This window comes from Oncorhynchus tshawytscha, linkage group LG21 (genome assembly GCF_018296145.1).
Source record: "Oncorhynchus tshawytscha isolate Ot180627B linkage group LG21, Otsh_v2.0, whole genome shotgun sequence".
NCBI lineage: Eukaryota > Metazoa > Chordata > Actinopteri > Salmoniformes > Salmonidae > Oncorhynchus > Oncorhynchus tshawytscha.
Genome location: NC_056449.1, coordinates 28,853,097 through 28,925,185, shown reverse-complemented (window position 1 = coordinate 28,925,185; position 72,089 = coordinate 28,853,097). Strand labels below are relative to the sequence as shown.

The 72,089-nt window shown below is 44.2% G+C and overlaps 2 protein-coding genes across 3 annotated transcripts; both read left to right on the top strand.

The window, feature by feature from the left end:
• The first annotated feature begins 13,443 nt into the window (after positions 1–13,443).
• On the top strand, positions 13,444–15,331 carry LOC112221192 (mediator of RNA polymerase II transcription subunit 7). Its single transcript, XM_024383353.2, has 2 exons — positions 13,444–13,627; positions 14,161–15,331. The coding sequence occupies exon 2, from the start codon at positions 14,170–14,172 to the stop codon at positions 14,917–14,919; it is 750 nt and encodes a 249-aa protein (XP_024239121.1). The 5' UTR covers positions 13,444–13,627; positions 14,161–14,169; the 3' UTR covers positions 14,920–15,331.
• An 8,791-nt stretch (positions 15,332–24,122) lies between these two features.
• LOC112221188 (LON peptidase N-terminal domain and RING finger protein 1) lies at positions 24,123–50,571 on the top strand. 2 transcript variants are annotated; one of them, XM_042303308.1, is made up of 11 exons: positions 24,123–24,384; positions 25,399–25,517; positions 30,164–30,286; positions 33,089–33,413; positions 33,510–33,585; positions 33,689–33,803; positions 35,368–35,489; positions 37,596–37,754; positions 37,932–38,094; positions 46,635–46,784; positions 46,929–50,571. In XM_042303308.1, the coding sequence occupies exons 1-11, from the start codon at positions 24,282–24,284 to the stop codon at positions 47,076–47,078; spliced, it is 1,605 nt and encodes a 534-aa protein (XP_042159242.1). In that variant the 5' UTR covers positions 24,123–24,281; the 3' UTR covers positions 47,079–50,571. The 2 variants fall into 2 exon arrangements, with proteins under 2 accessions (XP_042159242.1, XP_042159241.1); XM_042303307.1 differs by having other exon boundaries at positions 24,123–24,941.
• The last annotated feature ends 21,518 nt before the right edge of the window (positions 50,572–72,089 follow it).

The following is a 72,089-nucleotide window of genomic DNA, read 5'->3' as shown; positions in this document are numbered from 1 at the left end:
TGCACGTATGAATTGCACATTGACACATCCAGCTCAAAGCAGGAGGTTTAAAAAATATTTAGGAGTCACCAAAGTTCTGGAAGATGTCTTTAATTGTTAACCAGAAATGTTAAAATGCCTATTTACTCTGTTCCATCTGACTGCGCAATGCACTGTTTCCTCAGCCCAGCCAGGCAATTTATAAACTTGATCTCCACAATAAAAAGCATCTAGACATTATCTCAAATTATCTGCACTAACATTTAGTTTTCAACAGAGGACATTTGTATAAACCTTGCTGTCTGTCTCTCTGACATTTGCAACACTATTTCAATATTAAAATGCGATCTCCAGCTTTCGCATAGACAGGCAGGCAGCTTTTCTCAGCCGGTTGAAATTATGAATCTGCATAATTTTTATGGACATATGCAAAGACAAATCAATAGAAAACAGGTCAAATAAAACTAAGTGCAGCTAGTCTGCAGCAGTGGCGACCCATCATTCAGGGCACCTGTTCAGCTAAAAAAAAAGGGAAAAAAGTGTTGCCTGGTAAAGACAGATAGAACAATGAGCCAGATGTTTCACCGGAAGTATACATCTGAAGCTTCGGGTTGGCATTTCCATTCACCACCAAATGTGGTGATGAGAGGAAGCCAAGTGGCTGGCAGTAGGAGAAGATGGTGGTTTCCACTAGTTACCACAAACACAAAGTTCATAAAAAAACTAAAATGAGCTTTGGGACGTCCCTACACAACTCACTGGGCACAGAAGTCAATTCCTTTTCATGTTTGTTCAACATAATATCATTGAAATGACGTAGAAACAACGTTGATTCAACCAGGTGTGTGGCCAGTGGGTAACTCTAACACCACCCCTTACCTTAACCCTAACCTTAACCCTTACATTAACCATTTTACAGGGGGGGGGGACATCCCAAAGAACCCAGAGAGTACATACTGACTCAGAGATCAGCTCAGAGATATTAGAGAAAGGAGGAGACAGGAATCCAATTGGGCAATGGAGTATAACATAAGACCCCAGCCAGCAGACTGTTGACCAATCGAGTTCGCATTGTCATGCTTCGTCACGCGTGCTAAGCTAATCGTCATGCAATCCCTTCTCAAAGTCAGGGTAGGGTGGTGCTTTCAAGACAACTGGGAAGTCGGAACTCTAGAAAGATGCCCGAGTTCCTGACTTGGAATTCCGAGTTGGATGACCATTCAAAATCATATTCACTACAGAAGTGATACCTCCTAGCCGTTGAGTTAGCAACAGCAGATGCAACGAGGGTTAGGAAGGAACAGACAGAGTATCCAGTCTATCACCCAACAACGTTACTACAACTTATCCAATAGACAACCAGAGATATTCTTCAAACGACAAAGGACTCGGTTTGGCAAACACGGCCTTCAATCTACCACCAACCTACTGAAGCGCAGCTCAGAGTAAATATTTATTGCATTTTCCTTTTCCAAATGGGCGGTAATTTATAATGCATAAGATACTGTATTTACGATAGCACAGCTTTTTCCTTTGTTCCCCAGTCTCCCGCTCTTTCACTCAACTCATCCCCTTTTCCTTTGTGTAACAAGCTGTCATATCTGTTCCGCCCACTAGGGACGTTTTCCTTTATGACTAAATTTGTAATCAAGTTATGATTAATTGTGTGTATGTGAATTCTGTGTGATTAGTTAGGTATTTAGTAAGTAAATAATTAAACCCCATTTTGTATTGCTGATTCAACTTGTTAGCCAGGGTTCTTGCAGATAACCAAGAATTTACAACTTTCAGATTATGAGACTGAAGTAAGATGACGATTGATATTGATTGCTATTGACGTAAAATATTACTAGGTCTTTAAGAGTTTATTCAGAAGGTAACAGCTCTATAAATATTATTTGTGGTGCCCGACTCTCTAGTTAATTACATTTACATGATTAGCTCAATCAGGTGATATTAATTACTGAGACATTATTTTATATAATAGCATGTTTTATCAATTAATCCGGCATAGCCAAAGACACGACACCACGCTCCCATCCTCATCAACAGGGCTGTTGCGGAGACGGTGAAAAACATAAAGTTCCTAAGGTATACACATCTCCGATGATCTGAAATGGTCAAATCACACAGACACTGAGGTGAAGAAGGCACGGCAGCAATTCTTCAACCTGGGACCTTTTTTCTTCTTCTTTCTTTTTCCAATTTTTTGTTCCTTTGTTTTATTTTGTTTGTAGCTTTTTTCATATATATTTAATATTATAATATTCTTTTTTTTTTTTTACCCCTTTTGCTTCCCAATTTCGTGGTATCCAATTGGTAGTTACAGTCCTATCACTGAAACTCCTGTACAGACTCGGGAGAGGCGAAGGTCAAGAGCCATGCATCCTCCGAAACACGACCCTGACAAGCGGCACTGCTTCTTGACACACTGCTTGCTTAACCTGGAAACCAGCCTCACCAATGTGTCAGAGGAAACACTGTGTACCTGATGACCATGTCAGCGTGCATTGCGCCCAGCCCACCACAGGAGTCGCTAGTGACTTGGGACAAGAACATCCCTACCGGCCAAACCCTTTCCCTAACCCGGACGACGCTGGGCCAATTGTGCGCCGCTCCATGGGTCACCCGGTCGCGGCCGGCTGCGACAGAGCCTGGACTTAAACCAGGATCTCTAGTGGCACAGATAGCACTGCGATGCAGTGCCCTAGACCACTGCGCCACACGGGAAGCCTCTTCGCGGTGTTCTACAGGAGCACCATTGAGAGCATACTGTCGGGGTGCATCATGGCCTGGTATGGCAACTCCACCACCACTGACCACAAGGCTCGATAGAGGGAGGAACACTCAGCCGAATGCACCATTGGATGCTCAATGCCCGCCCTCCAGGACACCTACAACACGCAGGAAGGCAAGAACATAATGAAGGACCTCAGCCACTCGAGTCATGGTCTCTTCTCCCTGCTTCCATCACTCAGGCTCAGGCAGTATAGGAGCATCATGGCAAAAACTGTCAGACTGGCCAATAGCTTCTACCCCCAGACCATCAGGCTGCTGAAAAGCTACTAGGCAGCCACCTGCTCAACCTGTCCCCCTCATGCCCTTCAGACTTCCTACCCACACCGTTGGAGCTCAGCGGATATGAATTTCACTGCACCCTGCGATTACATCTGCGACCCTGTGCATCTGACTAGTAAACTCATCTATCATCTATCATTGGTCTATATATCAGAGCCCCATCTGTTTCGAGCCCCACCTGTTTAGCTAAAGAAATATATATATTTTTGGGTTGCCTGTTTTGCATGTAATTTTGGCATTAATACGTGTTGCATATCAGTTTGCAAATAATGTAAAAACAAATAATCATTGAGTTAATAAAGCAGAATACAAACATGGTCTCTGTTTTTGCTTTCTTGAGTAAGGCAGTTCCAAAATGCAGGGGTTTCAGGCTAGCTCAGTGTTTTCTGTGGTGGTGGGGCAGCCAGCGGAAAATACGGAGCGTAGGGGTTGGTAATGTTCTCTAGTTGAGCTGTGATTGGCTCAGTGTTTTGTTACTCATGGCGACACTATGTCACTGCAAAATCTACGGGGAGAGCTCGAACATTCAAGCCCCTTGGGTGCTGCCATAGAGTTTCATTAGAAGTGCCCATCCAAGAAGGCTCAAGGTCATTGGCCACAGATAAAATTACATCAAATAACTTATATAGACAGTAGCTTTAATTGGAATGATCATGTTAACAAACAAACTCTTAGCTAGCAAGCAAGACAAGCAGTCATCATCATGAATCAAGTTGACAATCTACAGGCAAATCATTTTCAATCCTTGTCATATGAAGAGAAATGATAGATAAAACGTATCAGTGGTCTTCGGCCATTGGACATAAACATTACCCAACAAGTTGGACATAAACATTACACAACAAGTTAGATATCACTAATTCAACAATGAGTGGTTTGGAAGGAATCAGGGCTAACTGCAAGTGTTGCAAAGCCATCACTAGCCTGCTAGTGGAGTGGGTGTGTGGTCCGAGTCTGGGTTTAAGTGTCTCTTTTCCAAGCATAAAAGGATAAACATTTAACACTATGGGCCAGAAAATGTTGACTACATTGGCCATGCTGTCAATCCAACATGACTTCCGCCGCATTCAAAACAACTGGAAAATCTCAGACTTCAGTAATTTCAAGACAACTGGGAACAGGGGGAAAAAATGAGCTCTGACAGAAAAAATACATTTTGAACGGTCATCCAGGATTTCCAAGTCAGGATCTCTGGCCTCTTTCTCAAGCTCCAACCTGAAGATCACTGACGTCATGATTCAACCTTGTTTAAAAAAAAAATGAATTCCCAATTGTCTTGAAAGCTCCATAAATCCAGAAAATGTATGTTGTTTAGTAAGCTGTTAGTAGCCCATGTGCCTCTCCATAATAATTTGGTCCCTTTCCCCCTCATAACTTAGCCTACTTTTCTGATTTGGTGGTGCACATGTAACCTATAGCCTGTTTTAAAGAAATGTAATCATTAAATATTGTAAGAGCTTTCATTATCTGCTTATACAGTGCCTTGCGAAAGTATTCGGCCCCCTTGAACTTTGCGACCTTTTGCCACATTTCAGGCTTCAAACATAAAGATATAAAACTGTATTTTTTTGTGAAGAATCACCAACAAGTGGGACACAATCATGAAGTGGAACGACATTTATTGGATATTTCAAACTTTTTTAGGGTCGGCCAGGTCTTGGTAGATTTGCAGTGGTCTGATACTCCTTCCATTTCAATATTATCGCTTGCACAGTGCTCCTTGGGATGTTTAAAGCTTGGGAAATCTTTTTGTATCCAAATCCGGCTTTAAACTTCTTCACAACAGTATCCCGGACCTGCCTGGTGTGTTCCTTGTTCTTCATGATGCTCTCTGCGCTTTTAACGGACCTCTGAGACTATCACAGTGCAGGTGCATTTATACGGAGACTTGATTACACACAGGTGGATTGTATTTATCATCATTAGTCATTTAGGTCAACATTGGATCATTCAGAGATCCTCACTGAACTTCTGGAGAGAGTTTGCTGCACTGAAAGTAAAGGGGCTGAATAATTTTGCACGCCCAATTTTTCAGTTTTTGATTTGTGAAAAAAGTTTGAAATATCCAATAAATGTCGTTCCACTTCATGATTGTGTCCCACTTGTTGTTGATTCTTCACAAAAAAATACAGTTTTATATCTTTATGTTTGAAGCCTGAAATGTGGCAAAAGGTCGCAAAGTTCAAGGGGGCCGAATACTTTCGCAAGGCACTGTATGCCCCCTTTATTTGTCCTAAGGTGCTGACTTGGTTTACAGGGAGAATATTGTAAGAACGCCCATGTTCTGAATTCTGTCGCTGTACATTTCAAAAGTGCTGAACAAATAGTTATATTGACTACGTCTGTCCTAGCTCACTCATTAATGTCTTAATCAAAATTACGGAATGCTTCTTATCTGTTCATCATCCCCTTATGCCATAGTTTGTACATCTCAATTGTCAATAAAAAGCACATTTGTCTAAGCAAGTCAGTCATATCAGCTATGTTTTTTTTAAAGACAGTAAATGAGGCTGAATTGCTGCCAGACAAGGCTTTGCTGATATTGAAGTGTAGCAGTGGTAAGGATTCACTCCATTGTGCTGGAAAACAAAGCTTTATGTAGGACCTAACAGTTTGTGGGCACCGTTTGTCACTGTTATAGTGAAATGTATGTATTGTTTGGTGTTGTTTATTTTTTTTATTTCACCTTTATTTAACCAGGTAGGCTAGTTGAGAACAAGTTCTCATTTGCAACTGTGACCTGGCCAAGATAAAGCGTAGCAATTCGACACATACAACAACACAGAGTTACACATGGAATGAACAAAACATACAGTCAATAATACAGTAGAACAAAAGAAAACAAAAAGTCTATATACAGTGAGTGCAAATGAGGTAAGTTAAGGAAATAAATAGGCCATGGTGGCAAAGTAATTATAATATAGCAATTAAACACTGGAATGGTAGATTGGCAGAAGATGAATGTGAAGGTAGAGATACTGGGGTGCAAAGGAGCAAAATAAATAAATACCAGTATGGGGATGAGGTAGGTAGAAGATGGGCTGTTTACAGATGGGCTATGTACAGGTGCAGTGATCTGTGAGCTGCTCTGACAGCTAGTGCTTAAAGTTAGTGAGGGAGATGTGAGTCTCCAGCTTCAGAGATTTTTACAATTCGTTCCAGTCAGGGGCAGCAGAGAACTGGAAGGAAAGACGACCAAACGAGGAATTGGCTTTGGGGGGGACCAGTGAGATATATCTGCTGGAGCGCGTGGTATGAGTGGGTGCTGCTATGGTGACCAGTGAGCAGGATTCCAAGAACACAGGATGAGATGTTACTATCCTTTGTGCAAGCACTTCCAAGAGTTAATGAACAGTGAGCGTGGTGAAATTTGGGGAGCGCATCGTCAGTAGTGTACCTTTGGTTCCTAGGGTGTTTCGGCCTTTCACACTATACACCCTCCCCAAAGGTGGCCAGCGACAGGGTGATCAATCCTACGCTTGCGTCCCATTCCCAATTAGTAATAGGAGTTGCCTTGTTGTTGATAGCCAACATCCCATGGGACTATGCATGGCAGGGGCGTCCTCCTCCCTGAGTCAAGCATTGTTGACCGCATACCTCCTGGCCCTCTCACTTCGGGGCCCAGCTGGGGTCTTTCCTCTTCATCCAGAGCCACTGACTGCTGCCTTCTGCCGCCTCCGATACAGCTTTGATTGCCGAACGCTGGCTCTGGCCCTTAATTCCCAGGTCTCTGAGCAGTCTGGTTGTAGATGTTGCCACAAAACCTCTGCAGCCCACCTCCACTGGTCGGACTTCTGTGTTCCAGCCATGATGCCGTGCTTCGGCAGCTAGATCAGCATAGCGCAGATGTTTTCGCTCATAAGCCTCATCTACTGAGTCCTTCCAGGGTACTGTGAGATCAATGATGAAGACCTTATTGAGCGAACGGGACCAGAGCACCATGTCAGGTCTTAGGGTGGTGGTTGCGATCTCCGGAGGAAACACAAGTTGCCGGCCAATGTCAGCTAGCATTTTCCAGTCGCGGGCCAAGCGCAGCTGGTCTCGCTCTAATGGTGTAGAGCCGCTCTTCGGTGGTTTAGCCCCTTCGCGGACAAAGTTTGTCCGTAAGGAGTGTGATGCTGCTGTGGGTGGTAGGGAGTTGGTGGCAGCTCGCTTGTCCTCCAGGGCGGACGCAAGGTTTTTAAGGACTTGGTTGTGACGCCAAGTGTAGCGTCCTTGGGTGAGGCTTGTTTTACACCCTGTGAGAATGTGCCTGAGGTTGGCTGGCATGGAACAGAGGGCACAGTCCGGATCTTCACCATACCATTGGTGAAGATTAACTGGTGTTGGAAGGACGTCATATGTTGCTCTGATGGAAAAGCTCAACCGCCTCGCTTCCATGGCCCACAGATCCTTCCAGCTGATCTTCCTCTTCTCCACACTGTCCCATCGAGTCCACTGTCCCTGTTTGGCAAGAGAGACTGCCTTGGCCCACCTTGCAGCCTCCTCCTGATGGCGTACTTCCTGCACTACCATCTTCCGCCGCTCTGGTGCAGTGGGCTTACTCCAAGCAGCACGGCTAGTTAGCCCAAGGCCTCCTCTCCCTTGTTGAACATGACCCACAATGTCAGCATGTCTGAGGGCTGCTGTTGCCTCCATGTCTGAGATAAGGCGGGGCTTTACCTAGCAGAGACTTGAAGATAACCTGTAACCAGTGGATTTGGCGCCGAGTATGAAGCGAGGGCCAACCAACGAGAGTGTACAGGTCGCAATGGTGGGTAGTGTATGGGGCTTTAGTGACAAAACGGATGGCACTGTGATAGACTGCATCCAGTTTGTTGAGTAGAGTGTTGGAGGCTATTTTATAGATGACATCACCAAAGTCGAGGATTGGGTAGGATGGTCAGTTTTACGAGGGTATGTTTGGCAGCATGAGTGAAGGATGCTTTGTTGTGATATAGGAAGCCGATTCTGGATTGGAGATGCTTAATGTGAGTCTGGAAGGAGAGTTTACAGTCTAACCAGACACCCAGGTATTTGTAGTTGTCCACGTATTCTAAGTCAGAGCCGTGCAGAGTAGTGATGCTGGACGGGCGGGCAGGTGCGGGCAGTGATCGATTGAATAGCATGCATTTAGTTTTATTTGCGTTTAAGAGCAGTTGGAGGCCACGGAAGGAGAGTTGTATGGCATTGAAGCTTGTCTGGAGGTTAGTTAACACAGTGTCCAAGGAGGGGCCAGAAGTATACAGAATGGTGTCGTCTGCGTAGAGGTGGATCAGAGAATCACCAGCAGCAAGAGCAACATCATTGATGTATACAGAAAAGAATTGAACCCTGTGGCACACCCATAGAGACTGTCAGAGGACCGGACAACAGTCCCTCCGATTTGACACACTGAACTCTATCAGAGAAGTAGTTGGTAAACCAGGCGTGGCAATCATTTGAGAAACCAAGGCTGTCAAGTCTGCCAATAAGAATGTTGTGATTGACAGAGTCGAAAGCCTTGGCCAGGTCGATGAATACGGCTGCACAGTAATGTCTCTTATCGATGGCGGTTATGATGTTGTTTAAAACCTTGAGCGTGGCTGAAGGTGACCAGCTCTGAAACCAGATTGCATAGCGGAGAAGGTATGGTGGGATTTGAAATGGTCAGCAATCTGTTTGTTAACTTGGCTTTCCCAAGACCTTAGAAAGACAGGGTAGGATAGATATAGGTCTGTAGCAGTTTGGGTCTAGAGTGTCACCCCCTTTGAAGAGGGGGATGACCGCGGCAGCTTTCCAATCTTTGGGAATCTCAGACGATACGAAAGAGAGGTTGAACAGGCTAGTAATAGGGGTTGCAACAATTTCAGCAGATATTTTTAGAAAGAGAGGGTCCAGATTGTCTAGCCCGGCTGATTTGTAGGGGTCCAGATTTTGCAGCTCTTTCAGAACATCAGCTATCTGGATTTGGGTAAAGGAGAAATGGTGGGGGCTTTGGCGGGTTGCTGTGGAGGGTGCCGGGCAGTTGACCGGGGTAGCGGTAGCCAAGTGGAAAGCATGGCCAGCCGTAGAGAAATGCTTATTGAAATTCTCAATTATAGTGGATTTATCGGTGGTGACAGTGTTTCCTAGCCTCAGAGCAGTGGGCAGCTGGGATGTGTTGTGTTGTGTAGTGGCTTTGCTGGCATGCATCAAAAGATGTTGGGTTTGCCCCACCAAGATTTACATGCTAAAATCGCCACTGGTCTGCAGTCTTTCCAGCTTCAGTTTGAAGTAATCATGTTTTAAAAAAAAAAAAATATTTGTTACATGCGCCAAATACAACAGCTGTAGTCCTTACAGTGAAATGCTTACTTGCAAGACCTTAACCAACAATGCTTTAAGAAGTGTAAAACAATTAAGAGTAAAGTAAAAAAATTAAAAAAGTAACAAATAATTTTGCTGTTTTGTTGGCTAGCTCCTTTGAACAATAGTGTCCTGACAAGAGAGCACGTTTTATATGCCAGGTTCAGTGTTGCCATGTTTGTGATTTTCTGGCAAAATTGTGCTATTTTGAAAACGATGTTGCGGGTGAAAAAGTATTGTTCACAACAAACAAAAACAAACAAAAAATATAGATATACTGTATTACACACAAACACACACACATATATATATATTTGCGAAAAATACATGTATATATATATATATATTCATAACGTAAAAAATAAATATATATAAAAAACAAAATACATAAAAATATATACAGTACCTTGCGAAAGTATTCGGCCCCCCCAGCAAACTCTCTCCAGAAGTTCAGTGAGGATCTCTGAATGATCCAATGTTGACCTAAATGACTAATGATGATAAATACAATCCACCTGTGTGTAATCAAGTCTCCGTATAAATGCACCTGCACTGTGATAGTCTCAGAGGTCCGTTAAAAGCGCATAGAGCATCATGAAGAACAAGGAACACACCAGGCAGGTCCGAGATACTGTTGTGAAGAAGTTTAAAGCCGGATTTGGATACAAAAAGATTTCCCAAGCTTTAAACATCCCAAGGAGCACTGTGCAAGCGATAATATTGAAATGGAAGGAGTATCAGACCACTGCAAATCTACCAAGACCTGGCCGACCCTCTAAATTTTCAGCTCATACAAGGAGAAGACTGATCAGAGATGCAGCCAAGAGGCCCATGATCACTCTGGATGAACTGCAGAGATCTACAGCTGAGGTGGAAGACTCTGTCCATAGGACAACAATCAGTCGTATATTGCACAAATCTGGCCTTTATGGAAGAGTGGCAAGAAGAAAGCCATTTCTTAAAGATATCCATAAAAAGTGTTGTTTAAATTTGCCACAAGCCACCTGGGAGACACACCAAACATGTGGAAGAAGGTGCTCTGGTCAGACGAAACCAAAATTGAACTTTTTGGCAACAATGCAAAACGTTATGTTTGGCGTAAAACAACACAGCTCATCACCCTGAACACACCATCCCCACTGTCAAACATGGTGGTGGCAGCATCATGGTTTGGGCCTGCTTTTCTTCAGTAGGGACAGGGAAGATGGTTAAAATTGATGGGAAGATGGATGGAGCCAAATACAGGACCATTCTGGAAGAAAACCTGATGGAGTCTGCAAAAGACCTGAGACTGGGACGGAGATTTGTCTTCCAACAAGACAATGATCCAAAACATAAAGCAAAATCTACAATGGAATGGTTCAAAAATAAACATATCCAGGTGTTAGAATGGCCAAGTCAAAGTCCAGACCTGAATCCAATCGAGAATCTGTGGAAAGAACTGAAAACTGCTGTTCACAAATGCTCTCCATCCAACCTCACTGAGCTCGAGCTGTTTTGCAAGGAGGAATGGGAAAAAATTTCAGTCTCTCGATGTGCAAAACTGATAGAGACATACCCCAAGCGACTTACAGCTGTAATCGCAGCAAAAGGTGGCTGCCCGAGCGGAAATTTGAAATGGAAGTTATGATGATACGTTTGCCTCTGTTGGCCATCAAGTAGCCTATTCATGTATATGCCATTGAAGGCTACCATTTCATACAATACATATGTTGAAATGACGATATCACTGAAGTCACTGATAAATAAATAGCCTCTCACTTACGTTTATTGTTGTTGTAACCTTGTGTTATTATTTAAATATTTAAGGAAATATTTAGTTAATTAAATTGGAAGTTATCAAAGCTCTATTGCGGATTAGTTGATAAAACGGTAACGGTAACGGTAACAGTATTCAGATTTGACTACAGGTAAAAATACAAAAAATAAACACTGGCTGTTGTTGTCAAGCATTTTCAGTTCATAAATGTATTATCAAATAAAATACAATAACACGGTCTGATATTCCACGGCTGTCTTCTTATGTTGAAATTCTTACTTACAAGCCCAGCAATGCAGTTACAAAAATATTTGCTAAATAAACTAAAGTAAAAATAAAATAACAAGTAACACAATAAAATAACAATAACGATGTTATAAACAAGAGGTACCGGTACCGAGTCAATGTGCAGGGGTACAGGTTAGTCGAGAAAATGTGTACATGTAGGTAGGGGTAAAGTGAATATGTATAGATAATGCATAGATATTAATGCATATATATTAATATTTAATTCAGTGTTTGAAATTATGAACACATCCTCAGTAGCCTATTCCAGCAGGCTATTTGGAAACAGGCACTTCTTACCTCAAAATCGCCTCGCTATTCATGTTGAATAAATTCGTATGTTATTTTGAAGCTGCTAAATCGTTCAGTTTACATCTTGCCTACATCTCGTCTAGGCTACTGTAGACTATCTGAAAACAGATGCCTATGAGGGGTTATAGGCTACCTGCATGGCAAAGTTGAATTACAATCATAAACCCAGATTTTAGTCTAGCCTATGCCTATTGAAATGACAAGTGACAAGTCAATCTGGCAAATGGGCCATTTATAACGGGCTGTAGTCTTAACATCTGTCACATAATAACAGCACAATTGCCAGAAAATTGTGTGAGATTTCGACATCCTCTGACCAACTTTCATCACTCCAACTCTCCTGTCTGATTAATCTATACAATAGTCATGCACATGCACATGTGCAAAGGGGATTTATTTAAACTGGTCACCAAAGTAATTAGAGCAGTAAGAATAAATGCTTTGTCCATACCAGTGGTATACAGTCTGATATACCACGGCTGTCAGCCAATCAGCATTCAGGGCTCGAACCACCCAGTTTAGAACAGACCATATACCAGTGGTATGATATATATATATATATATATGTTTTACTGTTCGATTTTACGTTGGTAACCAGTTTATAATAGCAATAAAGCACCCGGGTGTTTGTGGTATATGGCTAATATACCACAGCTAATGGCTGTATGTAGGGTCATACAGAAGAACAGCCTTTAGCCGTGGTATATTGGCCATATACCATACCCCTTGTGCTTTATTGCTTAATCATAGCAGTCAAATTGGTTAAATCGGGATCCATTGCTAGAAAATGATCTGGGGAGTTTATAAAGGCAAATGATCTTTTCTCTAGGATATATTCCAGTTCCTTTTTTGGGGTCATGTCATAGCTCCAAATAGTTAGTCTTTTGAAGAGAACCGAATATTGCTTCTAACGCCGTTACAAGTTACTTCGATATTCCTTCTTAATTGGCTCGATAAGGTTATGGGAAAAATATTTATTGCATAAATATGGCTACTTCTCTTTTGCTGTGAAAAAAAGTGTGCTATTTTTCAGGAATTTTCTGTAGTTTTGAGTGGTCATTGGGATAGATATATGAACTGGACCTGGCAACCTTGGCCAGGTGAAACCCCGCATCATTATACCCGGAAAAAAAAGACGTAACGACAGGTTTGATTCTCAGGCAACCGAACCGATAGAACGAACGACCAGCCGGCTTGGGTAGAAAGCCTAGATTTGTTTCGGGACTAAATATTGTGGAAGGATAAAATTGTATGAATACATTTATAAAATAGCGTGTTTAATTAAAATATGTAAATCATTATTTCAATATGTTGGTAACCCGTTGTGTAAAAGTGAAAATGCCCTCGAAGCCGGTGTTTGGAGGATATATTGTCAGAGTTCGCCGGCCGGAGACAAACACCCATGCCAGTAAATCCTCCAAACATCTGCTTTTCGGGCATTATCACTTAAATAAACAGCTGCATTGGACCATTAAGACACTTTATGTTGGTGTTTCCTTTATTATGGCAGTTACCTACCTGTATGTTGACCATCACAATGAGACATTAATTAATGTCAGATTGAACATCGCACTTTCGACCTCTCTTACGCCACTTTGTCACAAACCTTTACATTGTACAGGTGTGTTGGATGAAACACTTAAAGAAACTTGCCAAAATACATCAAATGAAGCGGCCAGTCTGTGAAAACCAATCAAATCGTGCATTACTGACGAGAAACTGGCCAATCCGCACTGCTAACAAATCATGTCAATCAAAAATCCAACCAATGGGATGGGATGACAGGGCCATGAAGGGGAAACGAGAAGCGAAGTCGCGCAAACACATTTCTTGTGAAAAGCAATAACGTTAGTTGTGGTGGCGAATTCAGTCTAAATTAGATGCAGTAATTGATGACGCGATAGAAAGGTATGTTTTTGCCATTGTATCATTCCTTGTTGTGAAATGACTTCCAAGTCTGCCAAGCTCGCATGTTAGCTAGCTAACGTTAGCTCGCTAGATACTGAATCAACTGAAAATACTGTAGCTAGCTAGATTGTTCACAATCCGTTTGTAGGCTTGTAACTAGCGCATTAGTCCCCCTTGCTCAGCATGTTACCTTTAGACAACGTAGTCAAGCTGTCCTACGTAACGTTACACACTTCTAGCTACGCTAATTAGCTAGCCAGCTAGACGCGCATGCGTGACTACAAGGTGGGTATCTCAAAGCTAGCTACTACCAGATTAATAGGGGAAACCCTATAAATTGTCATAAATATCTTTGATAATACAGTCTATATAGAGAGGTAAGGCATCCTCGTTGTAAATCAGCAGGATGATAGCCATCAGGTTCTTTCCCCAGCTTATTTGTTCTCAATGACAAGACAACTATAAAGGCAAAGTGGGATGATGAAGTAATGTGGGAGGCTATAATAAATGTAATCTCATCTTCCTCTATCCAGGCCTCCACCATGGGTGAACCACAGCAGGTGAGTGCCCTACCTCCCCCTCCCATGCAGTACATCAAGGAGTACACTGACGAGAACATCCGCAAGGGGCTCGCCCCCAAACCCCCTCCTCCCATCCGAGACACCTACATGATGTTTGGCAACCAGTTCCAGTGTGACGACCTGATCATCCGACCGCTGGAGAGCCAGGGCATCGAGCGGCTCCACCCCATGCAGTTCCACCACAAACGGGAGCTCAAGAAGCTCAACATGTCCATCCTGGTGAATTTCCTGGATCTCCTGGACATCCTGATCAAGAGCCCTGGCAGTATAAAGAGAGAGGAGAAGCTGGAGGACCTGAAGCTATTGTTTGTCCACATGCACCATCTGATCAATGAGTACCGTCCGCACCAGGCCAGAGAGACCTTGAGGGTGATGATGGAAGTGCAGAAGAGACAGCGCCTGGAGACTGCAGAGAGGTTCCAGAAACATCTGGAGAGGGTCATGGAGATGATCCAGGGATGCCTGGCCTCCCTGCCCGATGACCTGCTGCAGACTGAGGGCTCGAGTGGGGTAGGGGATGGGGCGAGGGGTGGTGGAGCGTTGGGGTTGGCCGTCAGGCTAAAGACTGAGCCCATGGAAGTGGAGGAGGCTGGGGCTAGCTGTATGGCTGTTGGACCACAACAGGACAAAAGCATGGGTGGTGCTGCTAAGAAGGACAGAGTATGGGACAAGGATGCAGCAATGTGTAGTATTATCGACGAGATTGCCTGAGTTTTGTATTTAGGGCAGCGGGCTCTATAGAAGGCTGCAATGATGAAGAACGTTCAGATAGAAATGTGTTCTGTAAAACAGATTGTCTGTTGTGAATCGAGTCCTCTTCATTATATTTCTATATGTAATGTTCAGAATCAAAATGATTCACCTTGCTGAATATAGGTTTCTCTTGTTTTGGTATGTTTGTTTTATTGCTGTTATTGGTCTGTTTAATTGTGTCGTATGCTTAATCTAGTTCTGATTACATGCGCTGTGCAGTTTTATAGTATTTTTCATGGACTATGAAGTGTCATGGACAATGAGAACACACCTTCCTTGTTCAGAATTGTTTTGGGATATCATTAACGTTTGGATGCTCTTTAAAATTCATAATTTGATAAGTTAATAAAGCAACTTCCAAGTCCTGTAACATAATTGATTAATTATATTTTATATGATTCATTTTCACTGTCATGGTTGACTGTTGAATTAGGCCTACCACCCTTTTCTGTTTTAATCTAAGACTGGTTGTATTATACCACTAGTGGGTCCTGCTGATTCCTTTCAGGTCTTAAAACTGATTCCTGGTTAGAAACCACTGTTTTCTACTTAAAGTTATATTTCATACCTTAGATGAGTCCGTGTGTGAACGAACAAACAATATATATGTTTAGGAGCTGAATCACTGCATTACACTATGTAGTCTAAGAATTCTGAAAAGATTGTGCACTATGATCAAACCTGAACACTCTTCACATGTCATAACCTAATGTGATTAAATGTCAGTGATACTGCAACAGTCTTTGTTAGACGAAGGGTTTAGTCTGTGAAGCTTTGTGTGTAGCAGCTTGCTATGTAAGCTTGTACTTGTAGCAATGTGAGCTAATGTCTCAGTCAGAGGCGTGCTACACTACCTCAGTCTCTGTCACTGTTTGGCTGGAGAGAGACAGAGAGGTTAGTGTGTTGTGACAAACACACACACTCCGGGATGAAGTTCCACTAGCCTAGTGAACAGCATGAGCTGGTACACACCCAAACATTTTAGTAGATGGTGCTGACTGAGCCAGAGTAAACTGTATAGAAATAGTCTCACACTATGTAAATGCTCCCAACAATTTAGTGGGTAAATCACAAACCTTTTGGCAACACAGTGCGCTGTACCCTAAAGAAGGCACTGTTGCTGAAATGGGAATTTGCCCATTCAATTACTGGGATCATTTACATAGTGTATGACTAGGTCTGTGCTATGTAACTACTAAAACATGCAGTAACGTCAGATTGCTCGTTGGTGGTGACAGACAAAGACATTGAAACCTTATAGAACATGGGCTGAGCTAGTACTGCAGGCAAGCCGTTGTATAAGATAAGGTGTGAGTCAGAGGAGGCTGGTGGGATGAGATAAAGGAGGACACTAATGGGTGGAATGGCATTAATGGAATGGAGTCAAACGTGGTTTCCATTTGATGTGTTTGATACCGTTCCATTGATTCCATTCTAGCCATCACAATGAGCCCGTCCTATAGCTTCTCCCAACAGCCTCCACTGATTTGAGTATGTTAGTACATTAGTCCCATAGACAGACAGATACACTGAACCCCTAGGAGGATTCTAATTCCCTTATTACGGCATACATACAAGCATTGAATTGATGTGTTCGTTTTGGATCAATGAGGACAGATATACCGCTGCCTGTCAAATGGGAATCTGAATTTCCATTCCTGTGTTATGTAAACATGTTTTGTTATTGAACTTGTTGGGAAATAATTGCCTTGTTTTTCTGTATTTAATGTAGTCTAGATACTACTATCTCTGATTCAACATGTCTGTGAAGTCTGTAGTCACATCAGGCATGTTTTATTTCAACAGAAACAGAAAGCACAATACATTACTTAACCAGTCGGCCCTGTCTTTGTGCAGAGCAATCAAAACAACACTACTGCCCCAGATATCGAACTCCTACTTAAGTCAGGAGAGGCCTACATTTTCAAGTGGTTGCTATAGAATCATAGACCGTCTATGAAAGACATAGGAGATGCATTATGTGGGTCTGTAGATGCTAGGTGGGAAGGCTGTTGTTCCGACATTACTTTAACACACCTGATTCAATGATTCAGCTAATCAAGGCACTGAGGAACCCAATTGATTAGCTAAATCAGTTGTAATTAGCACTGGTCTGGAGCCAAAACCTGCACACCAAGTAGGCTAGCTCAGCTTTCCAGGAGGAGAGTTGGCTACGGCTGATCTGGGCTAAAGGCTGGGTGTCCTATCATCAGATTGACTATGTTTAGATATGTCGGTCTTTAAATAAATGGCCTTATTGGCCTACCTACCTGCATGTTGTAGGGATGGCTCCAATCCCTTTTTTTGCGTCCCAAATGGCATAGTGCACTACTTTTGACCAGATCCCATATTCCCTACATAGTGCAGAGCCCTGGTCAAATGTAGTGCCAAATATAGGGAATAGCTCTCGAGTGGCGCAACAGTCTAAGGCACTGCATCTCAGTGCTAGAGGTGTCATTACAGACCCTGGTTTGATTCCAGGCTGAATCCCATGATTGGGATTCCGATAGGGCGGCGCACAATTGGCCTAGCGTCATCCGGGTCAGGGTTTGGCAGGAGTAGGCCGTCATTGTAAATAAGTATTTGTTCTTAACTGACTTGCCTAGTTAAATAAAAGGTTAAATCAAAAATATAGGGTGCCATTTAAAACACAACCCTTATCTTGGCCAGAGACACACGCCCAGTGATTTACCCCAAAACTGGAAAGGTGTTGTGATGGACCAGGGATGAAACCCTAATTAGGCTAACCCTGACATACATAATGTGTGTTACCTGTGCCATGGAGAACAAAGGGGGAAAGGTCAGAGAGTTTACAGCTTTATTTAGACTACTGTAGGACGAGGGGGGGGGGAGCTAGCTGAAGAACTGTACATGGAACCGGTGCCCCTGTATGTAGGCTTGCTACTATTATTTTATTGTTGCGCCTTAATTATTTGTTATTTTATTTCAGTTTATTTTATTAAATAATTTAACACTTTTTTGTCTTAAAACTGTATTGTTGGTTAAGGGCTTGTAAGTAAGCATTTCACTGTAAGATCTACGCCTGTTGTATTCGGCGCATGTGACAAATACAATTTGATTTGGGTTATATGGGGATGCCAACTTAGCCTGCCCTGCTGTTATAAAACACATATCTTTGTTGGGTTTAAAGGAATGCCAAGTAGGCTGTAGTAATCATCTAATATGTTTTTTGTTGCACAATCACTCATGGACAGATGAAACGCTGAGAACATGTCAAGGCTCACATGTGATTACAAGCAGCAGTTGTTCCTGTTTGGGGTTTGTGCCGTTGATTATTTGGACAAATCCAGATTGGGTGAAGGCGGTGCATGGACTAACCTAGCAGGCGTTAAAGAAACAAAAGATCCTCTGGCAACAGCGCAGGTCGTTGGGTTGTCACAGCTGCAAAGTCATAAACCACGCCTGTTTCTATCATTTCTCTTATTACATTTTAAATCACAGCAGGTTGGTGGCACCTTAATTGGGGAGGACAGGCTCATGGTAATGGCTGGAGCGGTATCAGCAGAATGGTATCAAATACATGCCATTCCATTTGCGCATTATTATGAGCCGTCCTCCCCTCACCATCCCAGGTTTTCAACCTAACCTTAACCACACTGCTAACCTTATTACTAACCGTTACCTTAAATTAAGACCGAAACCAATTTTATTTTTCATGACTTTTGACAATAGCCCAATTTTGGCTTTGTGGCTGTGGTGATTTGTGACAAACCCTGGCACAGATGTCTTGAAAAGAAGAAAAAAACCTGTCAGGGGAGGTTCTCTTCTGCACTGTTCAACCAATCCAGTAAATGTGGAGGAGGAGTTAAGATGGAGTGTTGCCTCGTTAACACAGACAGTTAACACAGACAGATGTTTCATTGGACGTATACATCTGAAGCTTCGGGTTGGCATTTTCATTCACCATGGTGATGAGAGGAAGCCCAGTGGCTGACAGTGGGAGAAGATGGGGTTTCCACTAGTTACCACAGGCACAAAGTCAAAATAGGCTATATCGTAAGAATTCATGAAAACTAAAATGAGCTTTGGGACGTCCCTTCCCTACCCACTGGGCACAGATGTCAATTCAACGTCTATTCCACATTTGTCCAACATAATATCTTTGAAATTACATGGAAACAACATTAATTCAACCAGGTGTGTGCTCAGAGAGTAACCCTAACACCTACCTCTTACCTTAACCCTAACCTTAACCCTTACATTAACCATTTTATGCCTCACCCAGCAGACTGTCGACCAATCACCACGCAATCCCTTCTCAAAGTCAGGGTAGGTTGGTGATTTCAAGACAACTGGGAACTCAAGAGAAATATGAGATGTAATCATGACATCAGTGAATGTAAGTTCGGAATGTCGGAGCTCTAGAAAGTTGCCAGAGTTCCGTACTTGGAATTCCGAGTTGGATGACCGTTCAAAATAATTTATCCCAGTTGGAGCTTGTTTTTCCCCAAGTTTACAGTTGTCTTGAATGCACTAAATTCGGAAGTCTAAGATTTCCGAGTACCGAGTTCCCAGTTGTTTTGAACGTGGCAAATGTTCAGAAACCTTCCTATTGTCCTTGAAAGTATGTAATATCACTTTTACAAACCTATAGAATATCACAGAGATCATGTGATTTATCTCAAATCTCGGAAAAGATTTGTAATGTACTTCTGGTTCATGATATTCATGCTAATGTTGGGTTTTTGAGCTAGCGCCCAATTGACTCCCATTCACTACTTAAAGGAGAGCTCACCTTGTCCCAGAAATGGCCTTAATGCACCGTGTGGCCAATTGAAGACGCATGGGCAACGTAGACAATGGCCATTAATACGATTCCAATGGAGTATCCCATCTCCTCAAAACTATCTCTGGCTAGTTTAAACTGGTGCAGTGAAAATGGGCTGTATCTTACACATGAATGAAAACAAAACCTAGGAACATGCTGGACTTCAATATGTCATTCTAGCTTCTGTGTTATCTGAGAAAATTGATGTGTTAATTACTTTCGCCTCGTTCATTTTTTTGTCCCAGCTTTCCACTCGTCCCAGCTCTCCTCTATGTCTGGGCCAGGTGGTGAAGGTAGGTAACATGACCTCCTCCACACTGATCGTCACCCTGGGGGCCAAACAAAGGTGTGTCCTCAGCCCCCTCCTGTATGCCCACGACAGCATGGCCTCACACGTTCGCTGACGACACAACAGTAGTAGGCCTGATTCCCAGTAACGTTGAGATGGCCTACAGAGAGGAGTTAGGCACTCTGACGGCGTGGTGCCAGGTAAACCTTCCAACAGAAAAACGACCCTAAGCATACAGCTAAGACAACGCAGGAGTGGCTTCGGGACAAGTCTCTAAATGTCCTTGAGTGAACCAGCCAGAGCCCGGACTTGAACCCGATTGAACATGTCTGGAGAGACCTGAAAATAGCTGTGCAGCAACGCTCACCATCCAACCTGACAGAGCTTGAGAGGATCTGCAGAGAAGAATGGGAGAAACTCCCCAAATACAGGTGTACCAAGTTTGTAGTGTTATACGCAAGAAGACTCAATGCTGTATTCACTGCCAAAGGTGCTTCAACAAAGTATTGAGTAAAGGGTCTAAAAACGTATGTAAATGTGATATATATATATATTCTTTGTAAACCTATTTTTGCAAAAGTTTGGACACACCTACTCATTCATGGGTTTTTCTTTATTTTTTACTATTTTCTGCATTGTAGAATAATAGTGAGGACATCAAAACTATGAAATAACACATTGAATCATGTAGTAACCAAAATAGTGTTAAACAAATCCAAATATATTTTAAAATTGAGATTCTTCAAAGTAGCCACCCTTTGCCTTGATGACAGCTTTGCACACTCTTGGCATTTTCTCAACCAGCTTCATGAGGTAGTCACCCGGAATGCATTTCAATGAACAGGTGTGCCCCGTTAAAAGTTAATTTGTGGAATTTATTTCCTTCCTAATGTGTTTGAGCCAATCAGTTGTGTTGTGACAAGGTAGGGGTGGTATTCAGAAGATAGCCCTATTTGGTAAAAGACCGATTCCATATTATGGCAAGAACAACTCAAATAACCAAAGAGAAACATCAGTCCATCATTACTTTAAGACATGAAGGTCAGTCAATCTGGCAAATTTCAAGAACTTTGAAAGTTTCTTCAAGTGCAGTCGCAAAAACCACCAAGCGCTATGATGAAACTGGCTCTCATGAGGACCACCATAGGAAATGATCCAGAGTTACCTCTGCTGCAGAGGACAAGTTCATTAGAGTTAACTGCACCTCAGATTGCAGCCCAAATAAATGCTTCACAGAGTTCAAGTAACAGACACATCTCAACATCAACTGTTCAGAAGAGACTGCGTGAATCAGGTCTTCATGGTCAAATTGCTGCAAGGAAACCACTACTAAAGGATACCAACAAGAAGAAGAGACTTGCTTGGACCAAGAAACACGAGCAATGGACATTAGACCGGTGGAAATATGTATTTTGGTCTGATGAGTCCAAATGTGAGATTTTTGGTTCCAACCACCGTGTCTTTGTGCGACGCAGATTAGGTAAATGGATAATCTCCGCATGTGTTGTTCCCACCGTGGAGCATGGAGGTGGAGTTGTGATGGTGTGGGGTTGCTTTGCTGGTGACACTGAATTCAAGGCACACTTAACCAACATGGATAACACAGCATTCTGCAGCTATACGCCATCCCATCTGGTTTGCGCATAGTGGGACTATCATGTTTTTCAACAGGACAATGACCCAATACAACTCTAGCTTGTGTAAGGGCTATTTGACCAAGAAGGAGAGTGATGGAGTGCTGCATCAGATGACCTGGCTTCCACAATCACCTGACCTCAACCCAATTGAGATGGTTTGGGACGAGTTGGACCGCAGAGTGAAAGAAAAGCAGTCAACAAGTGCTCAGCATATGTGGGAACTCCTTCAAGACTTTTGGAAAAGCATTCCAGGTGAAGCTGATTGAGACAATGCCAAGAGTGTGCAAAGCTGTCATCAAGGCAAAGAGTGGCTACTTTGAAGAATCTCAATTTTACAATATATTTGGATTTGTGTAACACTTTTTTGGTTACTACGGTACATGATTCCACATGTTTTATTTAATAGTTTTGATGTTTTCACTATTATTCTACAAAATAAAGAAATACCCTAGAATCAGTAGGTGTGTCCAAACTTTTGACTGGTACTGTATATACAGTGCCTTGCGAAAGTATTCGGCCCCCTTGAACTTTGCGACCTTTTGCCACATTTCAGGCTTCAAACATAAAGATATAAAACTGTATTTTTTTGTGAAGAATCAACAACAAGTGGGACACAATCATGAAGTGGAACGACATTTATTGGATATTTCAAAAATATTTAACAAATCAAAAACTGAAAAATTGGGCGTGCAAAATTATTCAGCCCCTTTACTTTCAGTGCAGCAAACTCTCTCCAGAAGTTCAGTGAGGATCTCTGAATGATACAATGTTGACCTAAATGACAAATGATGATAAATACAATCCACCCGTGTGTAATCAAGTCTCCGTATAAATGCACCTGCACTGTGATAGTCTCAGAGGTCTGTTAAAAGCGCAGAGAGCATCATGAAGAACAAGGAACTTACAGCTGTAATTGCAGCAAAAGGTGGCGCTACAAAGTATTAACTTAAGGGGGCTGAATAATTTTGCACGCCCAATTTTTCAGTTTTTGATTTGTTAAAAAAGTTTGAAATATCCAATAAATGTCGTTCCACTTCATGATTGTGTCCCACTTGTTGTTGATTCTACACAAAAAAATACAGTTTTATATCTTTATGTTTGAAGCCTGAAATGTGGCAAAAGGTCGCAAAGTTCAAGGGGGCCGAATACTTTCGCAAGGCACTGTATATATATATATAAATCAATATAGGTACACTACAGTTCAAAAGTTTGGGGTCACTTAGAAATGTTCTTGTTTTTGAAAGAAAAGCAGATTTTATGTCCATTAAAATAACATCAAATTGATCAGAAATACAGTGTAGACATTGTTAATGTTGTAAATTACTATTGTAGCTGGAAACCGCTGATTTTTTAATGAAATATCTGCATAGGCGTACAGAGGCCCATTATCAGCAACCATCACTCCAGTGTTCCAATGGCACGTTGTGTTAGCTAATCCAAGTTTAGCATTTTTAATGAATAATTGATCAGTAGAAACCCCTTTTTCAATTATGTTAGCACAGCTGAAAACTGTTGTGCTAATTAAATAAGCAATACAACTGGCCTTCTTTAGACTAGTTGAGTATCTGTAGCATCAGCATTTGTGGGTTCGATTACAGGCTCAAAATGGCCAGAAACAAAGCACTTTCTTCTGAAATTCGTCAGTCTATATTCTTGTTCTGAGAACTGAAGGCTATTCCATGCGAGAAATGTCCAAGAAATTGAAGATCTCGTACAACGCTGTGTACTTCTCCCTTCACAGAACAGTGCAAACTGACTCTAACCAGAATAGAAAGCGGAGTGGGAGGCCCCGGTGCACAACTGTGGAAGAGGACAAGTACATTAGAGTGTGTAGTTTGAGAAACAGACAACTCACAAGTCCTCAACTGGCAGCTTCACTAAATAGTAGCTGCAAAACACCAGTCTCAACATCAACAGTGAAGAGGCAACTCCAGGATGCTGGCCTTCTAGGCAGAGATGCAAAGAAAAATACATATCTCAGACTGGCAAATAAAATATTAAGATGGGCAAAAGAACACAGACACTGGACAGAGGAACTCTGCCTAGAAGGCCAGCATCCCAGAGTATGCCCCCTTTATTTATCCTATGGTTCTGACTTACAGGGAGAATACTGTAAGAATGGCCCATGTTCTGAATTATGTCCTATCTCGTTCATTAATGTCTTAATGGAAACTACGGATTGCCTCGTATCTGCTTGTCGTCCCCTTACGCCATAGTTTGTTCATCTCAATTGTCAGTAGAAACCACATTTGTTTAAGCAAGTCAGCCATATCAGCTGTTTTTTTTTATATATAAATAATTTTATATATATAAATATATAAAGCCACTAGCACTCGGAGTAAAAGCATGTTATGAAATCGGTTTCACAACAGGGCGGGACTCGGGTCTGTCCGCCAATAGCATACCCAGCGTTCCCGTCACATGATCTTTATTTATGTAAGGTAAGCCTTACACTGTGTGGCTTGGGCTTTTTCGAGCTCTATCCACACGATGCGCATCAGAGCAGGAAGCCTACTTCTGCCGGCTGGGCTTTTACAGTAAGAGTGGGGCAGAAACATTCAAGGAATCGTTGTTAAAATTCTGACCCAATATTGGTCTAGTGTTGATGGATCTCGGAGTTGAAGACAACCAGACGCGAAGTACGAGACGCGCAGAGACGATCGGACCTTCTGTTCATCATGATGCCAGGAAAGAGAAGACGTTACGAGGTGTTGTTCCAAACCAAATACTTTATGCTTGGAAAACGCATGTGAATGAATCGGAAGGGTTTTGTCAGTTGGAATTACACTAAGGTCTTTATGGTTGGATCTTGGGTTCCGCTAGCCTTTGTTTACTAAATCAGAGAGTCTAGCAGTCAGGTCATGTTAATCGGAGAAGAGTGTCTGTCGTTGCTTAGATGGTGATTAGATAGGGACTCAAACTGCTCACGGACCGGCGGTGGTGACATAACCCCCCAACTGTGCCACCATGGATCTACTTGAGTGCCCAATCTGCCTGTTCCTCATGTGTGAACCGGCCACCATGTCCTGTGGTCACACGTTCTGCCAGAGCTGCCTGGGGAACTACTTGTCATCCGGGTGTCCAGCCTGCAAGGAAATATTTAAACAGAGAGACGCCAAAAACATCAAGAACAACATCCTACTATTCAGTGTCATTGAGAAGTGCTGCCCAGAAGAGACGAGGATAAAGTGTCATATTCTGGAGAAACTCAAAACCAGCGAGTTCACAGAAGCTTTACGCATCGCGAATGAAGGGATACGACTAGGTAGGTTCCTAAAAATAATGTGTGAACTTGAGCACGTTTGGGGAAGACATCTCCTTATGCAACCCTCGAGTAGGCTGCAGGACAGACCTATGATCAAATGTGCATGTTCGTTGTGTAAAATGGAATCCACCCACTTATAAAAGCCCCACACGACCCTAATTACGTAAATTTACCATAAACCGCTATTTGTCCGAAAAACCGAAGGTCAGGGTATGAAGGTCAGGGTATGAGATCAGATGTGCAATTTGTAGCAAGAATGGAGTTGGGTTGAGCTCATGTCACTTCAGGTTTTTGGGAGATGTCCAGTGTTATCTAATATTCCCTATGCATTGCAGTTGCAAGGGCAAATCGAACTAAACCAATTCTGACTGGGAAGCTGTCATACTACAATCACTGATAGTGATCACTGTTAATTATATCGAACTATCTCTTCCCTCCCTTCCACTCCCTCCCTCAGCTCCTGGTGATGTGAGTCTGAAGGTGTGGAGAGCGGAAGCCAATATGGGACTGAGACTTTTCTCTGATGCCCTGAGGGACCTGGAAGACCTCTCCTGCATTCACCCCAACTGGACAGAGGTAAGAAACACCATGTTATTAGAGTGCTATGTCAAATCAAATTTCAAATCAAATCAAATTAATTTATATAGCCCTTCGTACATCAGCTGATATCTCAAAGTGCTGTACAGAAACCCAGCCTAAAACCCCAAACTGCAAGCAATGCAGGTGTAGAAGCACGGTGGCTAGGAAAAACTCCCTACAAAGGCCAAAACCTAGGAAGAAACCTAAAGAGGAACCAGGCTATGTGGGGTGGCCAGTCTTCTTCTGGCTGTGCCGGGTAGAGATTATAACAGAACATGGCCAAGATGTTCAAATGTTCATAAATGACCAGCATGGTCAAATAATAATAATCACAGGCAGAACAGTTGAAACTGGAGCAGTAGCACGGCCAGGTGGACTGGGGACAGCAAGGAGTCATCATGTCAGGTAGTCCTGAGGCATGGTCCTAGGGCTCAGGTCCTTTGAGAGAATTAGAGTGAGCATACTTAAATTCACACAGGACACCGGATAGGACAAGAGAAGTACTCCAGATATAACAAACTGACCCTAACCCCCCGACACAAACTACTGCAGCATAAATACTGGAGGCTGAGACAGGAGGGGTCAGGAGACACTGTGGCGCCATCCGATGACACCCCCGGACAGGGCCAAACAGGAAGGATATAACCCCACCCACTTTGGCAAAGCACAGCCCCCACACCACTAGAGGGATATCTTCAACCACCAACTTACCATCCTGAGACAAGGCCGAATATAGCCCACAAAGATCTCCGCCACGGCACAACCCAAGGAGGGGGGTGCCAACCCAGACAGGAAGATCACATCCGTGAATCAACCCACTCAAGCGACACACCCCTCCTACCCTCCTAGGGACGGTATGAAAGAGCCCTAGTAAGCCAGTGACTCAGCCCCTGTAATAGGGTTAGAGGCAGAGAATCCCATTGGAAAGAGGGGAACCGGCCAGGCAGAGACAGCAAGGGCGGTTTGTTGCTCCAGAGCCTTTCCGTTCACCTTCACACTCCTGGGCCAGACTACACTCAATCATATGACCCACTGAAGAGATGAGTCTTCAGTAAAGACTTAAAGGTTGAGACCGAGTTTGCGTCTCTGACATGGGTAGGCAGACCATTCCATAACAATTGAGCTCTATAGGAGAAAGCCCTGCCTCCAGCTGTTTGCTACAGAAATTCTAGGGACAATTAGGAGGCCTGCATCTTGTGACCGTAGCGTACGTGTAGGTATGTACGGCAGGACCGAATCAGAGAGATAGGTAGGAGCAAGCCCATGCAATGCTTTGTAGGTTAGCAGTAAAACCTTGAAATCAGCCCTTGCCTTCACAGGAAGCCAGTGTAGGGAGGCTAGCACTGAAGTAATATGATCACATTTTTTGGTTCTAGTCAGGATTCTAGCAGCCGTATTTAGCACTAACTGAAGTTTATTTAGTGCTTTATCCGGGTAGCCGGAAAGTAGAGCATTGCAGTAGTCTAACCTAGAAGTGACAAAAGCATGGGTTAATTTTTCTGCACCATTTTTGGACAGAAAGTTTCAGATTTTTGCAATGTTACGTAGATGGAAAAAAGCTGTCCTTGAAACAGTCTTGATATGTTCTTCAAAAGAGAGATCAGGGTCCAGAGTAACGCCGAGGACCTTCACAGTTTTATTTGAGACGACTATACAACCATTAAGATTAATTGTCAGATTCAACAGAAGATCTCTTTGTTTCTTGGGACCTAGAACATGCATCTCTGTTTAAAAGTAGAAAGTCAGACCATACCAGGAGCGAGGAGGGGTTTGGACCGAGGTTACAGTATCTTCTGGTGTAACTGAATCGGGCCTGGCTAGGTGTCTATACGCCTGCTGCAGCTTCTACGTTTTCCTTTAATATCACTGTTTATTCCCCTTTAATGATCTGTCATCTATGGGTACATCTCAATAGTCTACTGTGTTTTCAGATCAGTTGTTGTCATAATCGGTCACCACCACGTAACCTTATAAGGAGTTGTACCAAATCAGACTGATTTAGATTTCTTGGCATATTTTCAGTTTCCTAGTGTGCTTCCTAGTGTGCTTCTGAAATGGCACCCTAATATCCTCTTCATAGTGCGCTACGTTTAACCAGACCCCTATGGGCCCTGGTCTAAAGTACTACACTAAATAGGGTGCCATTTTGGACACCATTGTAGTTTTGTGCGTCCTGGTTGTTTTCTCTGTGGCTGCTGCTGATGGAGTGTGTCTGTAGAAGTGTACAGTATGTTGTGTCATTTGGGGCACATTATGCAAACGGCTACTTATGTCATCATGTAACTGAATCATTGGACACTACTGGGTGGGTGAGTGCTATGACAGCTACGCGTTGTTGGGGGGACAGAAGCACCAGATCATCAGCAAACAGTAGACATTTGATTTCAGATTCTAGTAGGGTGAGGCCGGGTGCTGCAGACTGTTCTAGTGCCCTCGCCAATTCATTTATATATATATATATATATATGGCTGGGGCTTAAGCTGCATCCCTGTCTCACCCCACGGCCCTGTGGAAAGAAATGATAATGCAGAGGATTTTTTCAAGGTTTCTGTTGATGCATATCCCATGGTAGTCATTGGAATCAAATCTGTCTCCACTTTTGTTGATTGGGGTGATCAGTCCATGTTTCCAAATATTGGTTAAGATGCCAGAGCTGAGGATGATGTTAAAGAGTTTAAGTATAGCTGATTGAAATTTGTGGTTTGTATATTTGATCATTTCATTGAGGATACCATCAACACCACAGGCATTTTTGAGTTGGAGGGTTTGTATTTTGTCCTGTTGTTCATTCAATGTAATTGGAGAATCCAGTGGGTTTTGGTAGTCTTTAATAGTTGATTCTAAGATTTATATTTGATCATGTATATGTTTTTATTATGAGGCCAAAACAATTGGAGAAGTGGTTTACCCATATTTCTCTGTTTTGGATAGATAACTCTTTGTATTGTAGTTTGTATAGTGTTTCCAATTTTTTAGTCTTTGGATTCTTCAATTACATTGCTGATTTCTGACGTGCTGTTCCTTCTTTTTCCATAGTGTATTTCTGTATTGTTTTAGTGATTCATCATAGTGAAGGCGTAGACCCAGAAAACCTGAGCCTATGTTTTTGGTTGGACAGGTTTCTCAATTTATTTCTTAGGTTTTTGCATTCTTCATCAAATTTGTTATTGTTTTTAGTTTTCTGTTTGAAATGTTTAGATTTGATAGGGAAGCTAAGAGGTCAAACATACTGTTAAAATGTTCTACCCGGGGGCCTCACGGGTGGCGCAGTGGTTAAGGGCCACCAGAGACCCTGGGTTCGCGCCCAGGCTCTGTCGTAATCGGCCGCAACCGGGAGGTCCGTGGGGCGACACACAATTGACTTAGCGTCGTCCGGGTTAGGGAGGGCTTGGCCGGTAGGGATATCAATGTCTCATCGCGCACCAGCGACTCCCGTGGCGGGCTGGGTGCAGTGCGCGCTAACCAAGGTTGCCAGGTGCACGGTGTTTCCTCCGACACATTTGGATGCGCGCTGTGTTGGGTTGTGTATCGGAGGTGCGGCTTGGTTGGGTTGTGTATCGGCGGTGCGGCTTGGTTGGGTTGTGTATCGGAGGACGCTTGACTTTCAACCTTCGTCTCTCCCGAGCCCATACGGGAGTTGTAGCGATGAGACAAGATAGTAGCTACTAAACAATTGGATACCACGAAATTGGGGAGAAAAAGGGGTAAAATAATTTCTACTGCCAAGTTTACACCTTCACTATTACAGTGGAACATTTTTGTCCAGGAATTTGTCTAAAAGGGATTGAATTTGTTGTTGCCTAATTGTTTTTTTGGTAGGTTTCCACACTACTTTCCTCCGTCTATAGCATTTCCTAATATTATACAGTTCCTTTGTCTTGGATGCCTCATGATTTGAGTATTGCTCTGTTCAAGTAGTCAACTGTTTTTTCTATGATCTGATAGTTGTGTCAGTGAATGCTCTGAGAGACTCTGTGTTGAGATCGGTGATAAAGTAGTCTACAGTACTACTGCCAAGAGATGAGCTATATAGGTGTACCTACCGTAGGAGTACCCTTGAAGCTTACCATTGTCTATATACATACCTAGCGTGTGACAGAGCTGCAGGAGTTGTGACCTGTTTTTGTTGGTTGTGTTGTCATAGTTGTGCCTAGGGGGGCATATGGGGGAAGGAATGCTGTCACCTCCAGGTAGGTGTTTGTCCCACTGTGTGCTGAAGGTGTCAGGTTCTTGTCCAGTTCTGGCATTTAGGTCACCACAGACTAGTACATTTACCTGGGCCTGGAAATGATTCATTCCCCCCTCCAGGATGGAGAATCTGTCTTCATTAAAGTATGGGGATTCCTGTGGGGGGAAAAAAGTAGCACACAGGAGGACATTTTTCTCTGTTCAGATCATTTCCTTTTGCTGCTCTATACCAAATTAGCATACCCCCTACCTGTTTCACACCTGGTTGTGTGGTGTATGGGACTACAAGCTCTCTGTAACCTAGAGGGCAACCAGTGGGTCCATCTCCTCCACCATGTTTCTTGTAGGATGACGATGTCTATGTTTCTGATTTCTTTGGGTCTCTCTCTCTCTCCGTCTCTCTCTATATCTAAGTCTCTCTCTCATCCAGTATTCTCTTGTCTGTTCTCCCCAGGGTATCTTTCGTAAAGGTAATGTGTTACTGGAGATGGGTCGTCAGTCTGAAGCCCTGATCCAGTTTCACCGCTGTCTCAAACTACAGGCCGACTTCACTCCTGCCAAGAGCCAGATTAAAAAGGTCAGTAGCTATAGCCAACACTGACTGGCTCATTTACTAACTGGTCATTTACTGACTGTTTACCAATCACTGGTCCAGTTACTTACTGACTATTTTTCCCTTACTGACTGTCGGCTTGACTGTGCTTTACTGGCTGTTTCACTGTTCCAGTTAGTCTCACTGACTGACTGTTTTCCACTCATTGACTGTCTGCCTGACTGCTTCACTGGCTCATTCAGTCTCACTAGCTTAGTGTGTCAGTGACTGCCTGGCTGAATAACTGTATGGGGTCAGTTAAGGTTCTAGGAATGGGTGGCAGTTGCTGCTTCTAGGAATGCTTTAAGGAATGGAATGCCTTGGAACAGTGTTAGACAATCTCAACACGTACTGTATACTAAACTCAGCAAAAAAAGAAACGTCCTCACTGTCAACTGCGCTTATTTTCAGCATACTTCACATGTGTAAATATTTGTATGAACCTAACAAGATTCAACAACTGAGACATAAACTGAACACGTTCCACAGACATGTGACTAACAGAAATTGAATAATGTGTCCATGAACAAAGGGGGGGGTCAAAATCAAAAGTAACAGTCAGTATCTGGTGTGGCCACCAGCTGCATTAAGTACTGGAGTGCATCTCCTCCTCATGGACTGCACCAGATTTGCCAGTTCTTGCTGTGAGATGTTGCCCCACTCTTCCACCAAGGCACTTGCAAGTTCCCGGACATTTCTGGGGGGGAATGGCCCTAGCCCTCACCCTCCGATCCAACAGGTCCCAGACGTGCTCAATGGGATTGAGGTCCGTGCTCTTTGCTGGCCATGGCAGAACACTGACATTCCTGTCTTACAGGAAATCATGCACAGAACGAGCAGTATGGCTGGTGGCATTGTCATGCTGGAGGGTCATGTCAGGATGAGCCTGCAGGAAGGGTACCACGTGAGGGAGGAGGATGTCTTCCCTGTAACACACAGCATTGAGATTGCCTGCAATGACAACAAGCTCAGTCCGATGATGCTGTGACACACCGCCCCAGACCATGGCGGGCCCTCCACCTCCAGAGTGCAGGCCTCGGTGTAACCCTCATTCCTTCGACGATAAACGCAAATCTGACTATCATCCCTGTTGAGACAAAACCGTGACTCGTCAGAGAAGAGCACTTTTTGCCAGTCCTGTCTGGTCCAGCGACGGTGGGTTTGTGCCCATAGGCGACCTTGTTGCCGGTGATGTCTGGTGAGGACCTGCCTTACAACAGGCCTACAAGCCCTCAGTCCAGCCTCTCTCAGCCTATTGCGGACAGTCTGATCACTGATGGAGGGATTGTGCGTTCCTGGTGTGACTCGGGCAGTTGTTGTTGCCGTCCTGTAGGTGTGATGTTCAGCTGTACCGATCCTGTGTAGGTGTTGTTACACGTGGTCTGCCACTGCGAGTATGATCAGCTGTCTGTCCTGTCTCCCTGTAGCGCTGTCTTAGGCGTCTCACAGTACGGACATTGCAATTTATTGCCCTGGCTACATCTGCAGTCCTCATGCCTCATTGCAGCATGCCTAAGGCACGTTCACGCAGATGAGCAGGGACCCTGGGCATCTTTCTTTTGGTGTTTTTCAGAGTCAGTAGAAAGGTCTCTTTAGTGTCCTAAGTTTTCATAAGTGTGACCTTAATTGGCAACTGTCTGTAAGCTGTTAGTGTCTTGACGACCGTTCCACAGGTTCATTGAACAAGCATGGGAAACATTGTTTAAACCCTTTACAATGAAGATCTGCTAAGTTATTTGGATTTTTACAAATTATCTTTGAAAGACAGGGTCCTGAAAAAAGGATTTTTCTTTTTTTGCTGATTTTATATACAGCAGGGGTGGGCAATGATTTCAGCCCGAGGACCACATCGGATTTCAAAATTCAGATTTGTTTTTCAAAGCAATTTCCGGGCCAGAAAAAGTTATTTGAAAATGTATTGCTCCATTAGTGTTTCTACATGCTTTCTACCTAGTTTTAGACGTTCAAGTGCACTGGAGGTTAAAAAATCCTCAAACCTCCCCTGGGCCGGATTGAATAGACTCGTGGGATGAATCTGGCTTGGGGGCCATATAACATCCACCCCTGATGTACAGTATACCAAGAACAAGGATGACTGACTGGGTGGGGTTATTCAAGGACAGGCTAGCATTGTAAATGCTATGATATGTCATGGAACACTGTCAGATGATCTATTAACACTTGTGTGTCAGGTCAACTAAGGCGAGGGGTCATCTATGCTAGAAAAGGATATGACATGGGACAATTTTAGGCAATTTAAACACTTCTACATAACTGCTAAATGGTCAGTTAGAGGGCCGGTTACAGTTGTAGGGTCAGTTGTAGGCTAACCTCAGGTTATCTGAGGTTGGATACGTTTTAGAAATGCAATGTCACAGAAGGCAACCTAGTCATTTACATGTTCAGCCTAGTCATTTACATGTTCAGCCTAGTCATTTACATGTTCAGCCTAGTCATTTACATGTTCAGCCTAGTCATTTACATGTTCAGCCTAGTCATTTACATGTTCAGCCTAGTCATTTACATGTTCAGCCTAGTCATTTACATGTTCAGCCTAGTCATTTACATGTTCAGCCTAGTCATTTTGAAATATTCAGCAAGTTGTGGGTTTCTAAATTAATGGTTGATTGATTGATTGATTAAAGCCACGTCTGATGTTGTAGGATGAATTTTGTTGTGGGATAAGTTTATAATGATGGAACGTGTATTATGAAGTAAAACTATGTTTTTAAATGATGGATGGGATGGATGGATAGATTGATCTGTGTGTATGTTTTCCCTGGTCAGATCCTGGAGACGGAGGGCATGTCAGTGCCTGAGGAGGTGCCCCAGATCCTCCAGGTGGTCTCAGAGTACCTCGGAGGCCACTGCCCCCCCATCACAATCCTCTTCCCTGAGAGCCACACACACAGCCTCAACAAAAGCTTCGGACACCCTCAGGTGGAGGGGGCAGACGGGGACAAGAGAGGAGACTTGGAGACAGGGCCAAAGGTGAAACATGGGACCAGTACTGAGTGCTGTCTCAGTCTCTCTCAGGCCGTGTCCTTCCTCCCTACAGCTGAGGATGATGAGGAGATGATGATGAGGAGGAGGGAGGAGAGGCACAGCAGGGGTACATAGAACACACACACACACACACACACACACACACAGGAAGAGAGAAGAGACATGTAGATGGTTGATATTGTTTCTATGTTGTCTCCCTCAGGAGGCTGCCATCTGGACAGAAGAGAATCTCTGAGTGTCCTCACTGTGTCTGACTTTGAATGTCCCCTCTGTATCAGGTTAGTAGTTTCCATAAGTGGTACATCCTGTGGAGTATTGTGGTACTGTGTTATTGTTGAGAAACTTGTGCTGTACTCTGATCTTAGTGCTGTACCTCTACAGGCTGTTCTATGAGCCAGTGACCACTCCCTGTGGACACACCTTCTGTAGGACCTGCCTCGAGAGAAGCCTAGACCACAACCTCCGCTGCCCCCTCTGCAAACAGCCACTACAGGAGGTAACTATGGCCTACGTAACTACATTGCTTTGCAAAAATATTCAGTATTTGCATTTATTGTCAACAATCAACACAAAATACTGTGTAATGTAGATGAGGAAGATGTTTTTTTAGTATAAGATAAATAAAACCTTAACTAAAATATAGTCACTGCATAAGTATTCAGACCCTTTGTTTAGGCAAGCCTAAATTACTTCTGTAAGGTCCCTTGCACGGATTCAACTACAATGATCAGGGAGCTTTTGGAAAGCCTCATAAAGAAGGCCAGTGATTGGTAGATGGGTAACAATAACAAATCAGACATTGAATATCTCTTTAAGGATGGTCAGGTTAATAATTATGCAGTGGATGATATATTAAACCACCCAGACACATCAAAGATATTGTCATCCTTCTGAGCTGAGCTGCAGGACAGGAAGGAAACTGCTCAGGGATGTTACCATGAGGCCATTGTTGATTTAAAAACGGCTACAGAGTCCAATGGCTATGATAGGAGAAAATTGAGGATGGATCAACATTGTAGTGACTCCACAATAATGACCTAAATGACAGAGTGAAAAGAAGAATACAAAAATACTGAATAAAATATTCCAAAACATGAATCTTGTATGCAGTAAGGTACAAAAGTAATACTACTAAAAAATACACTTTTTGTCCTAAATGCAAAGTCCTTATGGGAAATCACTGAGTATCTGCCTCCTTATTTTCAAGCATGGTGGTGCCTGCATCATGGTATGGGTATGCTTGAAATCGGCAAATACTTGGAAGTTTTTCAGGATAAAAAGAAACGGGATGGAGCTAAGCACAGGCAAAAGAGGAAAAAGAGGAATTCACCTTTCAGCAGGACAATAACCTTCAACACAAGGCCAAATCTGGAGTTGCTTACCAAGAAGACATTGAATGTTCCTGAGTGGCCAAGTTACAGTTTTGACTTAAATCTGTTTCAAAATCTGTGGCAAGACTTGTATTGGTGTGTAGCCATGATCCTCAACATCTTGACAGAGCTTGAATATTTATTTTAAAGAATCATGGTCAAATATTGCTCAATCCAGGTGGACAAAGCTCTTATATACTTCCCCAAAAAGAGTCACCGGTGTAATCAATGCCAAAGGTGTTTTTAACATGTATTGACTTAGGGAGCTGAATACTTATACAACAACTATATTTTAGTAACTATATTTTAATTTCATTTCTATTAATCTTTAGAAGAATAGAATAGTTCTTCCACTTTGACATTAGAGTATTTTGTGCAGTTTGTTGACAAAAAATTACAATGAAATACATTTGAATCCCACTTTGTAAAGAAATCCAAGCGGCCTGAATACTTTTGCAAGGCACTGTCTGTACACTTACATAACTAGGGCCCTTGTCTGTGTACATGGACTCAAATCAGAAACACATTGTATAAAACATCATAATGAAACAATTGCAATGGAAGGTCTGCTTGTCCTGTTTTTATGTCGCTATCATGTTTATAACCCAAGGGAGATCACTTTAACTGGGATACACTTATTTGTTACTTTTCTTCCCAATAATGCGGAATCACTTCTTCTTTCCTGTGTAGTACTTTAAGAACAGGAAGTACAACCCCACAGTGCTGCTGCAGGAGATCATGGCTCACCTCTTCCCCCTGCAGCTGGATGAGAGGAAGCAGGTCCACGAGACTGAGATGGCCGAACTATCCAAGTGAGTCCAGTCGCTGACGCACTGTAACCAGGGGTAAACTGAGGTCGGTTTGTTCTAGAGTTTCCCACAACGGTAACCTGGCACCCAATCTGATTTCTCTATGTTTCATCTTTGAGTGCAGCGTTCAGTCTGCTTTAACCAGGCTACCAAAATTGGCCCTTACCTGTAAAACGAGCTTTGGAACTATTTTGGTAGAAATTCTTAATGCCTAAATGAAATGAGACTGAAACGTGAAACGTTGATGGGCTATCATATGCTCGACAGAATGAGCTTGGGGCGAGTTGGCAACCTTAATGGTAACCATGACAATGGGCATCGGGCATCAGGCTCCTCATACAGTAGAGAGTAGACGTTGTGACCGTGAGGTTATTGGCAAAGCACCGCACAAGGCAACAACACCAGCTGCTGGACAAGAGCAACACTGAAACATGTATACAGTAAGCAGTCAAAAGTTTGGACACCTACTCATTCAAGGGTTTATTTTTGCTATTTTCTATATTGTAGAATAATAATGAAGACATCAACTATGAAATAATACCTATGGAATCATGTAGTAACCAAAAAAGTGTTAAACAAATCAAAATATATTTTATATTCAAAGTAGCCACCCTTTGCCTTGATGACAGCTTTGCACACTCTTGCCATTCACTCAACCAGCTTCACCTGGAATGATTTTCCATCAGTCTTGAAGGAGTTCCCACATTTGCTGAGCACTTGTTTGCTGCTTTTCCATCACTCTGCGGTCCAACTCATCCCAAACCATCTCAATTGGGTTGAGGTTGGGTGATTGTGGAAGCCAGTTCATCTGATGCAGCACTCCATCACTCTCCTTCTTGGTCAAATAGCTCTTACACAGCCTGGAGGTGTGTTGGGTCATTGTCCTGTTGAAAAACAAATGAATGTCCCACTAAGTGCAAACCAGATGGGATGGCATATCGCTGCAGAATGCTGTGGTAGCCATGCTGGTTAAGTGTACCTTGAATTCTAAATAAATAACTGACAGTATCACCAGCAAAGCACCCCCACGCCATCACACATCCTCCTCCATGCTTCACGGTGGGAACCACACGTGGAGAACATCCGTTCACCTATCTGCATCTCACAAAGACATAGCGGTTGGAAGCAGAAATCTCAAATTTAGACTCGTCAGACCAAAGGACAGATTTCCACCGGTATAATGTCCATTGCTTGTGTTTTTTTGGCCCAAGCAAGTCTCTTCTTATTATTGGTGTCCTTTAGTAGTGGTTTATTTGCAGCAATTTGACCATGAAGGCCTGATTCACGCAGTTTCCTCTGAACAGTTGATGTTGAGATGTGTCTGATACTTGAACTCTGTGAAGCATTTATTTGGGCTGCAATTTCTGAGGCTGGTAACTCTAATGAACTTATCCTCTGCAGCAGAGGTAACTCTGGGTCTTCCTTTCCTGTGGCGGTTGTCATGAGAGCCAGTTTCATCATGGAGCTTGATGGTTTTTTGCGACTGCAAAAAGTTCTTGAAATTTTCCGCATTGACTGACCTTCATGTCTTAAAGTAATGATGGCCTGTCGTTTGTCTTTGCTATTTTAGCTGTTCTTGCCATAATGTGGAGTTGGTCTTTTACCAAATAGGTCTATCTTCTGTATACCACCCCTACCTTGTCACAACACAACTGATTGGCTCAAACGCATTAGGAAGGAAAGAAATTCCACAAATTAACTTTTAACAGGGCACACCTGTTAATTGAAACGCATTCCAGGTGACTACCTCATGAAGCTGGTTGAGAGAATGCCAAGTGTGCATAGTTTTCATCAAGGCAAAGGGTGGCTACTTTGTTTAACACTTTTTGGGTTACTACATGAATCCATGTGTTATTTCATAGTTTTGATGTTCTCACTATTATTTGACAAAATAGTAAAAATAAAGAAACCCTTGAATGAGTTGGTGAGTCCAAACTTTTGACTGTGTGTGTGTGGGGGTGTGTATTAAATACACACCACCTCAACACTACTGTTATCCTGATTTAAATATATATTTGTCTCTCTCTGTATCCTCTCTTTTTTCATCCTCTGTCACACTTTCTGCTTTCTCTCTGTCTCGCTCTCTGTTTCTCTTCCTCCATCCCCCAGCCTAACTAAGGACATCCCTATCTTTGTCTGTACGGTGGCGTACCCGGGCGTGCCCTGTCCTCTTCACATCTTCGAGCCTCGTTACCGCCTCATGATGAGACGATGCATGGAGACGGGCACCAGGAAGTTTGGCATGTGCAGCTACGAACATGGAAAAGGGTGGGTCGTGGATGTATACAATCTGAAAATACTGGTATGAAAATGAACCCTGAGTGTATCTGACTCTCTTCCCCTTTTACACTACTATGCTGAGCCACACTGTGCTGGTGATCTGATTGTCTTTCACATTACGCTTTCAGCTTGCTTCCAACAACTCTCTGTCTGTGTGTCCTCCAGATTTGCAGACTACGGCTGTATGCTGGAGATTCATAGCCTAGAGGTGTTGCCTGACGGTCGCTCGTATGTGGACTGTGTGGGAGGAAGTCGCTTCAGGGTCCTGAAGAGAGGACAGAGAGATGGATACCACACCGCTGATATAGAGTACATGGAGGACCACAAGGTACAATCCCACACACACTGAAGAGAGCTAGATACCACACTGCTGATATAGAATACATGCAGGACCACAAGGTAAGTTACCACAGGTTGTTCTAATCTAATCCTGGCCCTGGATGACCCCTGTGAATGCAGAGTTTTGGTTGAATTTAACACTCCTGGGGATGGTTACAATTGCTATTTTATTAGCTAGTTCTTCAGTGAGTGTTTTACTGGCACTTGGCCTGTTTCCAAGCAACAGTTTGTAAAAGCAATGCTCAGTGCTCAACCAGTCATACCTTAGAGGTGTGTGTGTCTGTGCTCGCGCACTAGAGGCTCAAAATGCTTTCTTCACACCTACTGTAAAGGTCAGAGCCTAAACTACATGAAAACAACACTAGACACAAGGGAATCCAAAACTTTTACTATCTCATCCTGGAACATACAAGTTCTGAGGTCATCTGCCTTTGGCCTAAAGAGCCGGAACCCAGACTTCATCAAAGAAATCAGAAATACAGACATTGTCATCCTACAAGAAACCTGGTAAAAAAGAGACGGACCCATTCTTTGCCCTCTAGGTTACAGAGAGCTGGTAGTCCCATCCACCAAGCTACCAGGTGGGTGGTATAGAGGAGATGGACCCACTGGTTGACCTCTAGGTTACAGAGAACTGGTAGTCCCATCCACCAAACTACCAGGTGGGTGGTATAGAGGAGATGGACCCACTGGTTGACCTCTAGGTTACAGAGAGCTGGTAGTCCCATCCACCAAGCTACCAGGTGGGTGGTATAGAGGAGATGGACCCACTGGTTGACCTCTAGGTTACAGAGAGCTGGTAGTCCCATCCACCAAGCTACCAGGTGGGTGGTATAGAGGAGATGGACCCACTGGTTGACCTCTAGGTTACAGAGAGCTAGTTGTCCCATCCACCAAGCTACCAGGTGGGTGGTATAGAGGAGATGGACCCACTGGTTGACCTCTAGGTTACAGAGAGCTGGTAGTCCCATCCACCAAGCTACCAGGTGGGTGGTATAGAGGAGACGGACCCACTGTTTGCAGAGAGCTGGTAGTCCCATCCACCAAGCTACCAGGTGGGTGGTATAGAGGTGACGGACCCATTGTTTACCCTCTAGGTTACAGAGAGCTAGTAGTCCCATCCACCAAGCTACCAGGTGGGTGGTATAGAGGAGATGGACCCACTGGTTGACAGAGAGCTGGTAGTCCCATCCACCAAGCTACCAGGTGGGTGGTATAGAGGAGACGGACCCACTGTTTGCAGAGAGCTGGTAGTCCCATCCACCAAGCTACCAGGTGGGTGGTATAGAGGAGATGGATCCACTGGTTGACCTCTAGGTTACAGAGAGCTAGTAGTCCCATCCACCAAGCTACCAGGTGGGTGGTATAGAGGAGATGGACCCACTGGTTGACCTCTAGGTTACAGAGAGCTGGTAGTCCCATCCACCAAGCTACCAGGTGGGTGGTATAGAGGAAACGGACCCACTGTTTGCAGAGAGCTGGTAGTCCCATCCACCAAGCTACCAGGTGGGTGGTATAGAGGAGATGGATCCACTGGTTGACCTCTAGGTTACAGAGAGCTAGTAGTCCCAAACTACCTGGTGTGAAACAAGGAAGAGACTCGGGGCTAATTCGGTATAGTAGTAGAGTAGAACCAACCCACTATATTAAAGTAGTCAAAACTGGAACATTTTACATCTGGCTAGAAATTAATAAGGAATTTATCTCAACAGAGAAAAATGTCCTTGTGTGCTAGCTTTATTCCCTCCCCATACATTAACTTTTAGCTTCTCCATCATAGAAGGGGAGAGCAACCGTTTCCAAGCCCAGGGACATGTACTACTCTGTGGCGACCTAGTATATTCCACAACTGGACAAGAACCTGACACTCTCAGAACAAACTCCTACCTGGAGGCGACAGCATTCTCTCCCAAATATGCCCCCCTAGACACAACTATGACAAAACAACCAACAAAAATGGGTCACAACTCCTGCAGCTCTGTCACACGCTGGGTCTGTACATAGTCAATGGTAGGCTTCAAGTTGACTCCTATGGTAGGTACACCTATAGCTCACCCATTGACAGTAGTACTGTAGATGACTTTATCACTGACATCAACCCAGAGTCTCTCAGAGTGTTCACAGTCAGCCCACTGACACCCCTATCAGACCACAGCAAAATCACACTTTACTTGAAGAGAGAAATACTCAATCACAAGGCATCAAAGCTGAGGAAACTGCATACTATAAAGAAACACTATAGATGGAAGGAAAGTAGTGTAGAAACATACCAAAAAACAATTAGGCAACAACACATTCAATCCCTTTTAGACAACTTCCTGGACAAAACGTTTCACTGTAATAGTGAAGGTGTAAACTTGTCCGTAGAAAACCTAAACAGTATATTTGACCTCTCGGCTTCCCTATCAAATCAAAAATTGTCAAGCAGACAACCTAAGAAAATGAACAACAATGACAAATGGTTTGATGGAAGACTGCAAAAACCTTAGAAAGGAATTGATAAACCAGAACCTGAGTCTACTCCTTCACTATGGTGAATCACTAAAACAATACAGAAATACACTACAGAAAACCTGAGTCTACTCCTTCACTATGGTGAATCACTAAAACAATACAGAAATACACTACAGAGAACCTGAGTCTACTCCTTCACTATGGTGAATCACTAAAACACAGAATTACACTACAGAAAACCTGAGCCTACTCCTTCACTATGGTGAATCACTAAAACACAGAATTACACTACAGAAAACCTGAGCCTACTCCTTCACTAAGGTGAATCACTAAAACACAGAAATACACTACAGAAAACCTGAGCCTACTCCTTCACTATGGTGAATCACTAAAACACAGAATTACACTACAGAAAACCTGAGCCTACTCCTTCACTATGGTGAATCACTAAAACACAGAATTACACTACAGAAAACCTGAGCCTACTCCTTCACTATGGTGAATCACTAAAACACAGAATTACACTACAGAAAACCTGAGCCTACTCCTTCACTATGGTGAATCACTAAAACACAGAATTACACTACAGAAAACCTGAGCCTACTCCTTCACTATGGTGAATCACTAAAACAATACAGAAATACACTACAGAAAACCTGAGCCTACTCCTTCACTATGGTGAATCACTAAAACACAGAATTACACTACAGAAAACCTGAGCCTACTCCTTCACTATGGTGAATCACTAAAACACAGAAATACACTACAGAAAACCTGAGCCTACTCCTTCACTATGGTGAATCACTAAATCAATACAGAAATACAGTACAGAAAACCTGAGCCTACTCCTTCACTATGGTGAATCACTAAAACACAGAAATACAGTACAGAAAACCTGAGCCTACTTCTTCACTATGGTGAATCACTAAAACACAGAAATACACTACAGAAAACCTGAGCCTACTCCTTCACTATGGTGAATCACTAAAACAATACAGAAATACACTACAGAAAACCTGAGTCTACTCCTTCACTATGGTGAATCACTAAAACACAGAAATACACTACAGAAAACCTGAGTCTACTCCTTCACTATGGTGAATCACTAAAACACAGAAATACACTACAGAAAACCTGAGTCTACTCCTTCACTATGGTGAATCACTAAAACAATACAGAAATACACTACAGAAAACCTGAGCCTACTCCTTCACTATGGTGAATCACTAAAACACAGAATTACACTACAGAAAACCTGAGTCTACTCCTTCACTATGGTGAATCACTAAAACACAGAATTACACTACAGAAAACCTGAGTCTACTCCTTCACTATGGTGAATCACTAAAACACAGAATTACACTACAGAAAACCTGAGCCTACTCCTTCACTATGGTGAATCACTAAAACACAGAATTACACTACAGAAAACCTGAGCCTACTCCTTCACTATGGTGAATCACTAAAACACAGAAATACACTACAGAAAACCTTAGTCTACTCCTTCACTATGGTGAATCACTAAAATAATACAGAAATACACTACAGAAAACCTGAGCCTACTCCTTCACTATGGTGAATCACTAAAATAATACAGAATTACACTACAGAAAACCTGAGCCTACTCCTTCACTATGGTGAATCACTAAAACACAGAATTACACTACAGAAAACCTGAGTCTACTCCTTCACTATGGTGAATCACTAAAACACAGAATTACACTACAGAAAACCTGAGCCTACTCCTTCACTATGGTGAATCACTAAAACACAGAATTACACTACAGAAAAAGAAGGAACAGCAGGTCAGAAATCAGATCAATGTAATTGAAGAATCCATAGACTCTAACCACTTCTGGGAAAATTGGAAAACTCTAAACAAGCAACAACACGAAGAGTTATCTGTCCCAAACAGAGATGTGTGGATAAACCACTTCTCCAATCTTTTTGGTCCTATATCAAAAATATATACATGATCAAATGCAAATATTAGAATCAACTATTAAAGACTACCAGAACCCACTGGATTCTCCAAGTACATTACTACAAGACAAAATACAAACCCTCCAACCCAAAAGGCCTGTGGTGTTGATGGTATCCTCAGTGAAATGATCAAATATACAAACCACAAATTCCAATTGGCTCTACTAAAACTCTTTAACATCATCCTCAGCTCTGGCATCTTCTCCAATATTTGGAAACGAGGACTGATGACCCCAGTCCACAAAAGTAGAGACAGATTTGATCCCAATAACTACCATGGGATATGTCAACAGCAACTTTGAGAAAATCCTCTGCATTATCATTAATAACAGACTTGCACTTTTCCTCAATGAAAACAATGTACCGACCAAATGCTAAATTGTCTTTTTTATCGAATTACCGTACGACAGATCATATATTCACATTGCACACCTTGTTCGACTAACAAACATAAGTCTTCTCATGCTTTGTTGATTTCAAAAAAGCTTTTGACTCAATTTGGCATGAGGGTCTGCTATTCAAATGGATGGAAAATGGTTTTGGGGAAAAACATACAATATTATAAAATCCATGTACACAAACAACAATTGTGCTGTTACTATGCGTTTTCCCCCCAATTTTATGCATCAACGAATTGGGGAGGGCATTAGAACAGTCTACAGCAACCGGCCTCACCCTACTAGAATCTGAAGTCAAATGTCTACTGTTTGCTGATGATCTGGTGCTTCTGTCACCAACTGTTAATATAATTTCATAATTCCAATATGTTTTCATTAATTGAATTCACTTAGTCTATTTTATGAGAATATGTACGATTCTTATTTGCATAAAATAGACAGAGACCAGTCTTATCAAAATGAGATCATATTCTTGGAGCACGCTGCCATGAAACCACGAACAACAGTTTATATACAATATATGACGTCATAGGAGGAAAAACGTTTTATAACCTATCAACCAGGACACAACAAAGTTGAAAAGTTAATTCCAACCCACTAGCTCGCTCACTCCAGACACACACTTATCTAGATTAACTTCTGGAATGGTCACCTTCATCCATCACTATTTAGAAGACAGTTTCAGATAATGGAAAACCCAGAAACACTCTCTGCCTTATCTAAACATCCCAGAGCTAAGTTGAGTCGGTTCAACCATAGGTTAACGACCCTTTTTGCTAACTTAAAAACCCACAATTCCAGTCTTCTCCAACCTGGCTGGAATGGTATTTATTTAATTAGCCCCTGTTTCATGCTCCACAATCCCTTCCATATGAATTAATATTGTTTATCTGTTTCATTAGTTATAGTTCTATTTAAAATGTACAGTGCCTTGCGAAAGTATTCGGCCCCCTTGAACTTTGTGACCTTTTGCCACATTTCAGGCTTCAAACATAAAGATATAAAACTGTATTTTTTTGTGAAGAATCAACAACAAGTGGGACACAATCATGAAGTGGAACGACATTTATTGGATATTTCAAACGTTTTTTTACTTTCAGTGCAGCAAACTCTCTCCAGAAGTTCAGTGAGGATCTCTGAATGATCCAATGTTGACCTAAATGACTAATGAGGATAAATACAATCCACCTGTGTGTAATCAAGTCTCCGTATAAATGCACCTGCACTGTGATAGTCTCAGAGGTCCATTAAAAGCGCAGAGAGCATCGTGAAGAACAAGGAACACACCAGGCAGGTCCGAGATACTGTTGTGAAGAAGTTTAAAGCCGGATTTGGATACAAAAAGATTTCCCAAGCTTTAAACATCCCAAGGAGCACTGTGCAAGCGATAATATTGAAATGGAAGGAGTATCAGACCACTGCAAATCTACCAAGACCTGGCCGTCCCTCTAAACTTTCAGCTCATACAAGGAGAAGACTGATCAGAGATGCAGCCAAGAGGCCCATGATCACTCTGGATGAACTGCAGAGATCTACAGCTGAGGTGGGAGACTCTGTCCATAGGACAACAATCAGTCGTATATTGCACAAATCTGGCCTTTATGGAAGAGTGGCAAGAAGAAAGCCATTTCTTAAAGATATCCATAAAAATTGTCATTTAAAGTTTGCCACAAGCCACCTGGGAGACACACCAAACATGTGGAAGAAGGTGCTCTGGTCAGATGAAACCAAAATTGAACTTTTTGGCAACAATGCAAAATGTTATGTTTGGCGTAAAAGCAACACAGCCCATCACCCTGAACACACCATCCCCACTGTCAAACATGGTGGTGGCAGCATCATGGTTTGGGCCTGCTTTTCTTCAGCAGGGACAGGGAAGATGGTTAAAATTGATGGGAAGATGGATGGAGCCAAATACAGGACCATTCTGGAAGAAAACCTGATGGAGTCTGCAAAAGACCTGAGACTGGGACGGAGATTTGTCTTCCAACAAGACAATGATCCAAAACATAAAGCAAAATCTACAATGGAATGGTTCAAAAATAAACATATCCAGGTGTTAGAATGGCCAAGTCAAAGTCCAGACCTGAATCCAATCGAGAACCTGTGGAAAGAACTGAAAACTGCTGTTCACAAATGCTCTCCATCCAACCTCACTGAGCTCGAGCTGTTTTACAAGGAGGAATGGGAAAAAATTTCAGTCTCTCGATGTGCAGAACTGATAGACATACCCCAAGCGACTTACAGCTGTAATCGCAGCAAAAGGTGGCGCTACAAAGTATTAACTTAAGGGGGCTGAATAATTTTGCACGCCCAATTTTTCAGTTTTTGATTTGTTAAAAAAGTTTGAAATATCCAGTAAATGTCGTTCCACTTCATGATTGTGTCCCACTTGTTGTTGATTCTTCACAAAAAGTACAGTTTTATATCTTTATGTTTGAAGCCTGAAATGTGGCAAAAGGTCGCAAAGTTCAAAGGGGCCGAATACTTTCGCAAGGCACTGTAGATATTGTTTATTCATAATATTCCTAACACCAACCAAGGACGGCCTGCAGCAGCACCTAGATCTTCTGCACAGATTCTGTCAGACATGGGCCCTGACAGTGAATCTCAGTAAAACATAAAATATTATGGTGTTCTGAAAAAGGTCCAGTTACCAGGACCACCAATACAAATTCCATCTAGACACCATTGCCATAGAGCACAAAAAATTATGCATACCTCAACCTAAACATCAGCACCACAGGTAACTTCCATGAAGCTGTGAACAATCTGAGAGACAAGGCAAGAAGGGCCTTCAACGCCATCAAAAGGAAAATGGAATTCGACATACCAATTAGATCTGGCTAAAAGTACTTGAATCAGTTATTGAACCCAATTGCCCTTTTATGGTTGTGAGGTCTGGGGTCCGCTCACCAACCAAGAATTAACTAAATGGGACAAACACCAAATTGAGACTCTGCATGCAGAATTCTGAAAAAATATCCTATGTGTACAATGTAAAACACCAAATAATGCATGCAGAGCAGAATTGGGCCGATATCCACTAATTATCAAAGTCCATAAAAGAAATGTTAAATTCCACCACCACCTAAAAGGAAATGATTCCCAAACCATTGCAAAGCCATCACCTACAGAGAAATTAACCTGGAGAAGAGCCCCCTAAGCGAGCTACATGGACTACATGGAACAACCAAGCCCCCTCCCTAAAAAAATAAATAAGTGTCTATCCTATCTCTGAGAGATATAAGATCAGGATTACATTTTTTCACTTAAGTCTCCATAGATAATTCCCTACATGTTTTCGACTGTTAACGGGGACCTTCAGACGAGTTTTGTGAGGCCTCTGGGTGTCCAAGAGCTTGTACCTGGTCGGGAGAGTTTCCATACAGGGGTCATAATAGTTTTTGGCCAAACCGTTCGGACTCAAATTACTTTCGGGATGTCTCATGGTCTGACAAACACCGCTCTACCTCTGTCACCGTTCACTGCGGAATTGGGCTGATGCGATGGATTGAGATGCATCCAGTCTAAAAAAAAACATATCTCTAGCACACACTGACAGATTTTTATGGGGATTTTTGAATGATGCTAATTAGATTTCCACAGGGGTTCGGACATTGACCTTAGCGGGTTAAAGGTTTGAAGAGAATCAATTGTATTTTGCGTTGAGAATCTCCTCCTTTGTTTCTAGGCTGAGGGGTCAGAGTTGGAGCTATTGCAGAGCCTCCATGACAGTGTGTATGAACAGGCCCAGGACTGGTACACACTCCTCAACACACAGCTCAGAGAACAGATCAGCAGACAGTATGGAACCATGCCTGACAAGGATAACAACATACAGGTACAGACACATGGACCTTGCCGATCACTTCCAGACCAGCACTCATCTAGTATCGAAAATCCCCTGTATCTCCCCATCTCTCTCTCTCCTCTCTCTCTTCCTGTCTCTCTCTCTCCTTTTTATCTCCCTGTCTCTCTCCATCAGGCCTCCAACAACGGTCCAGCGTGGTGTTGGTGGTTGTTGTCAGTTCTCCAGCTGGATCCTGCCTACCAGACGACCGTCCTGTCCCTGCCCTCCCTCAACGACCGCCTGGGACACCTGCGCATGGTTTTGGAGTACTTCTCCCAGAGCTAGAGAAGAGGAGGAGGAGGTGAAGGGATACAGCTTTACTGGGCTTTCTGCCGCTTATCCAGTACCCTACACAGAGGAGAGGATCAGCTCTACAGACTGGATCATGTGAAACATCACACACCCACTAATATATCACTCACACACAGATCCCACATACACTACCTGTCAGGCCCACTCCCCACCCCTGTATCTTCAGCAAGATGTTACTAGGTTTAGAGCCTGTCGCCATGGAGATCACATGTCCTAGCTTGAACCCATTTTACCTGGCCAAGAGCAGAAAGAGATTGTTTTATCACTTGCATGAATAATGTGTTTGTTCGTAGATACATCATAGGTAAAAATCCGATTGAATCCAAGGTGCTTTTTGGGTGAAACTATACTGTTTCTTGTTTGTGTCCAGCTCGCTAATAATCACTCAAATTAAAGATAGACGGTCACTAACAATGGATATATTGGACTATCTCTTGTAAATTTTGACGGCAAAGAAATTGAACACATTTTCATTGCGGCCTTCCGGACCTCGTTGAAGACCAAATGCAGCACCCGGGGCAAAATAAGTGTGACACCCCTGCAGTATAAGGTTCAACTCAAACTGTTCGGATTCTTGCCAAGGGATGTAAACCTGGTGGTAATGTCTCAGATAACCACTAGGTGTCCCTGTTCTCACTACTGTTTCCCTTATCAGCCAAGCATAAAGAACACTGCCATGGCAACTGACCCCCATGCATGACATAACCAGCCATCTCAGAATCAGATGATCTGATTCCTATGGCTGTAAAGTGCTTGAAGAAAAGCTATTTAAAAAAGTGTCACAGATCGCTCTGTATTGCAGAGCTGAAAACTTGATTTCCTGGGTAACGCACAATATGCTATTTATAAGGCTTGGGTTAAAGTCATATATAGTTTATAATAATCATATTGTATTTTTTGGGGGTTCTTTAAAACCTTGGGAAGCTACTATATTGTGACAAACACAGTCAGCAGCCATTTTGAGTGACTAGCGCTATAGTATAATTACTATTACAGTTATGTATCTTTACTACCTTGTTACCAATATTGAGTCGGATGTAATATTAGTGTGTTATTGCAGTAATGATCTATTATGAAACATTGAAACATAAAAAGGCGCCGCCTGGGTGAAAATAATAATATTTCGGAGTAATGTGAATTAAAGCTGCTGAAGCCTGACTTCTCTTTCGTGTTTGAAGATGTATTGAACAGGGTTCCATCCCAAATGGCACCCTAATCACTTCATTGTGCACTACCTTTGATCAGGGCCGCAATAGGACTGTGGTGAAAAAGTAGTGCACTATATAGGGAATAGGGTGCTATTTGGGATTCAGTCCCAGGTCTTTGTTAAAGAAGGTGGAAAAAGACAACAGGTGGTACAGCTTAGCTGTTCTACACATGTGTAAACAGGTGTGTTGTTCTGTACACATGCATATGTATGTATGCACAGGAGGCTGGTGGCACCTTAATTGGTGAGAATGGGCTCGTGGTAATACCTGGAGCAGAATCAGTGGAATGGTGTCAAATACAGTGAACATGGTTTCCAGGTGTTTGAATCCATTTAATTAGCTCCGTTCCAGACATTATGATGAGCCGTTCTCCCCACAGCAGCTTCCTGTATGTAAACAGTCTTTGAATAGCAGTCCTCCCTCTGACAACACAAACAAGTTGATGCTTTGTTGGACAGTAGAGGTGTGTGTGTATTGAAGAGACTACCTGTGTAATATGAAAGCTACCACTCCTGAGTTCAAATAGTATGGGTTTTCTTTCAAATGCTTGAGTTGTACTTTATTGAGTTTGCCTGACGCAATAGTCCCAAAAGTGCACACCATGTCCATCAGTCTCAGTCAATCGTTCAAAGTATTTGGAAATAAATCAATCAAATAATATTTCCTTTAACCCAGGTCTGGTAGCTTTCACACCCACAGGCAGGACAGACAGGAGTTTCCTCCCTAGCCCATCCCAGGCTCACACCACCCTGCCCCCTGCAGCGCCCCCTACCTATGTGGCTCTCTCACCACTAGTGTTGGTGACTACAGTGCCTGGCCACCCCACTAGGAGGTGACTACAGTGCCTGGCCACCCCACTAGGAGGTGACTACAGTGCCTGGCCACCCCACTAGGAGGTGACTACAGTGTCTGGCCACCCCACTAGGAGGTGACTACAGTGCCTGGCCACCCCACTAGGAGGTGACTACAGTGTCTGGCCACCCCACTAGGAGGTGACTACAGTGCCTGGCCACCCCACTAGGAGGTGACTACAGTGCCTGGCCACCCCACTAGGAGGTGACTACAGTGCCTGGCCACCCCACTAGGAGGTGACTACAGTGCCTGGCCACCCCACTAGGAGGTGACTACAGTGCCTGGCCACCCCACTAGGAGGTGACTACAGTGCCTGGCCACCCCACTAGGAGGTGACTACAGTGCCTGGCCACCCCACTAGGAGGTGACTACAGTGTCTGGCCACCCCACTAGGAGGTGACTACAGTGTCTGGCCACCCCACTAGGAGGTGACTACAGTGCCTGGCCACCCCACTGGAGGTGACTACAGTGCCTGGCCACCCCACTAGGAGGTGACTACAGTACCTGGCCACCCCACTAGGAGGTGACTACAGTGCCTGGCCACCCCACTAGGAGGTGACTACAGTACCTGGCCACCCCACTAGGAGGTGACTACAGTACCTGACCACCCCACTAGGAGGTGACTACAGTACCTGGCCACCCCACTAGGAGGTGACTACAGTACCTGGCCACCCCACTAGGAGGTGACTACAGTACCTGACCACCCCACTAGGAGGTGACTACAGTACCTGACCACCCCACTAGGAGGTGACTACAGTACCTGGCCACCCCACTAGGAGGTGACTACAGTACCTGACCACCCCACTTGGAGGTGACTACAGTACCTGACCACCCCACTAGGAGGTGACTACAGTGCCTGGCCACCCCACTAGGAGGTGACTACAGTACCTGGCCACCCCACTAGGAGGTGACTACAGTACCTGACCACCCCACTAGGAGGTGACTACAGTGTCTGGCCACCCCACTAGGAGGTGACTACAGTGCCTGGCCACCCCACTAGGAGGTGACTACAGTGTCTGGCCACCCCACTAGGAGGTGACTACAGTGCCTGGCCACCCCACTAGGAGGTGACTACAGTGCCTGGCCACCCCACTAGGAGGTGACTACAGTGCCTGGCCACCCCACTAGGAGGTGACTACAGTGCCTGGCCACCCCACTAGGAGGTGACTACAGTGCCTGGCCACCCCACTAGGAGGTGACTACAGTGCCTGGCCACCCCACTAGGAGGTGACTACAGTGCCTGGCCACCCCACTAGGAGGTGACTACAGTGTCTGGCCACCCCACTAGGAGGTGACTACAGTGTCTGGCCACCCCACTAGGAGGTGACTACAGTGCCTGGCCACCCCACTAGGAGGTGACTACAGTGCCTGGCCACCCCACTCAGGAGGTGACTACAGTACCTGGCCACCCCACTAGGAGGTGACTACAGTGCCTGGCCACCCCACTAGAGGTGACTACAGTACCTGGCCACCCCACTAGGAGGTGACTACAGTACCTGACCACCCCACTAGGAGGTGACTACAGTACCTGGCCACCCCACTCAGGAGGTGACTACAGTACCTGGCCACCCCACTAGGAGGTGACTACAGTACCTGACCACCCCACTAGGAGGTGACTACAGTACCTGACCACCCCACTAGGAGGTGACTACAGTACCTGGCCACCCCACTAGGAGGTGACTACAGTACCTGACCACCCCACTAGGAGGTGACTACAGTACCTGACCACCCCACTAGGAGGTGACTACAGTGCCTGGCCACCCCACTAGGAGGTGACTACAGTACCTGGCCACCCCACTAGGAGGTGACTACAGTACCTGACCACCCCACTAGGAGGTGACTACAGTACCTGGCCACCCCACTAGGAGGTGACTACAGTGCCTGGCCACCCCACTAGGAGGTGACTACAGTACCTGGCCACCCCACTAGGAGGTGACTACAGTGTCTGGCCACCCCACTAGGAGGTGACTACAGTACCTGGCCACCCCACTAGGAGGTGACTACAGTGCCTGGCCACCCCACTAGGAGGTGACTACAGTACCTGGCCACCCCACTAGGAGGTGACTACAGTGCCTGGCCACCCCACTAGGAGGTGACTACAGTACCTGGCCACCCCACTAGGAGGTGACTACAGTGTCTGGCCACCCCACTAGGAGGTGACTACAGTACCTGGCCACCCCACTAGGAGGTGACTACAGTACCTGGCCACCCCACTAGGAGGTGACTACAGTACCTGGCCACCCCACTAGGAGGTGACTACAGTGCCTGGCCACCCCACTAGGAGGTGACTACAGTACCTGGCCACCCCACTAGGAGGTGACTACAGTGCCTGGCCACCCCACTAGGAGGTGACTACAGTACCTGGCCACCCCACTAGGAGGTGACTACAGTACCTGGCCACCCCACTAGGAGGTGACTACAGTACCTGGCCACCCCACTAGGAGGTGACTACAGTACCTGGCCACCCCACTAGGAGGTGACTACAGTGTCTGGCCACCCCACTAGGAGGTGACTACAGTGTCTGGCCACCCCACTAGGAGGTGACTACAGTGTCTGGCCACCCCACTAGGAGGTGACTACAGTGTCTGGCCACCCCACTAGGAGGTGACTACAGTGTCTGGCCACCCCACTAGGAGGTGACTACAGTGTCTGGCCACCCCACTTCTTTTTGAGTTTATTAGTGCCGCATTCCATGGAATGTTGAAACTGCAAATCTTAACATGATTTACTAACACACAGGCTTGAACTGGGTGAAAACATACACAATCTGTGTTTTTCTACTATAATAATTGTGCCATAGATACTGTTATTGTGTGTTTTTTATTCAGAGATTTAGTTGGATTCAGTCATGAAATGTTTATTAAGATTACAACCAACCTTCATCTTAAGCGTGTAATTAATTCCCCATGTTTTCTATCCACTGGACAGTGAAGGACCAGCTACCACCTGACACATTAGATTGACCTCACATTGTTTTTCACAGACGGGTGACTCAGCATTGTAACTCGCCTGTTTATAGACTACAGTAGTGTAGCTATAATATAGATAATAACCCTCTGTGATTGGTGTGTGTGCTAGATTTTGGAGGGGCACATTTAAAGGCCTGACATTACGCACGACGATACCCCTCCAAAGGACAGACAGACAAATGGACGGATGGTTGGGCACAGGGGCAGGCCGTGCCTCGGCCCCAGGTTATTCTGACCTCTGACTTATCCCCTAACATTTAACCTGGTGGCCCATGTTTCCCTCTAACATCGCTGAGGAAGGCCTGCCTTTTGTTAGTTTGGCTTCAGTTGGTTCAGTTGGATGTGGTTGATGCTGACACTCCTGAAAACCGCTTTTGGAGCTGGTTTAGACAGGTCATCTAAGTAAAAACCAATCTGACCGGCTATGTACAGTTCAGTACCCACACAGAACCTTAGAACCCACACCAGCTTTCTGAATACGCGCAATACAGCAACGATCATGAGGTCCAATGTAGACCGACTCTAAAGCTCAGATTGACTGGATCACTACAGATCACTGGCTGTCAGACATGTACAGGAAGTGTGTATAGAAGTCTTCAGCTGATTGTTTGCCGATGGACCTCATCTTTATGTTTCCAATCAAAAACATTGATCACTTTACACTTCGGCCATCTTGAATTCCCCTGGCTAATTCAACTCAAAGGGACTTTGATCAGGAACAGGCAGAATGGTTTATCCTCATAGGTGATTATGATGTACATGAGACCAGGTAGCGATCAGTGTCTGTGCTCTATTCAGCAACCAGACTTGACTGTTAAAATGAACAACTGGGTGGAAATTGACTACAGTTGACTTGTCCTTGATTGAGGCGACTCCCCTCCCGAATGATTTCTTATTGGAGAAGAAGACTTCTATTCTTGCACAGTATAATAGATCTGCATGACCTGTTTTCTCTAATGTTCAGCAGTGGTATCCATGTTATTTTAAATGACTATTCATCATAAAAATAAAAAAGACTTTCTCCTTTCCCTTTTTTTCTTTCTTTTGAATGGTCAGTTGTGTAGGTGCACACAGACAGGAATGGTCAGTTGTGTAGGTACTCACAGACAGGAATGGTCAGTTGTGTAGGTACTCACAGACAGGAATGGTCAGTTGTGTAGGTACTCACAGACAGGAATGGTCAGTTGTGTAGGTACTCACAGACAGGAATGGTCAGTTGTGTAGGTACACACAGACAGGAATGGTCAGTTGTGTAGGTACTCACAGACAGGAATGGTCAGTTGTGTAGGTACACACAGACAGGAATGGTCAGTTGTGTAGGTGCACACAGACAGGAATGGTCAGTTGTGTAGGTGCACACAGACAGGAATGGTCAGTTGTGTAGGTGCACACAGACAGGAATGGTCAGTTGTGTAGGTACACACAGACAGGAATGGTCAGTTGTGTAGGTACACACAGACAGGAATGGTCAGTTGTGTAGGTACTCACAGACAGGAATGGTCAGTTGTGTAGGTACACACAGACAGGAATGGTCAGTTGTGTAGGTGCACACAGACAGGAATGGTCAGTTGTGTAGGTGCACACAGACAGGAATGGTCAGTTGTGTAGGTACACACAGACAGGAATGGTCAGTTGTGTAGGTGCACACAGTGTACAGGAATGGTCAGTTGTGTAGGTGCACACAGACAGGAATGGTCAGTTGTGTAGGTGCACACAGACAGGAATGGTCAGTTGTGTAGGTGCACACAGACAAATGGTCATGGTCAGTTGTGTAGGTGCACACAGACAGGAATGGTCAGTTGTGTAGGTGCACACAGACAGGAATGGTCAGTTGTGTAGGTGCACACAGACAGGAATGGTCAGTTGTGTAGGTGCACACAGACAGGAATGGTCAGTTGTGTAGGTACACAGACAGGAATGGTCAGTTGTGTAGGTGCACACAGACAGGAATGGTCAGTTGTGTAGGTGCACACAGACAGGAATGGTCAGTTGTGTAGGTGCACACAGACAGGAATGGTCAGTTGTGTAGGTACACACAGACAGGAATGGTCAGTTGTGTAGGTGCACACAGACAGGAATGGTCAGTTGTGTAGGTGCACACAGACAGGAATGGTCAGTTGTGTAGGTGCACACAGACAGGAATGGTCAGTTGTGTAGGTACACACAGACAGGAATGGTCAGTTGTGTAGGTACTCACAGACAGGAATGGTGGTCAGTTGTGTAGGTACACACAGACAGGAATGGTCAGTTGTGTAGGTACACACAGACGGGAATGGTCAGTTGTGTAGGTGCACACAGACAGGAATGGTCAGTTGTGTAGGTGCACACAGACAGGAATGGTCAGTTGTGTAGGTACACACAGACAGGAATGGTCAGTTGTGTAGGTGCACACAGACGGGAATGGTCAGTTGTGTAGGTACACACAGACGGGAATGGTCAGTTGTGTAGGTGCACACAGACGGGAATGGTCAGTTGTGTAGGTGCACACAGACGGGAATGGTCAGTTGTGTAGGTGCACACAGACAGGAATGGTCAGTTGTGTAGGTGCACACAGACGGGAATGGTCAGTTGTGTAGGTACACACAGACGGGAATGGTCAGTTGTGTAGGTACACACAGACAGGAATGGTCAGTTGTGTAGGTACACACAGACGGGAATGGTCAGTTGTGTAGGTACACACAGACGGGAATGGTCAGTTGTGTAGGTACACACAGACGGGAATGGTCAGTTGTGTAGGTGCACACAGACGGGAATGGTCAGTTGTGTAGGTGCACACAGACGGGAATGGTCAGTTGTGTAGGTGCACACAGACGGGAATGGTCAGTTGTGTAGGTGCACACAGACGGGTGTGTTGTACTGGTTCCATACCACGTTGCTTCATACTAAGTAGCTAGTACACTAGTGTGGATATTGGATCAGAACCAATGATTGGGAATGATTTTGACACATAAGGACACAAGTCATCATCAGAGACTTCAGTTAATTTAGTGTTCTCTGGCCAGTGTAGTTCTATCGAATGAGATGTATACATTAAATGGTAGAGAAAGGTATTGGCCAGGAAGCCATTCTAAACTACTACACTACTGTCTGTCTAAACAATTGATGTTTCTCCCCTGTTCTGCTGTGTACAAGCTGCCTGGCAACCGATGATGAACCGTAAAATACTTGATGGATTTAATTGCTTCAAATATCCCTGGATGATGTTTCCAATGTTAATATTATAAATACAATTTCATTTGAATAACTTTGTTTTTTAAAATACATTTGATTGATTAATTGTTTGTTTGAAAGATATTTTGATGATTGGCAATCAAATGTTACCCAGAAACCCTTGGAGTGGAGACCCTAGTTGAGTGGCATCGACTGATGTAACCTAGAAAATCTTGCCTTGATCCGAGTGAGGACATTGGTCAATTGCTTATGTTCCTGATAGGAGCCAATGGCTTAAATAAAGTCAATCGTACATTTATTGATCTATCACAAAGTGGAGTAGAGTTATTATATTATTCCCAAGATTTTTTTCATGCTCAACAGTTTCTCGTGTGAATCAAGAACGGTCCACCACCCAAAGGACATCCAGCCAACTTGACACAACTGTGGGTATCGTTGGCGTAAACATGGACCAGCATCCCTGTGGAATCCTTTTGACAGCTTTTAAAATCCATCCCCTTGACGAATTGAGGCAGTTCTGAGGGCAAAGGGGGGTGCATCTCAATATTAAGAAGGTCTTTCCTAATGTTTTGCACACTCTGTGTATATCCTCTGTAGCTCAGTTGGTAGTGTGGCGCTTGCCATTTTAGTGTGTTCTCTTCCCGGGACCACCCACATGTTAAAATACATGTATGCAGGCATGCCTATAATCCACTTTGGATAAAAGTGTCTGCTAAATAGCATTTAATATTATTATTATTATTTTTATTATGTTAGAATCTCTCTAAAATGTACACAGATGTAATGACCAAAGCCCCCACCAGGGGTCAGTGTGTAGCTATGGATGGACAGCTGGAGTTCTATGGAACAGGAAGTAGAGCGAATTACTCTGTTGAAGAGAACCGTTGTTCAAGAGAGAGCAGTAGTAATGGCGTCTTTTTGTAAGCATTAACTCCATGGTTTGTTGGACAAAGCCTATGGGAAAATGGATGGAGTTTTTGTAGGGTTTTTTGGATAAACGCCGAATATGAAGTCTGGTAAACACAGGATTAGGAGACATTATACATATCATTTTTGTTCTATGATATAATCTTCCTCAGCTAACATTACTTTTTTGTGAATTTTTAACCATTTCTGTAATAAAAACAGTCACAGAGAGCACATAAAGGCTTCCTAATTAATAAAAGTCATGTTAACTGACTGACATTATCTCATAGAATAAAACGTAGAACGTCTAAGCCTGTGTTAACTTCATTTTTGGTGTTTATTCCAAAACGATATTCTTTCCCCATTAATTTTCCCCATAGGAATAGCTGAATGAACCAGATGTAGCTTATTTCTGGTTTTGGGACTACAAACTGGCTAGCTCTATTCAAGAGAGTCAACATAAAGCCAAATCAAACCACTTGCAGTGCATTTTACATGAAGTGTACCAGCCCAGGGTACCTTACAGACAACTGAAGGCAAGCTGATTAAAACAATACTAGGTTGTGTGTGTGTGGCACATGTGTGTATGAGACAGAAACATGGATGCATATCTATTTCAACAGAAAATACTTCCAAAGTGAATGGGAGAATGTCACTATATTATTGCCTTGAGCTTTCTGGGCATGGTCCCAGTTGGTATTAGATAGAATGTTACGGCCCCTCCTGCCTTTGGGGGAAGGAAACCCATGGTTACCTAGGTTACTCCATTGGCTCACAGCAAAAACTTGACCTTTTTCAAACACAATTTTCTTGTCTGCTTGTTTTAGTCAATTACATTACTACATTTAAGAACAGTACAGCATGTCTGAAGAGGACCTTTCAACATGGCGTCTCCCTACTGTTCTCACCTCCTAGACATGAGTGAATGGAGTTACAAACTATACTAAACAAGTTAGGTCGTACCTGTGATGAAATGTTTTCCATACACAGCTACTTGTAGCCTACTTGGAGATCGGGTCCCCACATTTACCACATCTCCCACTCCAAACAGCCTGAAGCCACATGGTTCTTCTCGCGGCCTCTATTTCTCTACCTGGGAGCATTGCGGTTGGGATTTTTTTACCTGGATGCCTGAACATTGTGCTCTTGAGTGGCGCAGTGGTCTAAGACACTGCATCTCAGTGCAAGAGGTGTCACTGCAGTACCTGGTTCGAATCCAGGCTACGTCACATCCGGCTATCATTGGGAGTCCCATAGGGCGGCGCACAATTGTCCCAGCGTCGTCCGGGGTGAGCTGTCATTGTAAATAAGAATTTGTTCTTAACTAACATGCCTAGTTAAATAATGGCTAAATAAACGTTGAACAACACACAGTTATCTGTGTGTCTGATGGAGATGAGAGAGCACTATTACCAACTATTACTTGCTATAGCAGGACTATAGCAAGTGTCAAAATTCCACAAATCATCAGAAGCAAAAAAACAAATGTAATTTCCTTGGTGCCAATCAGAAATGAGAAAAAGGGATGACAATAATGTCTTACACTGTGTATTCTTCATCTAAAGAGTCAGTCAAGCACGAAACCATTCACACACGCATGTGCACAAACACACACACTGAGTGCCACTTAGTTGCTATAGGAACAGAGAGCTGATAGGTGAGAGGAAAACTCAAAGTGGAGAGCAGGACTATCAATTAGAAAATGAACGAACTTTGTCCTTGAAGTGTGAAATGTTTTGAGAGACAATTTGTACTAAGCTAATACAGGAAGATATGTGTACGGAGGAATGAATTAAGGGAGGGGATAGAGAGAGACCGAGGGAGAGAGAGACAGTGGAAGAGAGCGAGAGCTCAATTTGACAAATCTGTGTGTTTTCTGCGGCGCTCTTTGCCCTTTTTATGCGGCGCCAGGGATTAGAATGATTTGACAGGATGCTGAGTGTGTCTGTGTGTGTGTGTGTGTGTGTGTGTGTTGTTTGCATATGTGAGGGTAAAGCACTGATAACGGTGGCGTGTTTCTCTGCTGTATAATCCCTACAACACTGTGATAAACCCCCTGGTGTGCACAGCACCCATCCTCCCTCTGTCTCTGTGATAAACCCTGGAGTACCTAGCACCCATCCTCCCTCTGTCTCTGTGATAAACCCTGGAGTACACAGCACCCATCCTCCCTCGGTCTCTGTGATAAACCCTGGAGCACCCAGCACCCATCCTCCCTCTGTCTCTGTGATAAACCCTGGAGCACCCAGCACCCATCCTCCCTCTGTCTCTGTGATAAACCCTGGAGCACCCAGCACCCATCCTCCCTCGGTCTCTGTGATAAACCCTGGAGTACCCAGCACCCATCCTCCCTCTGTCTCTGTGATAAACCCTGGAGTACACAGCACCCATCCTCCCTCTGTCTCTGTGATAAACCCTGGAGCACCCAGCACCCATCCTCCCTCTGTCTCTGTGATAAACCCTGGATGACCCAGCACCCATCCTCCCTCGGTCTCTGTGATAAACCCTGGAGTACCCAGCACCCATCCTCCCTCGGTCTCTGTGATAAACCCTGGAGTACCCAGCACCCATCCTCCCTCTGTCTCTGTGATAAACCCTGGAGTACACAGCACCCATCCTCCCTCTGTCTCTGTGATAAACCCTGGAGCACCCAGCACCCATCCTCCCTCTGTCTCTGTGATAAACCCTGGATGACCCAGCACCCATCCTCCCTCGGTCTCTGTGATAAACCCTGGAGTACCCAGCACCCATCCTCCATCGGTCTCTGTGATAAACCCTGGAGGACCCAGCACCCATCCTCCCTCTGTCTCTGTGATAAACCCTGGAGGACCCAGCACCCATCCTCCCTCGGTCTCTGTGATAAACCCTGGAGGACCCAGCAGCCATCCTCCCTCGGTCTCTGTGATAAACCCTGGAGGACCCAGCAGCCATCCTCCCTCGGTCTCTGTGATAAACCCTGGAGGACCCAGCACCCATCCTCCCTCGGTCTCTGTGATAAACCCTGGAGCACCCAGCACCCATCCTCCCTCTGTCTCTATATGTGTCTCTGAGAGGGTAAACATATCAAACACCACGTTCTGCTACAGCTCAGGGAACAGACTAATCAGACACACTGATGGAGGCAATCAGGGAACTACAGAGACTCAGAGAGACCCGAGAGGAATTCAATGATCTTTTTCCTCTCCCTCTCCTCTCCCTCTCCTTTCACTCTCTCTCCCTCCCTCTCCTTTCTCCCCCTCTCCTCTCCCTCCCTCCCTCTCTCCTTTCTCTCCCTCTCCTCTCCTTTCCCTCTCTCCTTTCTCTCCCTCTCCTCTCCTTTCCCTCTCCTCTCCCTCCTTCCTCTCCTCTCTCCTCTCCTCTCCCCTTTCTCTCCCTCTCCTCTCTCCTCTCCTCTCCCCTTTCTCTCCCTCTCCTCTCCTCTCCCCTCTTCTCTCCCCTCCTCTCCCTCCTCTCTCCTCTCCTCTCCCTTCTCTCCCTCTCCTCTCCTCTCCTCTCCTCTCCTCTCCTCTCCCTCTCCTCTCCTCTCCTCTCCTCTCCTCTCCTCTCCTCTCCTCTCCTCTCCTCTCCACAGACAGGTGAAAAAAAGCTGCGACAAACTCTGACAACTTCTTTAGGAAACACTGTGCATTGGGTGACAAACTTGAAACATATTTTTTAACAGCTAAGATTTATGACTTGTTCCCTGGGGGGAATTTAAACTCTACTCAGGTGGAAAAGTCTTCAAACTTTGTTCCCCTTTGTGGTTGACAAACCGTCACAAACCTGTCACTGGGGAAGAGAAAGAAAGAGAATGTCTTGATGCCAGTTGGACCGCCCCGTGGTGAGACGGAGGATGGGTGACACAGGAAGCTGTGTCGTTGCGGGGGATGTGATGTCATCTGATCAGCTCACTGATTGGCTGAGTGAACTCCTGCTGAGAGACAGATGGCTGCTAGTGCTCTTCACTTCACTTCCTTCTCTCACTCTTTCCCTCTTTCTTTCCCTCCCTTTTTCTCTATTCCCCCCTACCTGTTCCCCAGATAATGTTTCCAGTTGAGCCTTTGGCTTGGATATTACAATAAACCCTATAACAAAGGGAGAATAGAAAGAGTCTAGTTAAGTTTTCCTCTGGAAGTTATTCTGTCTGAACCAAGAAATAACCAGACAAAAGGGTTTGGGTTAAGGTTATGGGCAGGGAAATGGTTAAACGTAACCCTAGCTTCATGTCCACACCCCAGTTCAACTTCAACTGTAACCATAACCCTAACCCTAAGGTATCAGACATTGGTATGACTCTATAAATAGAATGAATAGAACAGGCCATTCTGGTCATTCTATTTATGTGGGTGTGACTTGATAAGACTTGTATTTGTTGTTTTTCCACATTACCAGCACAACAATCAATGAGACAAAACAACACACAGCATATAGATGCATCACACAATTATATTATACAATCATGCCTGAATACATAAACAAACACACAATTCTAGATGCTACATCAGATCACATACTACACACGTACATGACCCTCGCAAGGCTGCAGGCCCAGACGGCATCCCCAGCCGCGCCCTCAGAGCATGCGCAGACCAGCTGGCCGGTGTGTTTACGGACATATTCAATCAATCCCTATACCAGTCTGCTGTTCCCACATGCTTCAAGAGGGCCACCATTGTTCCTGTTCCCAAGAAAGCTAAGGTAACTGAGCTAAACGACTACCGCCCCGTAGCACTCACATCCGTCATCATGAAGTGCTTTGAGAGACTAGTCAAGGACCATATCACCTCCACCCTACCTGACACCCTAGACCCACTCCAATTTGCTTACCGCCCAAATAGGTCCACAGACGATGCAATCTCAACCACACTGCACACTGCCCTAACCCATCTGGACAAGAGGAATACCTATGTGAGAATGCTGTTCATCGACTACAGCTCGGCATTCAACACCTTAGTACCCTCCAAGCTCGTCATCAAGCTCGAGACCCTGGGTCTCGACCCCGCCCTGTGCAACTGGGTACTGGACTTCCTGATGGGCCGCCCCCAGGTGGTGAGGGTAGGCAACAACATCTCCTCCCCGCTGATCCTCAACACTGGGGCCCCACAAGGGTGCGTTCTGAGCCCTCTCCTGTACTCCCTGTTCACCCACGACTGCGTGGCCATGCACGCCTCCAACTCAATCATCAAGTTTGCGGACGACACAACAGTGGTAGGCTTGATTACCAACAACGACGAGACGGCCTACAGGGAGGAGGTGAGGGCCCTCGGAGTGTGGTGTCAGGAAAATAACCTCACACTCAACGTCAACAAAACTAAGGAGATGATTGTGGACTTCAGGAAACAGCAGAGGGAACACCCCCATCCACATCGATGGAACAGTAGTGGAGAGGGTAGCAAGTTTTAAGTTCCTCGGCATACACATCACAGACAAACTGAATTGGTCCACTCACACAGACAGCATCGTGAGGAAGGCGCAGCAGCGCCTCTTCAACCTCAGGAGGCTGAAGAAATTCGGCTTGTCACCAAAAGCACTCACAAACTTCTACAGATGCACAATCGAGAGCATCCTGGCGGGCTGTATCACCGCCTGGTATGGCAACTGCACCGCCCTCAACCGTAAGGCTCTCCAGAGGGTAGTGAGGTCTGCACAACGCATCACCGGGGCAAACTACCTGCCCTCCAGGACACCTACACCACCCGATGCTACAGGAAGGCCATAAAGATCATCAAGGACATCAACCACCCGAGCCACTGCCTGTTCACCCCGCTGTCATCCAGAAGGCGAGGTCAGTACAGGTGCATCAAAGCTGGGACCGAGAGACTGAAAAACAGCTTCTATCTCAAGGCCATCAGACTGTTAAACAGCCACCACTAACATTGAGTGGCTACTGCCAACACACTGTCAATGACACTGACTCTACTCCAGCCACTTTAATCATGGGAATTGATGGGAAATGATGTAAATATATCACTAGCCACTTTAAACAATGCTACCTTATATAATGTTACTTACCCTACATTGTTCATCTCATATGCATACGTTGATAATGTACTCTATATCATCGACTGCATCCTTATGTAATACATGTATCACTAGCCACTTTAACTATGCCACTTGGTTTACATACTTATCTCATATGTATATACTGTACTCGATATCATCTACTGTATCTTGCCTATGCTGCTCTGTACCATCACTCATTCATATATCCTTATGTACATATTCTTTATCCCCTTACACTGTGTATAAGACAGTAGTTTTTTTGGAATTGTTAGTTAGATTACTTGCTCGTTATTACTGCATTGTCGGAACTAGAAGCACAAGCATTTCGCTACACTCGCATTAACATCTGCTAACCATGTGTATGTGACAAATAAAATTTTATTTGATTTGATTTACACACGTACATGACCCACTAGTAAGTCTGTATAATGACTCTATGTATTCTAACCAGGGATCTCAGCTCTTGTGAAAGGACTACCTTGCATGTCATTTGTCATGTTTTTCTAGTGGCATGCAAAAACAGACCTCATTAATTTATTGAGTGATAGTAGGAGGATCCTTATGGTTCCACCCTTTTAAGATCTAAGGGGCTGGGTTTCTACTGAGCTAACATATGGAATTGTTTTAAGATGGTCATACCAAAGACACTTAGCTATTTTATTTTCAATTTTAGGACCACTGTACGTATACATTAAAAAAATATATCAGCAGTTCAAACGATAACAAAGGGATGAGCCTGGTCTCCAAGTCATAGACGGAGCTATGGATGCAACGACTGACCGTCCATGACATCACAATTATAGTTTAACCATGTTTTGAGTCTATATGGTGTGTGTTTACATTTACTTTGTTTACAAACATCGGAGTAAAACAAGCATTTTTGGGGGTTCTGATGGGTGACAACAGTTGGATTCAGCTGATGCATTTCTAAATGAGATTTTTCAAGAATCAATGGGTACATATCATTCATTTATTAGTCCAAAAATGGATGTAGCAACTGCAGTTTGCCCCTTTAAACATTGCATTTGTCCTTACTGCTATCAGCCCATAGAAACGCATTGAATAACTGATTCATACATGTAAAAACAGTTCAAACAAAAGGAAATGTGTTTTGAAGTCTATCCTATATCTGAGAGATACAAGAAACCCCCATAGAGGGGTCATATTAGTGTGTAGCCCAAACAGTTTGGACGCTACAGACGACAGACTTTGGCACATCAGCGGTACCGGTACAGGGTTACCTTCAGATGAGTCCTGTGACACTTGTGGGATTTGTAGAGCAAAATGGAGAACACCCTCGTGTTCATGAGAGTCTCATCTTTTCATTTTGGTTTGTTGGCCAAGCCATTCAGATGCTACAGACGTTTTCGTGATGTCTCCTGGTCTGACAAACACCGTTGTGGCTCTGCCACCCCAGATGTGGAAGGTTGACATCGGCCGATGCGGGAGATTGAGACACAAGCCCATGAAAAAAATATCTCTAGCTTAAACAGATAGATTTTGATGGGGATTTTTTTATTATGCCAATTAGATTTCCGCCGAGCCACAGACATTGACTCTGGCTAAAGAAATTCTATATTCTTTGAGAAGTGAGATGTAGATTGGACAGATCATCAAGGATTGTCCTCATGGGAGTTAAATCTACTTGTCTGTGAAGGAGGGTAGCCTAGTGGTTAGAGTGTTAGACTAGTAACCGAAAGGTTGCAAGTTCAAGCCCCCTAGCTGACAAGGTACAAATCTGTCGTTCTGCCCCTGAACAGGCAGTTAACCCACTGTTCCTAGGCCGTCATTGAAAATAAGAATTTGTTCTTAACTGACTTGCCTAGTTAAATAAAGGTAAATATTTTCAATCTTCAGCCGCCACTGTTACTGTTTAGGGCTGGCTCATGTCAGGTATTATAGAGTTCCTGTCTCTGCTTTACAGTGAGGCCAGTGTGAAGAAGAGTCATTTTTAAAGGTGTTAGATAAGATCTATAAATACATTTGTACTGACAGAGCTTGTATCTTGTTTTAATGTAAACTCTTTGGGATTGCTAATTTATTTCAGACCATTGATCTTCTGTGATCTGGGTCCCAAGATCCCTCCCCCATTTCTCTTTCACCCTTGTTGTGGTAGCTTTGGCATACTCTGTTAATAGGCTATGGGTTTGTGATATGTGTTTGCTTATGTTTGGTTTGAGTAAAAGAGATTTGAGTGATGATTGTTTGGGTGGACCCAGTGAGCCTCCCTGCCTAGTCTGGATGAATGGATAGGACTTCTGATAGTTGTGTAAGAGTAGGTATCTCTCTTCCATTGGTATCTGATTGGCTACCTTTCTCCTACCTGGTATGTGATTGGCTACTTTTCTCCTGCTGGTATCTAACCAAAGGCAGATATCCTAGCGATCAGAGTGTTGGGCCAGTAACCAGAAGGTTGCTAGTTTGAATCCCTGAGCTGACGAGGTGGAAAATGTGTCAATGTGCCTTTAACCCTAATTGCTTCAGGGTCGCTGTTAATAATTGCAAAAACCTGGTCTTGATTCCACTCTCCGATGGTGTCTCAGGGAGAGTTGGGATATGCCCAAAAAACAAACAGTTCCAATGAATACACAATAGGACAAATATATCTGTCCTACTTGGAATCTGATTGTCTGTCTCTCCCCCTGCCTGTTATCAGAGTGGACACTTTTCATTATCACATAGCTCTGTGGTCTTTCTCCTTGAGCATTGTTTTGTCTCGCTGTCGTCGTGGAGATGGAGCTGGCAGTGTGAGTGTGTGTGTGCTTTACCAGCATTGCAGGACACTAGAGGAGGCATATGATAACAGTCAAATCTAGTACTCTCTCTTAAATTCTGGAACAAGCTGCACAAAACACAATCTTTTCAAAGTCTGAGAACGTGATGCACACACACACTTTGGAACTCTTCAGAACTAGAAGAATACACACTCTCAAAATCCTTGGAATAAACCATACACACACACCAAAGCCAGTAAGCACAGCCTGGCCTGAAACACAACACACACAATCTACCCAGTCTGTTTTCCTCCCTGTGGGGGATTTGGGGAACATAGGGAAGGATTTCTGTCATCCATGGGCACATTGAGCACTGAGCCTGTCTACCACACCAGCCAGTATCACGGGTGAGAACACCAGCCAGTATCACGGGTGAGAACACCTGCCAGTATCACGGGTGAGAACACCTGCCAGTATCACGGGTGAGAACACCAGCCAGTATCACGGGTGAGAACACCAGCCAGTATCACGGGTGAGAACACCAGCCAGTATCACGGGTGAGAACACCAGCCAGTATCACGGGTGAGAACACCAGCCAGTATCACGGGTGAGAACACCAGCCAGTATCACGGGTGAGAACACCAGCCAGTATCACGGGTGAGAACACCAGCCAGTATCACGGGTGAGAACACCAGCCAGTATCACGGGTGAGAACACCTGCCAGTATCACGGGTGAGAACACCAGCCAGTATCAGGGGTGAGAACACCAGCCAGTATCACGAGTGAGAACACCAGCCAGGTCACCCGTGATACAAGTCAGTATTCCACATCCATCCATGTCTGGGGACATTGGGAGATGACATAGAAACTGGCCTCTAGGGGCAACAGTGAACTCTGTTACCTTCAAGTAGGTTTCAGTTTTGCTAGGGCTTTGTGGATGGGGATGGTGGATGGGCGTAAGCATCTATCAGCAAAGGTTGCATATTCGAATCCATTCATATAAAGTTGTTTTTGAGATTTTTGTTTTAAGCCTATCCCAAAACGTAACCCTTACCTTAATCATTCGGCGCTAATGCCTAACCTAAAAATTCATAGTTAATGCCTAAACTTGACAGTAAACACTTTGAAATTTGATGTCCATGAAAAACATGGACGTCTAATTCTGACATGAGACTGTGAGCGCTTGAAGACCACACACACACACACTCACACACACACACACACACATAGAGAGAGAGAGGGAAGGGGAGAGAGAGAGAGAGAGAAAAGAGAGGTCTCAGAGACCTCTGAATCACACTCTATGATAACTGCTCTCCAACTCCATCTTTTTAATGCATTTCATTTCCATAAATTTACTGTACTGTTTCCTAAGCTATTGACAGACAGACAGGCAGAAAGACTGAAGCAAGAGTACAGTACATTAATCGGTTACATCAAACGTCATCCTATTTTTCCAACTTAATTGAGGAGAATAAGAACAATCCAAAATGTGTTTTTGATACTGTCGCAAAGCGAACTAAAAAGCAGCATTCGCCAAGAGAGGATGGCTTTCACTTTAGCAGTGATAAATACATGAACTGAGGAAAAGATCATGATCATTAGAAAGCAAATTACGGACTCCTCTTTAAATCTGTGTATTTCTCCAAAGCTCAGTTGTCCTGATTCTGCACAACACTGCCAGGACCTACGATTAAGGGAGACACTCAAGATTTCTTATCCTATATCTCTTGACACGTTCATGAAAATAGTAATGGCCTCTGAACCTTCAAGCTGCATAACGAACCCTATTCCAACTAAACTACTGAAGGAGCTGCTTCCTGTGCTTGGCCCTCCTATGTTGAACATAATAAATGGCTCCCTATCTATCCACCGGATGTGTAACAAACTCACTAAAAGTGGCTGTAATAAAGCCTCTCTTGAAAAAGTCCAACCTTGACCCAGAAAATATAAAAAACTATTGGCCTGTATCGAATCTCCCATTCCAATTTTAGAAAAAGCTGTTGCACAACAACTCACTACATTCCTGAAGACAAACAATGTACACAAAACACTTCAGTCTGATTTTAGACCCCATCATAGCACTGAGACTGCACTCGTGAAGGTGGAAAATTACCTTTTGATGGCGTCAGACCGAGCCCCAATTGCCCTCCCTGGAAACCTGTGTTTCAGACATAAGGAAGTGGATGGTGGAAAACATTTTACATTTATACTTCGAAAAAACAGAGATGCTAGGTCCCAAGAAACAAAGAGATATTTTGTTGGATCTGACAATTAATCTTGATGGTTGTACAGTCGTGGCCAAAAGTTTTGAGAATGACACAAATATTAATTTTCACAAAGTCTGCTACCACAGTTTGTATGATGGCAATTTGCATTTACTCCATAATGTTATGAAGAGTGGTCAGATGAATTGCAGTCAATCTCAAAGTCCCTCTTTGCCATGCAAAGGAACTGAATCCCCCCAAAACATTTCCACTGCATTTCAGCCCTGCCACAAAAGGACCAGCTGACATCATGTCAGTGATTCTCTCATTAACAAAGGAGTGAGTGTTGACAAGGACAAGGCTGGAGATCACTCTGTCATGCTAATTGAGTTTGAATAACAGACTGGACGCTTCAAAAGGATGGTGGTGCTTGGAATCATTGTTCTTCCTCTGTCAAACATGGTTACCTGCAAGGAAACATGTATCGTCATCATTGATTTGCACAAAAAGGGCTTCACAAGCAAGGATATTGCTGCCAGTAGGATTGCACCTAAATCAACCTTTTTTCGGATCATCAAGAACTTCAAGGAGAGAGGTGCAATTGTTGTGAAAAAGGCTTCAGGGCGCCCAAGAAAGTCCAGCAAGCACCAGGACCGTCTCCTAAAGTTGATTCAGCTGCGGGATCGGGGCACCACCAGTACAGAGCTTGTTCAGGAATGGCAGCAGGCAGGTGTGAGTGCATCTGCATGCACAGTGAGGCAAAGACTTTTGAAGGATGGCCTGATGTCAAGAAGGGCAGCAAAGAAGCCACTTCTCTCCAGGAAAAACATCAAGGACAGACTGATATTCTGCAAAAGGTACAGGGATTGGACTGCTGAGGACTGGGGTAAAGTCATTTTCTCTGATGAATCCCCTTTCCGATTGTTTGGGGTATCCAGAAAAAAGCTTGTCCGGAGAAGACGAGGTGAGCGCTAACATCAGTCCTGTGTCATGCCAACAGTAAAGCATCCTGCAAATCTTCCTGTCCGGGTTTGGCGCCCCCATCGGGTTCGTGCCGCGGGGGAGATCTTTGTGGGCTATACTCAGCTTTGTCTCAGGGTAGTACGTTGGTGGTTAAAGATATCCCTCTAGTGGTGTGGGGGCTGTGCTTTGGCAAAGTGGGTGGGGTTATATCCTGCCTGTTTGGCCCTGTCCGGGGGTATAGTCGGACAGGGCCACAGTGTCTCCCGACCCCTCCTGTCTCAGCCTCCAGTATTTATGCTGCAATAGTTTGTGTGTCGAGGGGCAATTGTCAGTCTGTTATATCTGTAGTACTTCTTCTGTCTTATCCGGTGTCCTGTGTGAATTTAAGTATGCTCCCTCTAATTATCTCTCTCCCACTCCCTCTCCCACTTTCTCTCCCTCTTGGAGGAGCTGAGCCCTAGGACCATGCCTCAGGACTACCTGGCCTAATGACTCCTTGCTGTCCCCAGTCCACCTGGTCGTGCTGCTGCTCCAGTTTTAACTGTTCTGCTTGCGGCTATGGAACCCAGACCTTGTCCCGGAACTGCTGTTTTTGACTCTCTCTCTCTACCGCACCTGCTGTTTCTAACTCTGTGCTCGGCTATGAAAAGCCAACTGACATTTACTCATGAGGTGCTGACCCGTTGCACCCTCTACAACCACTGTGATTATTATTTGACCATGCTGGTCATCTATGAACGTTTGAACATCTTGGCCATGTACTGTTATAATCTCCACCCGGCACAGCCAGAAGATGACTGACCATCCCTCAGAGCCTGGTTCCTCTCTAGGTTTCTCCCTAGGTTCCTGCCTTTCTAGGGAGTTTTTCCTAGCCACCGTGCTTCTACATCTGCATTGCTTGTTGTTTGGTGTTTCAAGCTGGGTTTCTGTACAGCACTTTGTAACACCGGCTGATGCAAAAAGGTCTTTATCAATACATTTGATTGATTGATTGGGGATCTGATCTGTAGTTGAGTCCCAAATGACACCTTATTCTCTATATAGTGCATATGGGCTCTGGTCAAAAGTAGTGCAATATATAGGGAATATTGTGCTGTTTGCGGGAGTCTGAGTTAGTCAGAGGAGGCAGAGGAGTAGATTGGTGGTAGGGGGAGGCAGAGTTATTTAGAGGACTAGACTGGTGGTAGGGGGGACAGAGGTGCGTGCGTGCGTGCGTGCATGCGTGTGTGTCTAACGCCAGGGATTTCAAGATCAAGAGGTGTTGGTTGGCTCTCAGGTGTTTGGCTCCTGGTGAGTCAGCTTAGAAATTGTCTGAATCTCTGAGACTTCAAAAGTGCAATGCAAGTGAGTTTCAGAAGCCTAGTAAAAACAATCAACGTGCAACCAGCTGCCTTAAACCCCAACCATACGTTTCCTATAATCCCACCCCTTCATTTAAAGGACAGCCTGTTAACATGGATTAACAAAACAACGAAAACGACCAAGAGATTCTTAAACATGTTTTCCAACAGAAGTGATTAGAAAGAACATTTCTGTTCCTCGTGTCACGTTCAGAAGAGAGGGAACGCCTGATGACCGACCAACTGTAATTTCTCTCTCTCTTGCCCTCTCTCTCTCTCTGTCTCTCTCCCAATCTCCCCTCTCTCACTTCCCCACTTCATCTTCCCTTTAGCTTTAAGGTTTGTTAGAGTTGGTGGCGTGTGATTGCCTTTTAATGAGTGACAGAGTGTGTTGGAGGAGCGATAAGGGGTCTGAGGGGCTGAGAGGTCCTGGGTGGGGTGGATTAGTATAATCATCTAAAAATGCCATGACTTTAAAAAACCACCACACAATGGAACCCGCTACGCCACCCCAACCCTCATTTCCCCTTCACCCTCCTCTGCCACTCCGCCCGGCGACAACCAATCAATTTACATTCCACCGGTGTGATGGTTCAGAAGCTGTTTTATTCAAGAGAGAGTGAGAGACTGAAAAGGTTGGTGTTTGGAGAGAAAGAGGGGATAAGGGGTGGAGAGAGAGACATAGAGAGGAGAGGAAGAGAGGATGCATTAGAAACACACACAGAGAGAAAGAGTAGGCTTCGAGGGGACTCCTACGGCAGGTACACCAATAGCTCGTCCCTTGGCAGTAGTACTGTAGGCTACTTTATCACTGACCTCAACCCAGAGTCTCTCAGAGAGTTTACAGTCAGCCCACTGACACCACTATCAGATCATAGCCAAATCACAGTCTACTTGAACAGAGCAATACTCAATCATGAGGCATTCAAGACAAAGGAACTGAATAATATTCAGACATGCTATAGATGGAAGGAAAGTAGTGTGGAAACCTACCAAATAACAATTACGCAACAACAAATTCAATCCATTTTAGACAACTTCCTGGACAAAATGTTTCACTGTAATTGTGAAGGTGTGAACTTCTCAGTAGAAAACCTAAACAGTGTTTTTGACCTCTCAGATTCTCTATCAAATCAAAACATTTCAAACAGAAAACTGAAGAAAATTAACAACAATAAAAAGTGTTTTTATGAAGATTGCAAAAACCTAAGAAAGAAATTGAGAAACCTATCCAACCAAAAACATAGAGACCCAGAAAATCTGACACTACGCTTTCACTACGATGAATCACACAATATATAAATACACTAGGGGAAAATAATGGGATAACCGCCAGCACCAGATTCAAGCCTTCGAGGACTCTCTGACTTTGCAACATAATTACAAATCCCCTGCATGAAGTGTCCCATTCCTCTGCAGATTCAAGCCCTCGATGGACGGCCCATTGACTCCGTTCAGGTGGAATATCAGACCAAGCCCATTCTCCTGCAGGTTGGGGTGAACCACTCAGAGACTTAGTTTTCTTTTGATCACTGCTCCCGAGAACCCCCTTATCCTAGGTTACCCCTGGCTAGCGTTACATAACCCACTATTCTCCTGGTCCACGGGACACCTACTAGACTGGGGTAAGGACTGCCAGACTAAATGTCTAAGACCCCCACCAAGAGCCTTGCAGTGTCCTCCTGCATCCATTGAAGATCAAGACTTCTCCACTCTCCCTCCCGAATACTTCGACCTCCATTTTGCCCAAGGGGTCCAATTCTTCACCAACCTGGACCTCCGCAATGCTTACAATCTGGTGAGAATCAGGGAGGGAGATGAGTGTAAACCTGCCTTTAACACCCCCTAGTGGTCACTATGAGTATTTAGTCATGCCATTCGGTTTTCGAACTCACCAGCAGTCTTTCAAGCATTGGTCAATGACACCCTTCCGGAACACATACTGCATGTCCGCCAAGTCCTGAGAAGCCTCCTGCAGAACCAACTTCATGTCAAGCTAGAGAAGTGTGAGTTCCACATACCCAAGTTTCATTCCTAGGTCACATTATCTCTACTGCAGGAATCCAAATGGACCGCATAAAGGTTGACGTGGTTGCCGAATTACTATGTCCAACCTCACTCATGCAGGCCCAGCGGTTCCTTGGGTTTGACAATTTTTTAAACACAACTCTGGTGCGGTGGCAGCGCCTCTCTCGGTCCTAATCCGCAGACCCGCTTTTGCTGTACTCCTGAGTCTGACAGGGCATTCATGGAGCTCAAGGGATGTTTCACAGCTGGACCCATCCTCGTTCATCCTGATCCTAATCGTCCCTTTGTGGCACAAGTGAACACCTTAGACAACGGAGCAGGGGCGGTCCTTTCACGGAACGAGGAGGACAAGAAACTGCACCCATGTGCCTTTAACTCCAATCGGTTCCCACCAGCGGAACTCAACTACAATGTAGTCAACCGGGATCTTTTGGCAGTTAAGTAGGCCCTTTAAGGGTGGAGACACTGGTTGGTGGGGGCACCTCATCCTTTTGTTATCTGGACGGACCATTAGAACTTGGTCTACATTCAAGAAGGCAAGAGGTTGAATGCTCGCAAGGCTGTTTTTTAACAGGTTCGATTTTACACTATTTTACACTCCCAGGATCCAAGAATCAGAAAGCAGACGCCCTCCCCGCCAACACAAT

Coding starts and splice junctions, on each gene's coding strand:
- LOC112221192 (XM_024383353.2), top strand. CDS start 14,170: ATGGGTGAACCACAGCAGGTGAGTGCCCTACCTCCCCCTCCCATGCAG.
- LOC112221188 (XM_042303307.1), top strand. CDS start 24,644: ATGGATCTACTTGAGTGCCCAATCTGCCTGTTCCTCATGTGTGAACCG. Junction 33,804..35,367: donor GCAAACAGCCACTACAGGAG/GTAACTATGGCC, acceptor TTTCCTGTGTAG/TACTTTAAGAACAGGAAGTA. Junction 37,755..37,931: donor AGCTACGAACATGGAAAAGG/GTGGGTCGTGGA, acceptor TGTGTCCTCCAG/ATTTGCAGACTACGGCTGTA.